We start from the raw sequence: 72,089 nt of genomic DNA on the forward strand, positions 1-72,089 counted from the left end.
GGTCCTGGGTTCAGTTCCTAGGGTGCTATCTGTGTGGTGTTTGCACAGTGTGCTCCCTCTGTGTTCATGTGTTTTCCCTCCAGATGCTCTGATTTCCTCCAGCCGTCCAAAGACCTGCTGGTGGGTTGATTGGCTTCTGTTAAATTTGCCCTGGTGTGAGTGTCAAACCCAACCCATGTCTCCAGGTTTCCATTTGTATTTACTTATCAAAATGTTTGTTTTTCAGCTGTAAGTTGTGTTAAATTGTGCAAAGATTAAACCAGAATTTATTTTACATGTCCTTATATCAGGCTATGAGGCACAAAATGTGTTACTTTGGAAAAGGTGTGTAGACTTTCAATAAGAACTGAATCTGGAAGTGCATTTAAAATAAAGAGAGAAGGAGGCTCTGTGTTACACGAGGTCATAACCTACAGTATTGCATGCTGTTTTCAACAGATGACCATTAATAGTTGACACATCCACCCTTAACCTACCATTTTGTCAGAGGATGGGGCTATGCTGAAGTACTTCAAGTTAATGACTTGAAGTGAATCATTGGCTTTCAAAAAAAAAGAAAAAGAAGGGTAAGGGGATAAAGGTAACAGAGAATTAAAAGTTTAATTGTGGCAAAAAACATTATTAATTTTAGCTACTTGCAAGGACAGACACGGTAAAGACCATCTTTTCTTATCCTGTATATTAAGTATATAATTAACATAATTATGCTTAAACAGCAGTGCTGGTAAGTAAGTGTACAATAAGCTGGGATTGTTGATAGGCGCTCAGCTGAACTATGTGGCATTAGGACTGATTTTGTTTAACTGCTTTTGTTGTGGGTGGTGCAGTGGTTAGCATTGATGCATTGCAGTGCTGAGGCCCCGGGTTCAATTCTAGGCCTTGTGTGCTGTCTGTGTGGAGTTTTCATGTTCTTCCAGTGTTCTTGTGCGTTTCCTCCCACAGTCCACAAATATACTGATAGGTTAATTGACTCCTGGTGTGAGTATTTGTGTACTGAGTAATATGTAATTGAGTAATATGTGCCCTGATGGACTGCTGTCCCGTATAATCATTTACTTCGTGATAATATCGTAATTATGATCTTCTCTGTGATAATAGTTATTTTAACAGGTACGATGAATAAGAAATCAGTAAACACTTTGAAGAAGTAGAATTTATCATTCAAAAACTTTAATTTTCTTATTTTTTAAATGTATAGATGAGAGGAAAATGTGGAACAGTTTTCACTAAAAACCCTTAATAAACTTCCAAAGTTTATTTGGAAAATAAACTTAATTGGAATGACATTTATTTAGAACAACAGACCATTGCTTAAATTGAAAAAACATTTTGTAAGAGACACTTTTAGACCATTTTTCACATTACCAAGGACATATAGTGACAACGATACTAATCCTTGGCAAAAGTCAGTTTTCATGATGTATACAGTAAATGTGGTTAGAATGAGAATAAAGTCAGTCCTAGACAATTTATCATGTGAAGAAAAAAGTATAATCTCTAATATTTTTTTTTCATTTTGTACTTATCTTTAATAATTAGATACAAAGCACTGCTCATGAATTTAAATCATGCTATAGATTTGTCCTATAGATTTGCTATAGATTAGATTTGTCCAGGACTGGGTTATTTTTAGCATCACAATCTCCATTTATTATTATAAAATGGTATTGAGAGAAATGTATTACGAAGAAAATTTAAATCTAGTGCATTCATGGCATAAACCAAAGCAAAAGCAAATTTGATGCCATTGAATACACAGTGTATAAATAAAATGTCCGCATCTGTTTGCCTTAGGTCTGTACAGCACTAATTAAGTCACTTAGTTTTGTTTGTAGCAGAAGAATATGCTGCAGCCTGGAAATGTTTAATGTGACATACGTACATGTCTTTATATTTAAGGTGTCATAATTGTATTAAGGCAAATGATGTCCTTTTACAATGTAAAAACATCCAAATCTTTAGTACAACTATGGAATTTCAGTCTTGGACTTTGCAATTAATATTTTCCACTATTGTGCCTTGAAATAGTAGATTAAAGATATTATTAAATCTATTATTTCAATGCACCAATCAACTTGTGTCTATTAACCAGTTCTTAGTATAAACATAATTTCCCCAATTCTCTCTTAAGTGGACCTTTATCAAAAGTGATCTGAAAGTACTATGTTATTCATACAACTGTTAACTACAATTGTCTGCTATGAACCTGAATGTGACTGATACAGGACCCTCACTGTCTAGCAAGACGAGCAGGTATTCTCTTGGGAGATACCCTGCTGTGTACTGCACAATCCATTCATGGTCGGCTTCCTTCAACGCTCTTGTGTTGCTTCATCTTTTGGCATGGAGAACAAGGTGATTGAATTACTGTTTCTGTTGTAGCGTTCACCTGCCATGGGCACCGAGATATTATACTGCTGCCATCTTGAACGTTTAATGCCATTTTGCACAAAATGACAGTATCAGTCCTCTTCTGGTTCACAATATTTTAGACACAGAAGAGAAAAGGACCACTTACCAGGGCTCCCAAGAGATTGAAAAAATAAACATCAAGGATTTAATGTTGCCTTATCCAAACATTTTTCCTTATTTTGTGTTTAACCACTTCTGACACGTGTGGAAATGAGCAACTTGTGGGGAAGGAGGCAATGCATAAGGCAGAAAATCTGCAGTACAAATATATTTGGCAATTGCTTCATTTTGAGGAAAATAAGTGAATTTTATCAATTTCTATACGGTTTTAGAATTACATTTAACACTTTGCTCCTTGCAGTTTTAAGATCATTCAGTGTTCTTTATCGTGCTTCTTTTATGCTAGGCAAATTATTTAGTGAACATACGTGCCAATTTTTCCAATGTATGTCATTTTGTTTTCATCCTCTCAAAGGATTACATTTTCCCTTAAACACCTTTCTTCCTCTTTTACAGCTGTTGTGCTCTTTTACTGAGAAACATTTGAACACCTACTGCAATCCTCTTCCTTCCCCTGAACCCTTCTCACACCTTTTCTGACTTCTGTGCTTTATTAATATAACATGAAAAGAAAAGGAATAAAGGCCACTGGACAAAAAATCCAAATCTATGCTAGAATGAAAAAAGCATCTTTCTTTTCCACACTTTAATTGTAATTTGCATAATGTGCATATTTGTTCACAGTCATGGGGAGTGGATTTTTCTCAAAAGATGTCCTTAGACCACTAGAGTCCTTCTGTTCACCCAAATTATCTTTTTGTTACTAATACTTCTCAACAATATTAGGCAGTTACTCAAATAAATGTTTATTTCTAATATCTTCACATCATTCTGATACAGAATACAACAGCCAGAGAGGCCAGCTCACAATGGGCACTGTTTCTCTCACTTGGTCTCACCTTTTCTTTCCATCCATTTTATTCTTAACTAAAAAACTGAAATGCGAAGTATAATGCTTGGAGAGGGTGAGACCTCCTGCTATTTCCCCAAACCACCTATACACCATCTGTAAAAACTATAATGTAGTCAGTGTGTCACTATTCACCGGTCAGTCTGTGCATCAGTGTTCAGTGCAGTATTGTTCAGTAGTTCCACCAGCAGTGCTATGAGCTCAGTATATTGCATCTTTATGTTGGGAGGCAGTGAGCAGGGCTCCCCCCGCAGGCAGTGCTGCACCATGGCATGCAGGGATAAGCGCAGGCCATGCAGCAGCTCCCAGCTCTGCAGCGACAGTTCACAGCGGACCAGAGACGAGCCTGCCAGAGACACTTCCACACTGTCCTCCGCCACTGCAGACAGGGAGAGACAAAAGTGACAAAGAGAGGGATCAGCACAGAGATGGGGCAGGGTGGTGTTAATGGGGAGGGGGGGGGAGCGAGACACTGTACCTCGCTCAGTAATGTGCCCGTCAGCCAGCAGCAGTAGGGAAAGGGGGTGCACTGTGGAAGAGTCTCTGATGAAGACATTGCCGTTGGATTTGACAGCTGTGAAGAAGGTGAGCCAGCGGGTGGGGAAGTCCTCCGCATTCCTGTAGAAAGGGAGAATGTCAATACACCAACCAACAGAGCTGACAGGACATAGATCACAAGTAACACTACCTCTGAAATACGATCCCAAAATATAAGCAACCACGATCCTTTACAACTGCTCCTTAACCAACATGTGATTATTATTCCTGCTAAGAAACTAAGAGATTATTTTAGACATTAAACTTGAGGAAAAATGAGCAAATGCAAAAAGCATACAGGGGCTGTGCACGCATTCGCTTATCAGTTCAATTCATTGACATCAGGAAGCCAGGCTTCAACATGCCGCTGTCCCAGCACCACAAACTCAAGCTGTGTGAGGAGCCCCTTTTCAAAACAACATTGCAGGTTACAAATCATATGGAATTACAAAGGTTTATGACCTTTTTCAGCTAAACCAAAAACGTCTGCATACTGCTGGTTTCACCTCAGCTAGTAATATTCAGACCTCCACTGACAATTATAGACCAGTACGTATTTTGACCACATAATCAGAAAGGAAATGGGCCTCTAGATGTATCTGCAATACCAAATTACACCTATGGTTATTAAGGTTATTCATAGAAGATTTTTCACTACTATATTGGAGCATCCTAGTACAAACAGTTCGGTTTCAGAAACTGTTTAGCACCACATTTTCCATAAGTTGAATTTCACCTGTACACACAATTAAAGTTTCATAGTGCAATGGTAGAAGGATCCTGTCCTATTCTATTCACTACTTACTGTAGCATGCATCAGCACATTTTACAATACAATAAATACACTGTATTCCACAATAAAATGAAAAAAACATCAGATCAAACTGATTCTGTATGAATAAATAAAGACTCATGGATTAAATAGTAAGTGGCATGGTGGCACAGTGGTTAGCATTGCTTCTTCACAGTGCTTGGGCCCTGGGTTCAGTTCCTGGGGTGCTATCAGCTTGGAGCTTGTACAGTATGTTCTCCCAATGTTCAGGTGGATTATTTCTGGATATTCTGGTTTCGTCCCACCGTCCAAAAACAAACTGGTAGGTTGACTGACTTCTGGGAACTGGGAACTGTGTCTGTATGTGCCTGTTCTACGATGGACTGGTGCCCTGTCTGGGCTGTACCCTGTCTAATGCCCACTGCCTGCCAGGATAGGCTCTGGACCCTGAAATGGAAGAAGTGTTTAGAATATGGACGGATGTGCAGATGGAGTAGGGAGTTACACATAAGTACACATAAAAAACACATTACGTCAAATTTGCACAAGTCTAGTGTCACCTGGAAAATACCTATAATTACATTAATGATTAATTCTGAAATGGAAAGTTACAAATAATTAGTTCCTGTGTAGTCTGTACATTTCATGTGCCACGTTAACTCTTTTTTAAAAAAGAAATGAAAATCTTGAAGTAATTTGGGTACACTGCTGTTACTCTGCTCGAGTGAAGAGCTACAACAGTTTACGTTACTGCTGCCTAACAAAATATAGTTTGTAATTGCTTAAAACCACTAAGCCTTACTTTTTGCATTATATTCTGCCAACACAGGAAGAGTCAGAAAATACCACTGCATCTGCCACTGACTCCTATCCCACCATCCCTACTCCTCCACCTCAATGAAGCCCGACACACTGCAAAAGCAGGCCAGATTCAAGACAGGTAAAATCAAAACACTGTCAGATTTTAAAGAAGCCGACATTAGGATTATAAAAAAAGTAAACTGCATTGTAAGGACCTCCTCACTAGTTCTCAAATCTCCTGCTTCAAACATTTGGTCCTCGCAGATACAGGGACACCTGCACACGTGTACACACACTCACACACTGCAGTTTTCCGCTTGGCTGCTCCTGCCAGGACAGGAAGCCCCCTCGCCAGACAGCCCTGTGGACTCACCTGTTGACTGAGGAGCGGTGCAGCAGCACAGGGCCACTGCGTGAGCGCAGGACCAGGCTGTTGGGTCTGAACTTGCCCTGCTTCGTCACCTTGCCTTTCCGCACCTGCCGCAGGAAATACAGTGTCAACACAACCTCCCATCCCATTAGGATGAAGGGGAGTGTGGGATACACCTGTGTAAGGTTGGGGGGAGTGTGGAATACTTGCGTGAGATACATCCGTGTTGGGGTGAGGGGAGTGTGAGATACCTGCATGAGATACACCTGTGTAAGGCTGGGGGGAGATAACTGGATGAGATATACCTGTATAAGATTGGGGTAGAGCCCAGCCAGCAGCACAGCCTTGACCAGCTCATCCTCCTTGCTGTACCGGTTATACTGGGAGGAAAGGCGAACACACTTTGAGGGGTGTGACACCATAAAGGCATCGTACAGGTTCTCACTGAACTGCTGAATCAACCCTGAGGGGGAGAAAGGGAAGAAGAGAGAGAATGAGACCATATCATTTTCCAAATGCTAAAAAAGACAATACAAGAAAGATTTGAGCGCCAACATATTTAATATGTTTGTTCAAAAACTAACAAATATCCAAATCCTAAACTGTCCTTTTACATCTTTCTTTGCTCCTGTATCCCTGCTCCTGCTGTCCTGATGTCTGCACCACTCTCTGCCTTGTCTTTTGCTCCATGCTGTGACTGACTCACCTTTAGTAAGGTGATCTGCACACATAAAAACCCAGGTAGACTAGTTAAAAGGTGCAAGAGGTTTTATTTTGATATTTTAGCAGGTTTTAAGAAAAAAAAATTCTCAGAGATGCCCCCTTCTCTACTTCAGAAACTCCACAGTCACCCCAGACTGTTTCCTATCCCAGCCACCCTCAACAGCAAGAAACCTTTTTATAACCTAACAAACCACAAACCACTGTTATTACATAAATGTGAAAAAAAGCATATTTTCACACTTCATAACACTGTGACTAATCACTCACTGAAATTATTTACAAATATCAGAGTTCTTCGTCATCCTCCACTGTCATTACAGTTTCTCCACAGACCAGACTACCAAAACAGACATTTGAATCTGTGTACAGAGAACGCACAACCTCCAGATACTGTGTTATAAATGCTCTTTCTGCTCCTCTCTCACCCTGAATAAACCTCAGGCTGTGTTGGGACAGTGAATATTCTTCCAGGTACTGCCGTCTGGCCACAGGGCTCCTCTCCTGCAATGCTGCTCTCCATCCTTGTACTGCGCGGCTGAATCCCAGGTGGTCACTGCAGCTGGACCCACTGAGGACTGCCTTTGCCTGAACACAGAGAAACATGCAAGACAACAGAGAAGTACGTCCTGCTTCTTTATTGTTTTTGTATAATATTTCCTTAAATTAAGAAAAGCCCTTTTTCTTTAAACCTTCTACTATCTGTGACAAGGCAGCCTTAAGAGAGAGGGCCACAGACATAGAGATATTTAGCAAAGTGACAGGCAGAGACAAACATGGGCATGCAGTCGGCCAGCAGTGTGATGGACATGTAGAGACAGACTGGCACACCTGTGTAACTTGTGCCCTGTGCATCAGGCTGCTAGTGAAGGGGTCCCGAGTGAGGCAGGCGGTGATAGACAGTAGGGGCAAAAGGCACTGGAACAGTGACCCCAAGACCAGGGCCTTGCCCAGCCGTGGGTCAGAAGAGATATGGGCCAGGCGCTGACCCAGAGGTGTCAGACACTCCGAACTGTCCAACACTCCTAGAGAGAAAAGGAGAAAAATAAGGGTCAGATAAGGTTTGTCTGAGAGGCCACAGCTGAGGGCTGTTACTACCGTGATAGTCCTCTCTGTATAAACTGGTGTCTTTAGTAGGTCTGTTAAGGCGGAAGGAGCTTGGGGAGAGTTTCATTCCAGGGCTCTGAGGAAGAGCCAATTACAGTCTAACTAGCAGCAGAAACGCTGATGACCTAGACAGAAGGCGACTATGAGCCAGATAAAATGTAAGGCAATGAACCATAGAGAGAAACGACATTATTGAGCAGCAGAGCTGCTGACAGTCACAGGACTGAGATGAGACTTTCTTTTTCTCCTTTTGGGTTTGTTTTTTTCAGGAAGAACCTGATTTCTTCTTTTAATTCTCCCCTCAAATAAAAAGAGCTTTGCCACACCAGTTTTCTTCCAATCTAAGACTCAATGTTTTGTTACTAGTCTGGCCTGTAACAGGTGGTAAAGCAGAACAGATGGACAAATGATGGGAAGCAGAGTTCCCAAGATATTTCAAAACTAAACTTGATGCTGTGATGGAATCACTTATGGTATAAAAATGAATAAATATAAATGGACTTAATAGTCTGCTTGTGTCAGATAACTATTATAATGTTATATAAATCCTAAATTACATCCAAACTGAAAAAAGCTACCTGAAGTCGACAAATCTTAACTTAAAAGTCCATTATTGAAACCCTACTCACCTCAATGAACCCTTTAAATGAAGCCCTTATTAAATTTGTTAATAAATCCCTGGTGACACACTATTTAAATTTTAGAAACAAAGGCTTTAATTAAACCTCTAATTTCTTCCCTATCGATCACTCTTGCATTGATTGTCTCACCAATTTCTTGCAGGTTTTCAACAGCCTCCTGCACAGCTGCCCTGCCAGGGCTGTCAAGAGCCTGGGACAGGAACTCCACTGCCTGCGAGATACAACAGAACGATGACGTTGGTGACAGAATAAGACAAATTACCAGAAAGATGGGCAGAATCACCAAAACAATTCCCTTCCAGAGAGAGGACCAGGTGCTGCATATTTCCAGCTTTTTGCTTCACGGTGGAGTAAATGCAAAGTAAAAAAATCATATGCCTACTTTCATTAATTCATTCATCAACCACCTGGTTTCCCACAGAAACTGCAATCTCTCTTCCTATTCCTCCTCACCTCTCTCAATCTCTCTGACTCTACTCTCTCTCTCAACCCCCACCTCCCTCTGGTCCCTCCTGCCCCACATCCTGTCTCTCTCCCCAGTCCTGCTCACCCTGCTGTGTGGGCTGTGTATCTTGGACTGTACCACCAGGTTCTCCAAAGGAGTGCGCAGGATCTCTGGGACAGGAAAGTGCTCCATTGTGTCCAAGCACTGCCTTGGGAACAAATGGTAGGCGTGGCCCGGTTGGCATCGCCCCGCCCTCCCACGTCGCTGTATGACGTTGGAGCGAGAGACCCACACTGTGTCTAGACAGGAGACCTAAGAGAAAGCAGGAAGGACAGTATGGAAAGAGATGGAGTAAAGGGAGGGACAAGAGGGAGAGGTTTTAAGATGTTTTCCAGAAGTCAATCTTAGTGTCAGTCAGTATGTCAACGTGGCTGGTTTTTCTGTTAATCTATCCATACTTTGGTGCGCAGGTCATAGCGTTGCTCCTTATGGAAGCCAGTGTCAACCACATGGACAATATCATCGATGGTGATGGACGTCTCAGCAATGTTGGTTGCCAGAACAATCTTGCGCTGCCCAGCTGGTGGGCGCTGGAATATGGCCCGCTGGTCCATCACTGGGAGATTGGAGTGCACTGTGGTGGAAATACAATGAGATGCAAATATCATTCAAAAGTCTCGTTTCTTTGGTTGCTCAGTGGGATAATCCTCAGAGCAATGTGTGACACTAATTGGCACTGGAAAAATGTCCCCCTTTTCACCTGAATCACCAAGCACAACTCCTCCACCAGTCCCAAAGCCCAGAACACTGTGGTTTTGGGAGCTTACTTTTTTATCACACACAGAGTACCCTGAGAGACAAGCAAGCCTAGTGGAGAGAAGGTTTGTAATTTTAATAACAATATAAAATAGCTGAACATTTGTGTTCTGTAGTATGCTTAACTGAGAGAACATAAGAAAGTTTGCAAATCAGTGTTGATCTTTGGTCTACCTAAGTCTACATAATTCAATTGATTTTTAGTAGATAATTCACCTAAAGATCTTATCCAATTGTTTCTTGAAAGAAAGCAGCGCATGATATTTATCAAACTCCTACAACCCATTATGCAAAAATATCTTCCGTCTTCTGTCTTCCCCTTTAAACTACACTTCTGCTCAGTTTCCACTTGTGTCTTCTGGATCAAATTTTCCCAGTGAAGAAGTCCAGTGACATTTTCAAGAACTTAAAAGATCCAGTGTATTCAGCCTGACAGTGTAGGCTGTTCTTTTAAGCCCCAGAATGTAGGGGTGTGGTAAGTTTTCTGTGGACATATTCAGAGCAGCAATATCATATTGGAAATGTGGTGACTAAAACTGTACACAGTATCTAAATTAGTGCATTGTACAATTGTAACATAAGACCTCTGGTTTCTGTTTTACTTATTTAAGTACATATTATGTTTGCTTTTTATTGATAGATACACTAATGCGATTCCTCTGACTAGGCCAAAGTATCAAAACCTGCATCAGAACACAGATAATACCCATAATCCATTGCTTCATCCTCACCAGGCAGGATGATCTGTCTTCCCCCCTGGAAGGTTGGTTTCTCTTCCAGCTTCTGCTGCACCCCTCGGATGTCCTGCCACCCAGGGAGGAAACACAGCACTGCGCCTGAGCAGAGGAGAATGGGAGAATGGAGAGGAGAAGGAGAACTAACGCAGGATAGAGCTCAGAATGGGATGGGGCAAGTGAGGTTTTGCAAGAGTGCGAGGCAGTGACAGTGAGTTAGTGCAGGACAGGCAGGAAGAGGCAGCAGGTACAGATGCACTCACCTGGCTCTCCGTGCTGGTCAATGTGCTCTATGACATCAGCCACAAGGTCAAGGTCTGGAGTCGGGTCCTCTCCCTGAAACACACAGACGGAGCACAACTCACACAGACAAGCATAGCTAAGGTTCTCATCGGAAACCAAAATACTAAGATCAACTTTCCCACCCTTTTGGGCACTTTTAGGCTTGCAGAGCTGTCAGTGAGGGATCCCCAGTCAGCCTTGAACCTAGAGTACTATGTAGGCTATGTAGGCGGGAGGTGGGAGTCTGTTTACACTTCCTCATGTGTTCTCATTTCCCTGTGTGCGGTTGCAGGGTTCATAGCTACGAGCCAAGGTGTGAAAAACACACAACTGGCATTCGCAAATCGATTGTTTTAAAAGATGTTAGCGATTCAACAATGAAAAACATATACATTATATATGCTGTTGCTTACCGATATGTTCATTCCTAAATTTCAAATGTTTTTACTGTTCTTATGCATTTTGAGTCATTTTATGAGAGAAAGCACAAGACAAACCAAACCACACTCCACTTCCATGAAAACTAGTCCAAAAGGACAAAAGAGACTACACAATTGCATATACACAAGCCAGTGAAGCTCAACTCCATACAACAAATTCCAAAGTTTTTCATTAATTTTTCATTTTTACTGTTGGTTTCTAGTAAATAAAGTACTTTACTTAGAATTTTAGCCGTGTCTGTTGTAATTGCCCTAAACCAAGTCATGTTAATTTTATACTTACTGTACAAAAGATTTAAAGCTCTAGGTTAAATAAACACATATGGATACCAGGCTTTAGAAGCACTGGATTAAGTAAAAGACTAGGACACACACATGTACTGCATTCTTTGTCGATCGTATTGCTTTAAGGATCAGAGGCTTTTCTGGTTTCTGTTCACCTTCAGCTCTGAATTATTTGATTAAATGGACAGTTAGAGACCAATAAAAGCTTGAGGACAAGACTGTAGGAACACTCCAAACAAATGATACACAAATCAGCATCAGAGCTTTCTGAAGGCCCCCATGTTTCTCACCATTGTGTCAGGGGAGGGGGGAGGGCGCCCCATCTCCCGAAGGACCTCCTCCAGGAACCTCTCCTGGACTGGGTGCATGAACCCGGGTACGTGGACGACCTCACAGCCACCAAAGTACTGAGCCAGGCGCTCGCTGTCGCCTGTGGCGCTCATGAGCACCACGCGCAGCTCGGGGTTCTCCCGCAGGGCGCTCTGCAGCAGCACCAGCAGCAGGTCGGTGTTGACGTCACGCTCGTGCACTTCATCCACGATCACGTGGCTGACTCCCCGCAGCCCCCCGTTCCCCTGCAGCTTCCGCAGCAGCACCCCTACCGTCAGGAACAGCAGTGCCCCCCCACTGCGAGAAGGGGGGCGGCTCTCCAGCCGCACCTGCGGAGGGGAGAGACAGAGGCACACGGAGGCGAAGACGATTTAATCATTTAATAATAATAATTAATAATTGCTTACACTTATATAGCGCTTTTTCTGGATACTCCACTCAAAGCGCTTTACAGGTAATGGGGACTCCCCTCCACCACCACCAATGTGCTGCTCCACCTGGATGATGCGACGGCAGCCATAGTGCTCCAGAACGCTCACCACACATCAGCTCTCAGTGGGGAGGAGAGCAGAGTAATAAAGTCAATTCATAGATGGGGATTATTAGGAGGCCATGATTGCTAAGGGCCAATAGGAAATTTGGTCAGGACGCAGGGGTTACATCTCTGATTTTTTAATGACCAGAGAGAGTCAGGACCTCGGTTTTACGTCTCATCCAAAGGACGGCGCCTTTTTACAGTATAGTGTCCCCATCACTATACTGAGGCATTAGGACCCACGTGGACTGCGGGGTGAGCGCCCCCTACTGGCCCCACTAACACCTCTTCCAGCAGCAACCTTAGTTTTTCCCAGGAGGTCTCCCATCCAGGTACTGACCAGGCTCACACCTGCTTAGCTTCAGTGGGTTGCCAGTTGTAAGTTGCAGGGTGATATGGCTTTTGAGGAACTTTCATTCTTTCGTGGATCATGGTCAATTAGGCATTCAAAGAAAAATGCCCAGGAACTGGCGGTACTGGGTTAGCTCTTGTTCTGCTGCTTGTTCCGAGTCTGAGCTTGAGTTTGCACATCAGCAAAGATTTTTATCAGTTTTTTGGTCTGGTTGTCATTTCTATTACATAAAATAGGTGAAGGAGACAACTACAGAAAAAGAGCCAAAAATACACGGCTGAAGGACAGAAAAATGCAAGGAAGACCAGACAGTTAGCTTGACATACAACTAGATTCTATTTGTAAGGTGAACCTTCTACTGTTGAGTTTAGCTATGACACGGACCAGTGGCAGAAAGTTTGTGGGCTGGACCCCCAGAGGTACGTCCCCTAGTCTAGATGAAAAGTTAAAACATAAGGCTTGCTAGCCCACCTCTGCCCCAGACTCATGTCTCACTCTGTGCTCTTGTGGATGAAAGTCTCTGCTAATTGCTCTGGATACAATCCATCTACTAGATGGCTAATTATTATGTAGTGGGAGAAGGAGTCTATTGATTGCCATGGAGAGAAGATTAGATTGTACCTGACAGAAAAGTCTCAATGTCTGTTAGTTGCTAGAGCTATTACAAAGAAAGGGGATAGAAGGAGCACATAATCTACATATCCGAATGTATCAATGCCCTGCTGACAAACAGTCCCGCAGTGTTATATCAGTCTGGCAGTGTGTAGTACCAGGTAATATACCCCCTATGTAGTGTAGTGTGTCAGTACATGGCAACCCACACAATGTGTCATGTTAGTGTGTCAGTACCTGGTATCCAACACAGTGCCTCAGGGCTGGCCCCAGCGCCTGTGCCACAGTCTGCGCCACGGAAACAGCACTGATCCTGCGCGGCTGAGTGACCAGGATATTGCAGTGTGCCCCCTGGCCAGCATGTACGCGGTTCTCCAGCAGGAAGCAGGGGATGCGCGTGGTCTTGCCACAGCCAGTCTCCCCAGCGATCACAGTGACGCGCCCCCCTTCGACCACCGACACCAGACGGTCGCGGTGAGCATCCACGGGTAGCTCCTGGCCTCTCTGAGGACCCGGGGCAGCCCACAGCTGTCTCAGGGCCTCGCTCCAACGCTCTGCCTCGTCAGGAGGCAGGGGAGCGTAGGGTTGCCCTGTGATTGCATCCATCAGCATCCCCTGTTCCCTCTCCACTTCATCCCTCTCTTCCTCCTCATTTAACTCATACAGCCTCTGCTCCTCCTTCTCCACGGGGTACTAGAAAATAAAATACGAGCAGGACAATGAGAAGTAGGCTAACGAGAAGGCAGAATGAAAGAAGGCTATTTTGTTATCTACCTTTGACCTATGAGACACTGATTCTGAGGACAAAACAGACTTTGAGAGAGACATACTGTAGATCATACTGCATTTGATTGCATTTGTTTAAAAATATATACAGTATATGAGCCACAATGGCCAAAACATGCTGTAGATTTCTTATACAACAACTGGGAAAGTGTTAAAGCGGGTCTTCATAGAAACAATTTACTCTTGAGTCAAATAATTCATAGTATAAGTATACCCTACAAATAAATTGCTAGGATGGATTTCATAGTTCAAACTTTCAGAACAAAGCATGTAAAATGGCAACTTGCTCTGCTATTTGTTTCATAAAATTATTGTTGTTAAGAGGTCATCTGTATATAGGAATTTTAACAACAGAAAACCTTCCTACATAACCAAATACAAATAGCCGTATCAAAATACAAACTATCATCCAATAGAAAACTCTGTGCAGCACTATAGAGTGCTGTAGCTCTAACAATGTAATAAAGGTGGACTGTAATGTATGCACCTGTAAGTCAGTGATGATATTTATAGCCAATAATGTAGATGCCGGTATTTGCTAACCATACTAAAATATTAGGATAAGCAAACAGTGTGGAAGTAGCAAAGGAAATTAAAAAAGATTTAGATAAAATTCAAACTGGGAAAATGCCTTGCAGATAATATTTCACCTACAGAGGTATTTGATTACATGCAGTTAACAAAATATAGAAGATTTGGGAAACGGCTTGAAAAAGCTATTTTTGAAAAAAAACTTGTTTATGTTGTCACATCATTTACATCTTTCAGAAAATATGGTGAAGCAATAAAACAATGCACAGAATTAGAGGATATATAATTAAAAGAAAAGAATGGGAATAAAAGGATGTTAAACGATTATTAAGACCTAATTTTGAATACTGTGAACAATGTTGGGCAATATTGGTGACCAACTATGGAAGAGGTACATATTTTTTGGCATTGTTTCAGCAGCAATATTGGACTAAAATGTATTAATTCAGAAAAGACACTTAAAAATGCGCTGCTGACTAATTTATTTTAGAATCTTGTTACATAGTAAGATCAAGCGCTGCTTTATTATCTGTATCTAATATCTGTAACTGATGCTCATTTAATTGCAGATTTAAGCGAATTACAAACTTGGGGAACAGGGAAAAAAGTATGATTAGAATAGTCATAGTGAATTAAATTTTCACCAAACAAATATTGCCCATCAGTAATCACCTGAGAGAGGTAGCCCCTCAGCCTGTCCTGCAGGTGCAGTGGGATGTCCAGTGTGCAGGGGCGTCTCTCTCTCTCACCCATCTGGCGGATTTGGTCCAGGTGGTACATGGCGTGGGTCAGGGCATGATTGTTCCTGTCAATCAGACCCCTCTCCTGCATGTGTAAAAGCAAGCGGTGAGACCTACAGTGGACCCCTCGGAAAGCCCACCTCCCAGTCCCACTCTCCCCTCTGCAGCTCTTCACCTTCAGTCTCAGGCAGGCCAGGGCAGCTGCTCGGTTCTCTGCCTCCATCTTGTGCCGCGCAGTGGCCACGAAGTTCATGGGCTCAGGCCACTTAAGAGTCAGCTGGCAGGTCTTGAACTTGCCCCCCTGCGTGCAATATTGCACCAGCTCCTGCACAGAGGAGGAAACAATCAGAGTCTTTTACTACACACCCACTGACAGAGCTCCAGCCACACACAGTGGCAGTATTAAAACTAGTCTGCATCAGCTCTGTCAAACACACAGTCTCAGTCTGATATGTAGGTATTCTGGGCTTTTACACAATCTTTGGGTCAAATAACATGACACCGAAGGTTTTAGTACATACATGTTGTTCAAGTTCCAGTCTTCATATTGGTGATTCAAATGGTTGTGCCTTTTACTGAAAAGGGAGAGAAACACCCATCCCCTTCACTGTATATCGGCAGAAAAGAGTTGAAGCTGTCATGACATGCGTTGCGACTACAAGAACTACTGATTGACTTCTGCCAGCTCTAATATTTTGTTTGGTATGCTGAATTTTACAAAAATAAAAGAAGTTTATAAATTAACAATGATTTCACAACAGTTGTGACACAGATAGAGAAAGAATGCAAAGCTGCAAGAGAAAGACACAGAGGCGCCTGGACGGAGAAGCAGATACACAGACATGTAGATGGAGTCACACGAAAGCAACTGGACTTACTCTGACGTTAGAGGAGGAGGTGGCAACCTGGATGACCTTGGCCAGCAGGGCCTTGGGTTTTGGGAACAGGGAGAGAGCTCGCACCACCCCTGGGTCCTCCTGGGCCAACCTGGACAGGGAATGATGGAGAAAAGGAGTGGAAAAGAGTCAGTGAGAGAGACAGAGAAGGGACACAAATGCTGGAGAGACACTAGGCTGTACACAGTAAAATATGGGAGCCTGTAGGGGGCAGGATGTACCTGGGAGGCGCTGGGGGGCTTGGCGCCTCTTGGCTGGAGTCAACCATGAAGTCAGTGACATCCAGCGCTGCCTCCTCCCCTTCCCCATCCTCCTCATCAGTGGACAGAGAAGGGGGTCTGGGGTTCACCGTACGCAGTGCTCGTCTCCGTGGCAGTTCGTTACCTGGGCCCAAAACCCCCATGTTCTGAAAATGCGAGGAAATGCAGGGGCAGGGGAGAGAAATGAGGAGGGAGGGAGAAAGAATGAGAGAGAGGGAATTGTTTTTGAGAGAAAACAGCAGGAAATATTTAACATACAACACACTTCCATTTACCATTTTGGTTTCATGTGACTTGCACTATAGCATTAAAGAGCCACAGAGTAAAATCTCAGTAGAAATCTGAATTAAGAGTAAGACCTAATTTTCAGAGTTGTTCTTGCTACTTGAAAAAGTACTGCATACTAATAAATATGCCCAAACAATTAATTTCTATAACTTCAGTAAAGTGTGCAGATGGGGGATGTATAAAAACATATTTAATAAAGATGTTTTATTATATCTGCCCTTTTGACCTGTTGCAATCCCTACAACCAGACACAAAGGCCAGAGCCATTTCTGTACAGGCTTGTGACCACACTGCTATAACATGCATCTCATAGGATTTTACACAAAAAAATACACTCCCATTGTATAGCAGTGGATTCCATTTCAGGATTCACCAACTCTGTGCTCCTTTAAAAATAGGGGATTTGGAGCCGGATCCACAATTATGAATAAATATGTACAAATAAAATATATTAGTACATGGGAATCCAAGCCTGGTACCAAGGCATTACACAATATTTAATCCCAGCCTATAATTCCTACAAATCTTGTAAAAACTGGCAATTTGTAGTACAGAGCAGAGTGGACTTCAGCACTGTTATGACTGCAGAGAGCTTAGAGCTTGAAATGTTTCACAGTTTGATTTCTAATTCTCCTTTTCAACTGGAGTAACTATAAACAAGCTGAAAGTGAACAGTCACAATTGACTGACTGGATGATCTTCACAGGGAGTACAGGAAAGTGTCTAATGACCCCCTGGGGTCACCACAGGGATGACATCAATACCTTCTAACTAACGAAGATATTGGACAGTCACCAGACAGTCTCAGGTACACCTCAGCTACTGAAAAGGGCAGCACCAGCTCCCATGTAACTCAGCTCTCTGAGTGTATTGCAGGGATCAGGGTCTCTCACCTTCAGGATCTTGCAGGCAGCTGCAGCAGCTCGCCGCTCAGCGTCAATCTTCCGGGAGCCAAATCCCTCTGCCTCCACCCTGCGCGGCCACAGCACCGTCACCGTGGCTCTCTGTAAAACACACACACAGGCCCTGTCACTACGTCCCTCTGTAATATACACACACAGGCCCTGTCGCCAAGTCCCTCTGCAAGACAGACACACACACAGACACACACAGACACACACAGACACACACAGACACACACAGACACGTCCCTCTGTAAGACATTCTGAGCTCAGTTGTCTTGTAGGTAAATTGTACACATGAATTAATTTGACTCTGAACAGGCGTTAATGTGGTTTTGTGTACAGGTATATACTGTTAGCAAAAGCCCACCTTGACATGTCCCTCAGTGCAGCTGTACAGGATGTGCTGTGAGAGGTCAGATATTCCCAGTGCCCGGGACAGCAAATTGTGCAGCAGACTCTTGGGATGAGGAAACTCCTTCAGAAGTTCCTTACGGCCTGGACAGAGAGACACACAGAGAATGAGGGACACTCAAAGACACTGTACTCTCAAAGGAGCACACATAGTAAGATACACTTAAAAAGAAACACAGAGCCGCAGAGAGAGGTACAGAGAGATAACTGTAAAAAGCTTTGTGATCAAATTATAACTGTGTGTAGATGAACCGTAGGATTTAAATACAGTATTTTCAGACAAACAGGTTAGCACTGGAGCATTTTACAACTCCATGATGTAAAATAAGATAGAAATCTATCTATAAGATGACTTAAAGATAAGCAAAGTATTAGACAAGCTATATGAATTTTACCAAAACTTTACACTATTATAAAAAACAGTAAAGAGAACAGAACACTAAACTTTGTCACTAAAAAAGGAAGAGCTTAATGCTAGCACATTTAAAGCTAATTGTAGGATAAAGCGTATATATTATATATAATAATATGAATACATATTATATTACATATAATACAATACAATATTACATATTAGGGTATTTTTGTATAATTGAAATCCTTGTATTGTTTTTAATACAATATACTGGGCATTAAAAGAAATTAATCACTACAACACAATTAATTGCTAAATTTAAAAAGTTAAAACCTGGTACAAAAACTCCCATTTTCCTGATTTCTTATAACTGCAACACATTCACAAAGTTGTTTCTATTTATGCTCCGGCTAAAATTGAATAACTCGGCGAAGAAGTGACTGAAGCAACGCATCCCCTTTGAACATCAAGCTCCACTTTCACGGAAAACCGTAGAGCAACGGTAAGTGGTACACGAACTGCCACCCACCTGACAAACGAGCCACAATATCACAACGGACACAAGACATTTACGAATGAATTGGACGAAACGTGAATCCCAGCCCTGACGGTCTGAAATGTCCAAATTTACCTTGCACTTATCGGCAATTACAAAATAAAAGTAAAGAAACAAATTTAATGTGTTTAATTTAATGTGGATTCATCAAAGTTTTATTTCTAATAGAGCGTCTGCTCTAAACGTAGAGATGTTGCTGTAACCTTTCTAAACCCGTGTGACCCCTAGCGACACCGTTACGTCACAGTAAGGTACAGACTGCAGTGACCCCTCTGCACTGCAGACCTAGTTTGGAGACACCGTAACTTTATATCGTGATATCACGAGGTCAGACTATCTATTAAATGAACACATTTCAGAAAACAGAGAAATCCGTCAGATTTGTCTTATGCTGCAAAGCTACTGCATAAGCTTCCCGGCTGTCATCTTACCTCGTCTCATCTCCGCCACTCGGGTCTCTTCTTCCTGCTCCTTCCCTGCCTCTATTACGAACTGTCTGGACCCGGTAATCCGGTACCGACAGACCCCAAACCAGCTGTGTTTACAAGGGTTCCCAATCACGCACGAAATCCCTTTAATAATGCGATAAATTCGCACCCCCACGGGGTACACGCAGGGCGCCGCCATCTTTAAACTTGGTCACTAGCCTTGGAAACAGCGTGTAGCTGTGCAGCACCGCTCAAGACCGCCCCAACAGCGCCGCCTGCAAGCCCGGCGGATGTCACACACGCTGATTCCACTGCTCTATTTTTACTAGAATAGTAAAGGGCGTTCAGTTTGGTTTTTATCATTCTTTGCTCGGCATTCCTTTTAGAGCAGGAATTGTTTATGATGCTCTTTTTGAACTCTTTTCTTTCCATTCTCCCTTTATTAGAAGCTGCTTATCCCCTGGGATAATGGAGTCCTGGAGCCTATCCCAGAAGCACAGGGCACAGACACCTTGAATGGGACAGCAGTCCATCACAGGGCACTCACACACACAAGCAGACAGAGACTATGAGAACCTTGCCTACATGTCTCTGGGTGGTGGGAAGAAACTGTAAGCCCAAGTGAACACAGGTAAACCACGCAGACTCCATACAGAAGGCACCCAGAATCAAAATCAGGACAGAGAGATGTGAGGCACCAGTGTTCGAAGAAAACTCAGTCTTCACTCAGGTTGGGAGATTGTCAAACAGAGATCTTTAATTCAATCAGCTGAAGGGGAGCATATCACAGAGAAAGGGTTTCCCCTAGCACTCAAGACATGCTTGCTGGACTGAAGTTACACTTTCCTTTTTATACATTAAAAGTAGGCAAGACTTTAACATATCAAAGGAACATACAGGGAAAGGGGCAGTGTCAGAAGTCAAACAAACAGGACAGGAAGATGCCATTTGGCATCCTGCAATCTATTTAATTTCTCTCTGGTTGAATGGGTGTGAAGAATCACAGGCTTTAGTTTGCACCTAAGACAGTGGTCTTAGGTGCAAACAGAAAACCTTTCCCGCACATAGTCACTGTCTTGACCTTTTCACTCAGTCTTCCAGAAGTGTTAATTGCCAGGGCCCCACGCTGCTCCTGATGCAGGAAAAGCTCATTTTTGTAGAGATTACTAAACCTGGATGTAGTATTCTAAATACGGTCATATTAAATCATTCTATGTATTCTCTTTATTTCCTACATCTTCTTCCTGATGACCAGGAAGACTCAGCACAAACCAGAAAAGAGTGACCGGACACATTCCTGGGCTAAAATGTATAGAATTCAGCCCAGCTGACTTCTTCAGAATGAACCGTGAAACGTGAAGCACAGGACACAAGGGGAAACTCCTATAGAAAAATGAGAACAGGATGCACTTCTTTATCCGTAGTTCTGTGGGAGTAGGGAACATGCTACCTTTGTTTTTTATGTCATGTTTTTTAATTGAATATCCTGTCTTCCTTTAAGAATTGACTGGATGAGATCCCTAGACCAATTAACTACCAAATGGGTTAGATAGGCCAAGTGGCCCCACATTTGTAAAGCCTCTTATGTTCTCATTTACCTGTAGTTACACTTTTTTTTCCTTCATGGTGGTAGGACACCTGTTGTAACTTTGTGGTACTGAAATATTTTTATTTAGTTGACAAAGTGGGCAGCTTGACTGATTGTACAGTCTGTACTCTGTGTCAGTGTTTACATCCATTCTGAGTTCGTGCTTTTCTAACATGGCATTTATAGGAACACAGGAGATTATTCACTGTTTGCAGGATGTTATAAAATGAAAGTGATCGTTGTGAGTTTCAGAGTTAAGGTTTTGATTAAATGACTTCCTATTTACTTTACTCTACAGAAGGCCTTTATAATAAAGTTATTTCAAATCTACATCAAACTGAACTGTAACTTCTTGCATCCCTACAAAGGAACATCCTACACTGACAGGTGAAAAAAACATGATGTATTTAGTCTTGAACAGAAAAGATAATGAGAGGACCTGATTCCCAAATCCAGAAAGTCGTTGACAAAGTGAACCCAGCAGATATCATCTGAACTATAGGTGAAACACGAACCAGAGGACACAAGTGGACACTATGAGGAAGTACATTTAAAACCCAGAGCAGGAGGTTTTTCTTCCCACGTTGGAAACTGGAGTCTTGGATTATGAAGGTGACTGAAGGCCGGAGGAATGAGCAGCTGATCAGAGCACACATCACCTCTTCACTGCCTGACACCTTGGACTTACTGCAATTATCATACTGACAGAACAGATCAACTGAGGACGCCATCGCCACTGCTCTACACACTACCCTCTCACACCTAGACAAGAAAGGAACGTATGTGAGAATGCTGTTTGTTGATTGCACAGGATTCAACACCATCATACCGTCAAGGCTTATCACCAAGCTCCAAGCCCCATTTACATCATCGGGTCTGTAGTGGAGAGGGTCAGCAGTTTTAAGTTCCCAGGTGTTAACATCACAGAGGACTTAACCTGGTCTCACCACACCAAAATTGTGGTCAAAACAGCACAGCAGTGCCTACTCTTTCTCCGCAGGCTAAAGAAGTTTGGCATGCCATTACATATCCCAGCCAACTTCTACAGATGCACAGTTGAGAGTATCCTGACTGGCTGCATCACTGCCTGGTATGGGAGCTGCTCCGCCCGGGATCGCAAAGTACTGCTGAGGGTGGTGAAGTCAGCACAGCTCATCACCAGCTGTGTGCTACCAGACATCGAGGATATCTACTCAGTTAGATGCCTCAAGAAAGCCAGGTCTATACTCAAGAACCCCCGTCACCCAAACCACAATCTGTTTTGCCTACTACCGTCTGGAAAACAATACCAAAACCTACAGACAAAGACCAGCAGATTTTAAAACAGCTTTTTCCCTAGGACAATAAGACTGCTAAACATTACCCAAACAACCACTGATAAATAGTCAGTCCACTGCGTTTTGTTTTTTTTTCTTTCCCTGTGTTATTTTTTTCTACCTGCGGTTTTTCTTAATTTTGCGTAATCTTGCAAATTGTTACTGTATAATGTATTGTATTCTTCTTGTAACCTTCTATCAAATTCTGCCCTATCTCTCCTTGGCGAGCTTGCAGAAAATGCATTTCACTGCCGACAGCCAGCGCTGTATGCTGTATTGTTGTGTATTGATAAATAAACCTTGATTGATTGATTGAACAATACCTCAGGGGGAGAATACAAAGGCTCAAATTCTCCCCAGTCTGGAAGACACTGCCCTAAACCCAGCTGGGGCTCCTGCAAGGCTGTCACTGTGGCTCAAGTCCTGGTGGTACAAACAGCACATTAACCCCCCTCTCTAACGTCTAAGACCCATCAAGACCCTGCAAATTGTGATCTCTGTTGAGCTTTGTGACACTGTAGAGACTTTGAGGAATAAAGATCTGTGACAAGGTGAAAGATACTGTCGGAACCACCAAGTGCCTCATTCCTGCATCAAAGTATCAGGCTCGAGGGGGTTGTCTCACACTGAGGCTCAAGAGCAGATCTCCAGAGTAGGAGTTTGTGTCAGGAAGTGAAGCTCCATTGAGACCTCGAGTAAAAATGTTGAGCCTCGAGATCCATTAACACCTCAGGATGCAATCTGACATCAGGGCCCAAAACCCTTAGAGACCTGTAGGCCATAGAACTGCCAAGAGGACCCATTCGGAAACAGCCCAAAAGAAACCTGCTGAAACGTGGGATCCAAATGAGGCCTGCAGGCTGTGGATCGAGATGGGAGACAGGCAAGTCAGCCATCCACACAAAGAATTCTGCAGTGCGGCTAGCAAGGTTCCTAATGCTCTGTACAGGTCACATTGAGGGTTAGGTGTTTCTCCTGGTAACCATCATTCCAAGAAAAACCCAATCCCAGAGTTTTAAATGTTCGCTGTCCTCATTCCTGGGATTCTGGTAAACTAAGTCGCCAGATGGCGCTACAGGTGTAATAATGCACACAAAACGCTTAAATTCCCTAACAGCACGGCTCTATTCAAAATCAGAGGAATAGGTGATAGGTTTATTCCACGCTGAAAAAAGAGAGAAAACACAACGTCTTCACAGCCGAAACGTTGTTGTCTCTCTTCTCTTTTTTTAGCATGGAATAAACCTATTACTTGCTCCTTTGCAGACTACGCATGCTGACGCAGCTACCCACCTAATCTATTCAAAATCACCCCGTTAGGTGTTGGTAAGTCACATTAATAGGAAATGTCAGCAATATCACTTTTCTTTTAAAGAAAACAATCCCTCTTTTAATTAACGTGATACTGAAGAGCATTCTGAAACGGTCTGTCTCCTCTTCTTCCTTCACTTGCATCTGATAGGGTTTACTGTGGTTATATACCACAGAAATACTTTCAAATACTTTTTTCTTTAGACTAATAAAACAACAGAAAAACAAAAATATTTGTATTATAAATCTCTGCATTTTGTTCGTTACTTTGAGCACACTAAAATGAAAAACGTGCATTGAGAATTATATATCGTGTTAAGAATGGTACCCACTACCGTCTGGGTAAAACTACAGTACGCTGCTGTACTGGGAGCCGGGAAAGTTTCTCTGCCGGCAGCTCATTCCCCATTGGCTCCTGCTCCTTCCTGCGGCGTGGGACGGGCAGTCAGCGCGTGACGTCCTGTTCCTGGAAGATGAAGGTCTGTGTGCGGCGAGATGGCAGAGGGCTCTGCGGGATGTGCGTTAACATGTGAAAAAGAAGTTTAGTTCCATATGTAAGGCCGCTTCTTGGTGCCGAATCACGAAAATTGAGGTAAGATATCAATTTATCGTGCGTTATAAAAGGTGCTTGTGATGCGTTCTTTTATAATTTTACCGCCATCCGTGCGCTGTTTTGTGGCTGGAATCGCAGAGCATGTGATCCTGTTTATAATTCGGGCTCAGGAAGTGAGGGAAGGTCGACTTCACCTGCACTGTCACACCGGATCCCCCCGAGAGCAGAAAATAGCAGCGCACTGAATTACGAAAGCTGTGTTTAAAGCTATCGCATGGTAGCCATAATAATAAACAATGTGTTTTGCAGGATGCGAATTCAGGATATTTGCTTATACGAATATTATAATTTAGACGTTGCATTTACAGATTGTTTCGGGAATAAGGTCTCACACGTGTGCAGGATTATTGTTTTTTTTATCTACAGAAAGGGATTGCAGGTATTTACGGAGCTACTGATCTGTTCCTTCTGTGTTGACTCAGCTAAACCTGTTTACTCCATCATGCTCACAGGGCTGGAGATGGAGTCTAAAGTGGTCGTGTGATTAACAGTTTGCAATTACTTGGGACTTTGTACTTTATTTTATTCATGTCTCCTTGATGAGGTTCACGTGTTTTAACAGATTACAAGAAAAAAAATCCGCACGTAATTATCGGTGTTTGAAAGCTGACACACCTGATCCTACCGTATGCTCTTTGAGTGTAGCTTGCGTTGTTGTTTTGTGTCAGTCACTAGTCCAAGCGGTTGTTTTTGATTTCGAGTCTTATTTCTGTGCTTGCTACTGACAATAATAGCTACTGACCGAGTCGTAATGTATGTGGGCAAGCTACCGTCGTTCCTTGATCAAACGAAGCTGCTTTCGCAGCGAGTGTCTTTATTTGCTGACTCGAAGATCACCGAGTCTTTGTAATTAGCAAGAGAGCCTATAGTGTTCACAACTGGGACCCTTTTGCCTTAAGGATCTGGAGCTTTTAGATTAATTAGAGTTAGCCTGTGCCTTGCTGAATTTACAGCTATTGGTTAACTATATACAGAGCATATATGTTCTATCAGCTTTCTATAACTTTGCGATATGATTGTTTCTGAATTTAACGTGTTTATTAATAGGGGTAGCAGAAAAAGATCCCAAAACGGAAATTAATTATACAACTGATTAAAAGCAGAGTCCAATTATTCTGGTAAGGTACATCAAGTACTGTATGTGACATCATATGTTTGCAAACTAGATGTTAGCACTATGTGTGTTCTTTAAAAATGTTTAATGCAAATCCTGTGAAAATTCAGATTCATCTCATGCTATCTGAAGTTCAATTTCAGGGCTAGATTAGTTATTGTGCAGATAGGAATTGCCAGTTTTCAACTCATGAGGAAGTATCCATTAGGTCTCACTGTATAATTTTACTTCAGATCGTGACTGATGAGTGAAGTCTCACAAGACTAGCTCAGACATTAGTGACTGTGAGCAAGTCTGTCATAGTGAATGAGTCTAATCTAAGGAATGGAAAACTGAACAGCCTGAATCACCTTTAAACAGAAGACTGCTACAAGTTACTCTAGGTCTGTACATACTCTATATCTTATTTTAAGGCTGTGCCTTGTGTTGGCATTGCTATATTTTCCTGCTTTATATTTAGATTAAGTATGTACAAAGTTAAAGCACCATTATTTTGTGTAAGGTAAAATACACTCAGTTGTAAAGTTTACATTAAAGTGTGATCAGAGAAAGAAATTACATTGTCTTGGGTAATCAAGTGCTCATTACATAGTCGGAACCAGAGAGTTCCTGTAGGTATTATACACCTGACAGGTGAGTTGCCTTCTCTTTAGTTCTTTTTAGTTACATAGAATGGTTTAATCTGTGTTTTCCTTTATCGAGACAAACATTTCTTGTACTTTGATTAGGAATCAGATGAAGAATGTTTTAGGCTTTGCCACAGATTCTACCAGAAGCATTTTCTGTTGCTTAATCTGTAGGCTATATATCTGGTTTGAAATATTGGTTTGCTATGTTTTTTTCTGTTGCCTAATTGGAATTGGTGATTATTAATCCAGGTTGAAACGGTCAGATATTAAACAGATCTCGTTGTTGTATGTTGTTGTTGTATGTTGTGCGATTAGGATGGGCAGCTGTCCCTAAGGGCCTGCAGGATCTTCTAGGCTTAATTTGTGAAACAGTTATTTAAACAGGCAGTGATTCCCACCACACCTCAAGAAACGTGGTCCCCCAGAATCCAGTAAGCCAGGATTCCTGTGCACTTGCAACGGCTTGTTAAATAATGCACACAGTACGAACGAATGGCACTCTTAACCAAAACAGGCTGATTTTTGCATTTCATTTTCTTACAGTTGAACACGTTTGAGAAGAGTCAGCGCTGCACCACGTGACTTTGGCCGTGCCTGGTCCCCTATGGTTGGTGGACGACCTCTTAGGGCTGACAGCTTTTCTGCAGGAGCAGGAGCAGGAGATGGCCACCCCTTTCGTTCCCGTGCCAGTGCCTATGGAAGGCGCAGCCTTGCCTGGTGGGGCCCGACCCCGGAGCCAAAGGAGTCCGTCCTTCGGAAGCATCTCCAGCAGCTCCAGCTCCTCCAGGGGCCCCGGTGACGACGCCGGCTCTGGGAAAAAGAGCAGCCTGTCCGAGCAGTCGTGTGCCACCCCGCCGCAGTGCCAGAGCCCCGTGATCAGGACTAAGCTGAATGGGGCTGACTCTGCCATGGAGTACTCCAGCTGTGACCGGGTGCTGCCGCCAGAGGCGTCCAGCTGGGAGGAGCGGCCGGCCACGCCCACCGTGCTGGGCTATGAGGTCATGGAGGAACGAGCCAAATTCACCGTAAGACACCTGATGTGTGGCACAATTCCTGCTCTGTTTTAAAGCACTTGATTATTTTTCATGTATTACATGTGAGACTGTAAGAGACATGATTCAGATGCTTTAACCCTATAGTCCTGGACAGACAGTTAAATCATGTGGTTTAATGGTGTGGCCATGCGCTGTGGGGGTCTGCATCAGGGTCTGGTTAGCCAGCGGCATCTTGAAGCATCAGGCCTTGATTGAACATAAACCTTGAACCCTCTTGCAAAGTTGGGGTTTCCATTATAGGATACAACAGGCCACTTATAACCTACCATAAAGTGATGTATTTGAAATTTGCAAATGCATAGTGGGTTGAAGTTTTAAATTAATCCACAGCTTAGTCTGATCTGCTGTTAGCATGGATCAGGCTGTTAGAGTTTTTTAGTTTTACAGGTATTTCAGGTGATGGAGAGGGGTACATTGACACAGTTCAGAGATCACAGTGGCACAGCCCTGGTTGCTTCAACGCCTGATGAGGTTCAGTATATTGGATGTACAGAGGAAGCTGCTTGATAAGAGGAAAAAACACTTTTAGGAGGGTCCCAGTCTGGATGAAGCCTTAGTGTGGCATTTCAGTTTGTGGTTCAGAGGAAAAGGGTGTGTTACACTTTCCAATAATATGCCGTCTGAATTCAATGCAGAATTTTGATCCACTGCCAGAGCAGGTTTATATTGCTGAAACACATGGGTCCAATCTCAAAGTGGCACAGCTGTTGATAAGGAATTTTAAAAATAGTATTGCAAATGAGGGCAACAGGTTTGTGCCAGGTCAAGCAGAGAAAGAAGGCTGATAATGTAAACAGCCTTAGCCTCAGCGGAAGTCACTTTAGTATAAAGTTACAGGTTTAGGCCACCTAGTAGAATCACTCTCTGTCAGAGAAAAAGGAAACTGGATGAATATGAGGGAAGACTACCAGATTTAAACACAGATACTGTATAAGCTGCCATTCTTACTAAAGTGGAGCCCAGTAAAACAGATATAAAGCTGCCTGTGACAGCTTCAGTGCAGCAACATATCAATTGTGAATTTCCTATCACGTCACCCGTTCAAAGTCAATTGTATTTTTAATGTCACTAAAATAACCGTATATCCTTGCTTTTGTATGGACGTAGTATATGAATAGCAGACGTGGTACCTAAAAGAACACCCAAGAAATACAGAAAATAGAAAACTATTTTTAGAAATACTGTTTATACCTTTTTGCCTACTTGAAAAAGAATACTTCAGATTTCTTCCTTCATTTGTCCAGTTTAAGCATGTGGCATGAACACTCATAATAAGCAATAATGTATAGCATACACAAAACTACACAGGCTCTTCTGTGTAAATGTCAGTTTTTACTTTATTATATATGTATTTGTAGTCTTTAAAGAACTTTATAAAGACATTCTGTGCTTGTGATTACATCCATTACTGAGAACAGTAATAAGCAATTTGTTAAAACATATTGGAAAATACTTTCATGAAGAGGTTTCAGTTCTTAGACAGTTTCGATGACAGTTGATAATTAGTTACATCTAAGTAGTTACATCCGATGTCCTCTCTCCTGCTGTTTCATGTCAGTCTGTTGATTCTCAGAGATCAGTGAGGTGCTTGAATGGGATCAGAGCATACATAAATGTTAGACCCATCTTGACTCACAGGTGTGGTGACTCACTTCAGACATTGACAGTGGAATCATTGGTAGTGAGGCACTATGGTATAGACTGCAGTATTAGCCAAGCTCCTTCTAATGAATTACTCTTTGAAATTAGATTCCTCGCATCACCTCCTCCTTTGCCGGAAAATACAATATTGATGCAATATTGACATCCTTAAAATATTCTGTTTTGGTGCTTTTTTTCTAAATGACCAATAAGCATATTGCCTGAAATCTTTTTTTTTAAAGTTATTTACATGCAGTAATCAGTGTTTAAGGTTGTAGTAGTTCAGGTGGGTAGCTGCGTCAGCATGTGTAGGCTGCAAAGGAACAAGTAATAGGTTTATTCCATGCTGAAAAAAAGAAGAGAGAAAACACAACGTTTCAGCCGTGGAGCCTTCTTCAGGTGTGAGAGAGACAAGGCCATGTCTTTTTGGCCTCGTCTTTCTCACACCTGAAGAAGGCTCCATGGCCGAAATGTTGTGTTTTCTTTCTTCTTTTTTTCAGTGTTTAAGGTTGCTTGCCTTTATTGTTTACAGAATTAAAGTTTAATTTAAGCATATTATTAGTTAAGTAATTCATGGGTCATGTGGATATACAGTGGTGTGAAAAAGTGTTTGCACCCTTCCTGATTTCTTATTTTTTTGCATGTTTGTCACACTGAAATGTTTCAGATCATCAAACAAATTGAAATATTAGACAAAGATAACACAAGTAAACACAAAATGCAGTTTTTAAATGAAGGTTTTTATTATTAAGGGAAAAAAAAATCCAAACCTACATGGCCCTGTGTGAAAAAGTGATTACCCCCTAAACCTAATAACTGGTTGGGCCACCCTTAGCAGCAACAACTGCAATCAAGCGTTTGCGATAACTGGCAATGAGTCTTTTACAGCGCTGTGGAGGGATTTTGGCCCATTCATCTTTGCAGAATTGTTGTAATTCAGCCACATTGGAGGGTTTTCGAGCCTTAACCGCTTTTTTTAGGTCATGCCACAACATCTCAATCAGATTCAGGTCAGGACTTTGACTAGGCCACTCCAAAGTCTTCATTTTGTTTTTCTTAAGCCATTCAGAGGTGGACTTGCTGGTGTGTTTTGGATCATTGTCCTGCTGCAGAACCCAAGTGCGCTTCAGCTTGAGGTCATGAACAGATGGCCGGACATTCTCCTTCAGGATTTTTTGGTAGACAGCAGAATTCATGGTTCCATTTACCACAGCAAGTCTTCCAGGTCCTGAAGCAGCAAAACAGCCCCAGACCATCACACTACCACCACCATATTTTACTGTCGGTATGATGTTCCTTTTCTAAAATGCTGTGTTACTTTTACGCCAGATGTAATGGGACACACACCTTCCAAAAAGTTCAACTTTTGTCTCGTCAGTCCACAGCGTATTTTCCCAAAAGTCTTGGGGATCATCAAGATGTTTTCTGGCAAAACTGAGACGAGTCTTTATGTTCTTTTTGCTCAGCAGTGGTTTTCATCTTGGAACTCTGCCATGCAGGCCATTTTTGCCCAGTCTCTTTCTTATGGTGGAGTCATGAACACTGACCTTAACTGAGGCAAGTGAAGCCTGCAGTTCTTTGGAGGTTGTTGTGGGTTTTTTTCTGACCTCTTAGATGAGTCGTCGCTGCGCTCTTGGGGTAATTTTGGTCGGCCGGCCACTCCTGGGAAGGTTCACCACTGTTCCATGTTTTCGCCATTTGTGGATAATGGCTCTCACTGTGGTTCGCTGGAGTCCCAAAGCTTTAGAAATGGCTTTATAACCTTTTCCAGACTGATAAATCTCAATTACTCTGTTTCTCATTTGTTCCTGAATTTCTTTGGGTCGCAGCATGATGTCTAGCTTTTGAGGATCTTTTGGTCTACTTCACTTTGTCAGGCAGGTCCTATTTAAGTGATTTCTTGATTGAGAACAGGTGTGGCAGTAATCAGGCCTGGGAGTGGCTAGAGAAATTGAACTCAGCTTTCCAAAGATGCGATAAACCACAGTTGATTTATGTTTTAACAGGGGGGGGCAATCACTTTTTCACACAGGGCCATGTAGGTTTGGATTTTTTTTTTCCCTTAATAATAAAAACCTTCATTTAAAAACTGCATTTTGTGTTTACTTGTGTTATCTTTGTCTAATATTTCAATTTGTTTGATGATCTGAAACATTTCAGTGTGACAAACATGCAAAAAAATAAGAAATCAGGAAGGGTGCAAACACTTTTTCACACCACTGTATAGGTTTCATTGTTAGGTCACTGTGTTGGCCAAGATTTTGTAAAAGATTTTGTAAAAACGTTTTGAAAACCCCACACAATTCAACAACAGTGGCTCTTTAGGAGGTCAGATTAGAGAACTGAAACATCTCTGTAGCTTTGCAAACACTCATAAATAATGACACTGAACAAAGTGAAATAAAAACAGTAGTGCAGTTATGAGATGGCAGAGGGCTGGACCTACGGATGACTGACCTCAGAATCTTAAAAATAGCTTCTCTTTTCCTCTGTCTCAAAAGTTAACAGCACAAGTATGTTGTCCCAGGAAATGAGTGATCTCTTCAAAAACTTCCACTCTCAGGCAAACCTGAACTGGTAGTTAGTCTTTTGCAGCGCTAAGTCTTGCAACTTCTTGTGTGAATGCGTTGTGTTTTGTAAATAAAATATCAACAAAAGGAACAGAAACAGGTGCATGCCTAACTTCTAAATGATGACTTATCGTGGCTTGTACTTTGCATGAACAGTTTGCATCTGTTTTCTCTTCAAAGCACATTACAGTGATCAACTATTTTGTTTGTCCAATTCCACACCATGTAACATCAATTTCAGCCCTGTATGTCCACAAGTATAGCTTATTGACAGCATAATTGAAACGCTTCAGCTTCAGAAGTGGTAATTCCTGTTTCCACTGCAGGTTTATAAGATTTTGGTGAAAAAGAGTCAGGAGGAGAGCTGGGTGGTCTTCCGACGGTACACAGATTTCTCCCGGCTGAACGACAAGGTCAGTGCTTCTTGTGAAACTGAATTTGTTTGTGTTTTCTCACAAGGAGAGGTGTGTAATATCGTACGAGTGCTTGTCTGGTGTGGTTGTGGGAGACTGACGTCTCGAATGCTGAGTTGAAAGGCAGCCTCACCTGAGGCATGCTGGGAAGGGTGTGGCTCACGTCAGCGTGCTGTGGTCAGGCTGCTGGTGGCAGCTCCTGTCCAGCACTGTCTGACGTTTCTGCAAAACATCCACCATGAGTAAACAGCAGGTGATGTAACAGAGCTGGCTGTAGGCATACAGTATGTACTTAGCAAAACGAGACATGCACAAATAGGTTAGTCCTTTCTCTTTTGAGAGTTCTTGGTCAGTGTAGGGAATATAAGAAGTTGAATTTAACTCTGTCTCTTGTTTCAGCATGAGCTTCTTAAGTGTCTATTAAACCCCTAATTTTTCAACAGCTAAATTATATTATATAGAGAAACATCTCTGTCTTTTTTTGTCTCCCATTTGTAACTGTACTGAACTGGGCATTATATTGCTTTAGTGTAATTGTGTTGCTGATAAATGTAAATGGAATTTTATTGAGCAGTTCTGTCTCTCGCTAAAAGGCTTTGTTGGCGATTAGGATAGAGCACACTAACATGAAAATAACCTTCCCTTCTTTTTAAATTCTTAAACTGTCTTGAATCGTAAACTACTAGCTGTTTTGTACTCAAAGCTAAAGTTATGAGTGAAGAAAGACAAGGCCTACTTAAATCTGGCCTACCTAAAATTCCCCCTTAATTCATCGGGTGAAGCAGTTTCACGCTTCTTCACCACTGATCCATTGTGTAGGGGCAGCTGGTGTACAATGGGCACCACGCGTAACCCAGAGGGGTGCTGCCCTCCAGTCGCAGATGAAGTGGGTTTCCTGTCTCTCATATGTAAAGTGCTTGGAATCCTTCGAGATGAAAAGTCCTATAGGAAAAAAAATTGCTATGGACACAATTATTCAAATAGGTGACCTAAAGAATAATTATGCTGATGAATGAGAAATGAAATCGAATTCCAGCTTGCCGGAACTTGTCATACCACACTAATCCCCACTAATGCTGTTTAGCACTGGCATGTGGTTTCATTTTTCCAAAATTGGCATTCAATTAAGTTTCCAAGAGTAATGCCTAGATGTTGTACTGTAACTAAATGACAAGCTTTTAACTCAAAAAGATGTAGGAGATTGGAGTAATATACATGTTGAGCGATCTTATAAAAGAAAAAATGAATAATAAAAAATTGCAGTCCATCCCTTCTGTATATTGTATATTAAGCAGAAGTATATCACAAATCTTATATTGCTTAGTGCTTTAGTTTGGACTTGACATTTTAAGCCTTTATAGGAGCAAACATTTTCACAGTACCTAGAAGGGGTAATTTTCGTAGTGGGCCATTGATCTTTTTATGGAGTTAGTGTACTCTACAGTATTGCTCTCTTTACACACATTGTTTCCCCGGAAAGCCATTACTGAGCGGAGATGTAGGAGCTGGAGTTGGTTGTTTTAGTCTTTGAAAACAAGCATCCATGAGCTTTCTAGATTAAAACTTTGTTAAGCTGTTTTTAAAGACCTTTTAGCCATTCACTTTCTCTGGCTTTCATTTTCATGGATATTCATGCTTAGTGCTCCACAAGTCCCTTTAGCTGGTTCCAAGCTGATAAAATCCTGCATATTCCAGTTCTCCTGGTATTTATCACTTCTGAGGCTACAGCGCGTTATCTGTGGTTTTGCTTTAGGATTAAATACCCAGCTTTTGTTCAGATCTTCTTTTGGAAGAGGCTGGAATGAATTCCATCTTCCCAGTTTAGTGCAGCAGAAGAGATTAACCTAGCAGGGATTGTGTGACTGGACAGTTTTCTCTTCAGAGATGAAGATGAGATTCTGAAAGCCTGTCTGTGCTCTGACCCAGTCCCTCCACAGAACCTGCAGTTGTGCTGATGAGAATATGCATCTAAGACAGTGGTTCTCAAACTTTTTGGACCAAGTACCACCCTGATCAAACCAGGCATCCATGTACCTCCTACAAGTCATCTTCTCATAGGAACCACAGAAAATTTCAATGACCAACATGAGCGCACGTGTGTGCACACACACTCACATACACATACAATAAATATTATAATAATAAACTTTATTTGATATAGCACTTCTCAAATAGGTGGCTTCTCAAAGTGCTTTACAGAATGACAACAGGCACAAGAACAATTAAAAATAAACAATAAAAAAGCACTTACCATTTCAGTGAGAGGGGTGAGCCTGTTTTGTCGAACAAAGCAGATGCGAGATCATTGGTTGAGCCTTGATACAATTCACAACAGAGTCTAACAGATTTTAATTCCTCAGGCATTTTCTTGACAGCCAAGGCCTCGCTGTGGATGCTGTAGTGCTTCCACTTCATATCTGGAGCAACCTCTCTAATTCGTGCAGCTACACTGCTTTGTCGACATGTCATCGCTCTAGCACCGTCTGCACAAACTCCAACGCATTTTATCCAGTCCACGCCATTCTCTTCGATAAATTCATTCAGAAGGTGAAATATGTGCTCTCCTGTAGTTCTTGTTGGTAACAGCTTACAAAACAGAAAGTCCTCATGGGACATACCCTCAAACTCATACTGTATCTAACGTAAATGAGCAAATTGACCAAATCAGCGACATCTACAGACATCTACATCTATCACCCTTTCCTGTGCTCACAAGATTGCCATTGTTTCAAAATCACGCACATTCTCCTACCTCCCTATTTGCTGGAGTACTTAGGCTGTGTATTTGACACAAACTAATTTTATTAAAATAGAAAATATGAAACCCGTCCCAATTTTTCAGTGCACACAACAAATTTTCAGGGTCATTTGGCGTACCACCTGGGGGTGCTCTGCATATCACAGTTTGAGAACCACGGATCTAAGTCTTCTGACCTGTTGGCAGATTCAGCCCCTGGCATAGGTGAATTAGGGAACTACCTAGAGCCCTGAGGCCGCTAGGAGGCCCCCTCGTTGACAAAAAAAACATTTTTAATCTCCATGTTCAAATGTGAGCAACAAATTCTCTACAGCTGATCTTTCTGTTGCTGCTATGAATTATCCTAGTGGAGGCCCAGTCAAAAAATGACCAGTTACCTGTATAATCAAGTACATAATAGGTTTCTGAAGCACAGAAAAGAAGAGAGTTAAGAGATCTCAAAACAGAGGTACACCAAATGAATTCACTGAAATAATGCATTTATATTTCATTTGGTTTTGAGTCCGTCAGATCCATGTAACTAGCGAATGGTAGACAAGCCACATTGTCAAGCTAGAAGTGTAGGCTACTGGAGGTGTTTTACTAGAAGTTAACACATTTCACACAATTGTACACGAGCTGTGTGGGTCGCCTGCTAAAAATGAGCGCTGCCCGGCCAAACAAAAGTGTGAAAGCAAATGTACAGTACAAGAGACTGTTCAGTGATTATACAGTACAAAATTGGTATTAAAATGCATTGGGGTTCTTTTCTTACAGTTTCTCCTGTATTTCATTAAATTGATGTATTGTGAACTGAAACTGTAGCCCTTTGGATCGCAGTTACTCCCCCAGTTACAGCAGCAGGAGCAGAGAGGGGCTTTTCAGAGCTCAAGTTGATAAAAACACACCCGAGGTCAGCCACTGCACAAGACCATCTCAACGAACTGGCCATCACAAGCATCAATCATGCAGAGGGTCAACTGCTATCGTATCCTATGAAGACATCATTGACGGTTTTGCCTCTTGAAAATCTAGGCAATTGATTTATAGAATTTTTTTTCTTAAAATTTTCCCATCTGGTCAGCCTTACTGATCTCACCTCCTTTGTTATTCAGTGCACTTATTTCTTATTTTTGCAATTACAGTACCTATACATTACCAAGATGGTACTGATCCATGGTGACATCTCGCATGTAACTCTCTCTCTGCTACGTTCTACAAAGTTTTCAGTGCAGTAATTGTTAAGTTATGATTTGCTATAATTTTCAAGTAACGGAGATCCTGTTGGTTGTTATTTCTTGTTATTAATGTTAGTATTTATTACTTTCAATTTTAAAATATACATTAGCCTTGTAAAATGTGTGCTTCTTGTTTTTGTTTGTAACTTATTTATTATGTGTTTTTCAAAGCTGTTCAGTAGGTTTTCTAGTTATACAACTAATTTATTTTATTGTTCTAAATAGTAAAGATGTTTCAGGAGCTGATAATAGTTGTGTCTGTGCAAATTGTGATCTGGAAGGGCCCCTTTCCAAGGTCTTGCCTAGGGCTGCCAAAAAGCTACAACTCGTGGCAACTGGAAATCTATATAAAACATGTCTTACAAGTTTACAAAAAATACATTTTCACATTAAAGAAATCATAGCATTATTATTTTTTAATTGCGGGGTGCCAGAATGGAAGGACGGATCTATTGGCTTTCTGCATTCCGCCTTCACATCCCATTTTTATTGTTCCAGAGTCATTTCTCTGTGTACTTTGTGCTCATTTGCTCTACTTCCACAGAACTGAAACTCCAGCTTAGTGTTGTTTCAGTAGCAAGAGTGTATGGCTTTGGGGAGGTGAACTGCTCTGTGTCTCTCATGGTTATGTAACCTCATCGGAAAAGAAGGCTGAATCTTATTTTGTCTCACTGCTCATTGTCAATCTCACTTTCAGCTCTGCAAATATAAGTTTTACAGTAGAGCAGAGCTTAGCTTTTTGTTGGCAGCAGGGTTTGGAATTCCTTTTCTTATACACATTTTTTAAATAGCTAATATTCACAGCCTCTCATATGCCTGTCTGACTCTGAAGTACAAGGGTTGCCTTTGTTTTTTTAAAGAGCTAGGGAAGTGTTTGTGCATGACAGAACAATGAAATGTTGTTTTTTAGAAGCCTGATTAAACAGAAAATCCATAAGGTAGTAATAAAAAAAAGAATGTCTGTCCTGACAAAATTCCCACTCGTTGTGCAGTAGCCTTGATCTCTAGGCTCCAGTAGTCTTTTTGTTACTGGGGGGGCAGGAATGCTCAAGTGTAGGAGCATCTTAAAGAAATTGGAAGATATGCAAAATTTTCTTCATCCCCTAATACTTGTAAAAATCAATAGAAATTGCTCTGAAAAAATTGAGCACAGGTTTCTGTTTATACATCCCATTACATCTAAAATAATAGACATTTTTTCATGTCTGGCTAGGATACTGAACTTCATTTTAGCAGTGTACAGATGTAAAAAATGTATAATTGATGTAGTATTAATTTGGAATAAATATCATTCAAGTTACACAGGAGTTTCACTGGAACAGTATTTGCGCAATCTGTACTGAAATGGATTCTTTCTATTAAATTTTACTTAATTCAATTTACCTTCTTATTTTCATTCCTGCTTTCTTAGGCTGTATCTTATTACGGAAAGAGCAAATCTTGAATTAGAGGGTGCGATGCCTAATGTATAATTAACAGACTTCAGTGGAACAGAGGTTAAAGTGCCTGCTTTTTTATAAGAGAGAAGTGATCATTGTACTGTTATCAAAGATCCCCAGAGTATGTGAAGGCACAAACTGCTAAATCCTTTCTTCTCGAGATCCCTGTGCTTTCTGAAGATTTGTTTTGTTCTGTGAGAAGGCTTTTTGGCTAGAGCAGGTTTCAGGGTGTGTCTGTACAAAGGCTCTGCTTCTGTTCTCATTCTTTTGTTCCTGGAGCCGCCCTTCACACAGATCGCTCGTGAGCCCAGGACAGACTCCAGGATATCTGCCAGAGCATGGCTGTCTTGTTCCAATCTCTCTCTACCCAAAAAACAACTGTGAGACACAAATGGAAGTGAAGGGGAAGTGTATTTAAGACTGATTACAGGAGGAACTTTTTCACACAAAGTGTTATGGGAACAAACTACTCAGCCATGCTGTCAAAGTTGAAACCTAGTTTCTTGCTGTGGCTGGGCAAGATCGTCGGAATGAAATGTGTCAGATGGGCTGAATGGCCCCTTCTTGCTGACGGACATTATTAAGTTCTCAGCCCTGTCAATCAGTAGAAACAAACCATCTGGCTCCTGCAGGTTTCTTACCACTGCTTTGATCTTTTTATTCCTGAGTTAGGATGAACCCGAGCATGGGTATGTGTCTTGGATTGATTTTACATAGATTTCTTCATAGTACCATAGATAGATTTTTTTGTTGCCCAGTGTCATTCAGTAATTGAAAGCTTATTTTTTCCTTCCAGCTCAAGGAGATGTTCCCTGGCTTTCGCCTCTCCCTTCCGCCGAAGCGCTGGTTCAAAGACAACTATAACCCAGATTTCTTAGAGGACAGGCAGCTGGGGCTACAGGCCTTCCTACAGAACCTGGTGGCTCACAAAGACATTGCAAACTGGTATGTGGCACATTTCTCAGCAGGGCCCGCGCGTTTGTTCAAGCTTAATGAAGCGCAGCAGTGCGAAGCTGCAGCCGTGGCAAACAGGCCACCTGTGGGAAGCCACTTGCGGTCTGACGTTTCCTTGTTTGCTTGTTAATTCTTGTTGTGTTTCTTTCCCTGAAGCAATGCAAAGTTCTGAAAAGAAATACGATTATTAAGCAGCCCCGAAAGTGTGTTTGCTGATGGCACTGCAAATGACAAAAGTAAATTAAAAAGAACATTTTTGTTGAAGGTTGGCACTATTTTGCGGCAGTTAGCATTGCAAAAACTCAGTGCTGGGGCCCTGGGTTTAATTCGTGGGCTGCTGTCTGTGTGGAATTTATATACAATTATTCAATTCTATATATTATTATTAATTCCTTACACTTATATAAGGACCCCGTGTTCACCCAGTGTTCACCTGGGTTTCCACTGGGTGCTCCAGTTTCCTCCCGCAATACAAAGACATACTTGTATATAAATTGGCTTTTGGACAATTGGTGCTAGGTGTGAGTGTGTTTGTCTCTGTGTCTGTGTGTCTGCCCTGTGATGGACTGGTGTCCCTTGCACCCATTGCTTGCCAGGATAGGTTCAGGATCCCCTGAGACCTTGAATTGGATAAAGCAGTTAGAAAATGGATGGATGGATTTCTGTTGATATCATGGAATTATAGAAAACGTGCTTTGTTATTCTATTTATGCCTGAAAATTTCACAGTTAAAGAAGTGGAAGCAAATTCATTGTTTCGTGTTCAACATAGCTTAATGAATTTCTTTCTCCCTTTAGTGGCACATCAAGGCGAAAGATGACTGTGACATCTGTATAGCTGAAGGATTGCTGTCTTAAGCTCTTTATTACAGTTTATACAATCTGTTTCACATGTTTTATATATCAACCCAGCTGCCGTATCACCCTGCAGCTCACAACTGGAAACCCACTGAAGCTAAGCAGGTGTGAGCCTGGCCAGTACCTGGTTGGAGACCTCCTGGGAACCAAGGTTACTGCTGGAAGTGGTGTTAGTGGGGCCAGCAGGGGGTGCTCACCCTGCGGTCTGTGTGGGTCCTAATGCCTCAGTATAGTGACGGGGACACTATACTGTAAAAAGGTGCCGTCCTTCGCATCAGACGTAAAACCGTGGTCCTGACTCTCTGTGGTCATTAAAAATTCCAGGGTGTTTTTTTTACTTATCACAACGGTTGAAGTTCTTAGGTCTGTGATTCTCAGTCCTGGTCCTGCAAGACTCCTGTGTCTGCTGTTTTTTTTCCTAACTGAATCTTAATCACCAGTGCTAATTGGTGCCTGTAAATGATATTTATGTTGCCCTTGTTAAAGTGCATTATTATAACTTCAGCACATAGAACTTCACACAGTGCCAACTCAACTCCCATAGTGAGTCAGTATTTCTCCTTCTGCGTGTTGCACCCAAAATTCACAAATTAGCACACAGTTTGCTCCAGTTAAAAATTTCACTCTGCATTTTAAGATCTGAAATCAAATTTAAAATGACCTAAAATAGAAATTTGAAATCAGTCGGCCTATGTCTAAGACCAGGGATGTATTGAGGTTGCCCAGGACCAGAACTGAGAACCACTGTAATCAAGTATTTTTTAAACCAAGGTCTGAGTGTATAAAAAAGCCTAAACAAGCAAGAAGATCAATTACTGGCAGCTAATGGCACTGGTGATTAGCAGATACACATACCGGCAGACATTAAGCACAGCTGAATAACACTGACCTAGAGAGTCACAAGGCTGAAGCTCACAGACCTTCGCCACACTTACAGTTCCTTAGGTGTCAGCTCACACAAGCATATTTGAGTTGTAGGTAATAGGAAAGACCTTTCACGTGTAGCTTGGATTTACAGATTATCAATAAGCCTGTGTGTTTCTTTGTTTCAAAATGTTTTGTGGCTGGTGGTACTTATGACTGAACACTTAATGTGGTTTCGAAATTACAATATGATCCAATTCTATATATTATTATGAATTCCTTACACTTATATAAGGACACTCCACTCAAAGTGCTTTACAGGTAATAGGGACTCCCCTCCACCGCCACCTGGATGATGCAACGGCAGCCATAGTGCACCAGTACGCTCATCACACACCAGGTATCAGCTTGAAGGAGAACAGAGTAATGAAGCCATTTCATAGATGGGGATTATTAGGAGGCCATGACTGGTAAAAAGCCAATGGAAAATTTGGTCAGGACGCTGGGCAACACCCCTACTCTTTTCGAGAAACACCCTGAGGTTTTTAATGATCTCAGAGAGTCAGGACCTCGGTTTTACGTCCCATCCAAAGGACGGTGCCTTTTTACAGTATAGTGTCCATGTCACTATAATGGGACATTAGGTCCCACACAGACCGCAGGGTGATCGCCCCCTGCTGGCCCCACTAACACTTCTTCCAGCAGTAAGCTTGGTTTTCCCAGGAGGTCTCCCATCCAGGTACTGACCAGGCTCACACCTGCTGAGCTGTCTCCTATATTGAACCCTCTACCCTATCTGTCACCGGACTGTCACCTTGAAAACTTCAATGCATTGAATGATGTTTTATATAAAGAAAAAAAACACATTTGAAATAAATAATGGCAGTTTTCAGGTGGTGTGTTTTCTATTTAGCACTTACATTCAAGTAACTGTGATGGTATTACTTTTGCATATGAGAGAAATAATAAAGGTGATACTTTTCCATTAAATGCATTCTAAAACAAGGTTGATGCTCAAATCTTTGTTTTCTAGTTTCTTTCAAATAACTCGAAATTATTGACAGATGAGCCCAGAGCAGACAGGTTGACAGGGCAATCAGTGCCTCAGTAGGTAAATGAAAATAGCCTAATAACATCAAAGTGTCTCAGAAAATGAAAATATGAAAATATTTCAAGTTTTATTTTTCTCATTTTCCTCCTTAAAGTGTTAAAACCTAAGATATGTTCTCTTAAACTTTTAAGATTAAAACAGTGAATAAAGTGATTTGCCAGTGTTGAACTTTAAAGTCAAAGTCTTCTTTATTTAGATTCTTCTGGAACACAAAGCATGCATATAGCCATAGATTCAAAGAATATGCAACATATTAAATGTAATTATTGCACAGTTTCTGAAAATGTTACCAGAGAAAGTAATCGGTTTACCTTCAATTGGACCAGTAAGAAAAAAACATTTTAAACTCAATCAGCTGTGGCATTTTTGGTAATGCTTCTCAGAGAGGCTGTAATAACTGTGCTCCTTGAAACCAAAACAAAATACTGATGTTGTTGTTGTCTGTTTTTCAGCATGGCGGTGCGGGAGTTCTTGTGCTTGGATGATCCTCCTGGTCCGTTTGACAGTCTTGAGGAGAGCCGCGTAAGGCATCACCCGGGATAAGTCTACAAGGAACTCTGTCAGGGGTTTGCTCCTGCTCTGCTTCAGAAAAGAGAACCAGCTTCCATTTGTGCATAGCTGCACATTAGGGGGGGAAAAAACAAAAATAACAAAAATGTTTTTGTGTATAATGTGACAAAATTGTTTAATAGGCATACTGTACATTGGCTCCTTTTTGTATATCCCTTTATTGCCGTTTTAAGAAAATAAGATGACCTTTTTTGAGCTTCTGAATTTGTTTATTCATGATGTCTGTGAGGAGCAAATGTTTCCCTGAATCACATAAGAAAATCCTTTACTAAAGTAGGTCATTTAATTTCAAAGCCAGATTCTCAGGATATGTTGCTGTTTTATCAAGCAGAATGACTGTAAAAAAACGACTGGTGAACAGAGTTCCTGTCTTTCTATAATAAAATGGCAGAAACTAGCAAATAGGAAACAGATGGACTTGCAGAATGTTACATGGAATGATAGTAAAGTCAAAATGGGCATGCCATCAAACAGTTGTGTTATGTAGACCTATGACTGTTTTTATTGCTAATCCATGAGAAAATTGATTACCAAAATTAAATTTTGTTTTCTACCCAAAAGTGGTCAGTGTGGGACCATAAGACTTTTAAATTCATGTCCAGACAAGCATTCCCAACATCCAGTTCTATTTGCTCAGCATACTATTGTAATTGAAGTTCTCTACTTAACCTTTTCTCTACTTAACATGCAAACTTTGATTAGGCTTTTCGGTTTATTTTGAAAGTATTTGTTGTAGCATCTAATTCTAACAGCTATTTGGAAGCTATGAAAACTGACTTGTGTGTTTCATTAATAGTTGACTTTCTTGTTTGTTCAGTGTCGGTGCTGTGCCACATTAAGTCAAGACATATTTTTGGTGCCCCGCAGGCTTTCTGTGAAACTTTGGAAGAGACAAATTACAGACTGCAAAAGGAACTGATTGAGAAGCAAAGGGAAATTGAATCTCTCAAGAAGATTCTGGAAGAAAAACAGCTCCATATTGATGTCTTGGAAAAAAGAATAAAGTAATTTTCTTCATTTTATGATTATTGAAAGAAAGTCACTATAGCTGGTATTTTCAAATGACTGAATAGTTATCAACAGGCTCACTCAGTCCAAAAAGTATTTAGTGTATATTATGTGCATATTCTGAAAGTATGAATATCGGTACATTAGTAAGCAAAGAATGTGACAGTAACACACTCTGCAGTAGAGTTAATGTAACAGCACTCCCAGCAAGCAACGCAATGCAAACATTACAGGGTGCACACAGACACACAAACCAGGGCCAAATTTCGCAGAAGCCAAAATAACCTCCCAGTATGTCTTTGGACTATGAGAGGAAACCAGAGTACCCTTCAAAAACCAATACAAATACAGGGTGATCATACAAACTCCACACAGACAACAGCCCAGGTCCAGAATTGAATTCAGGGCCGCAGCGCTGCAAGGTAGCAACAGTAACCACGTTGCCACCGCATTACTCATAGTCCTTTATTTAGCATTTAAAATCAATTCCTGGTCCTTCAGTGATATTACGTTTTGATTATCTAAGATCTGAGTTCAATATTTATTTTAAGTTGCCTTGTAATGTTTATTCGAACAGCTCCTGGGAGTATCCTGGATATTGCTTCATAAGACATTTATCATTTTCTTACACTGTGTTGCGATATCCTTAGTGTGACCTAGGTCAGGCCTTGGCTGTTTGTTATATCTAAAAGTTAATGACCACATATGCTTAATCTGTAGTGTTAAATGTTTTGTTTTAGGAAGAAAAGTTCCTCCTAATCCCCCCCCGCCAAATAATTTCATATAGAGCTGAACTGGATTTTTACTGAAGTAGTCCTTTCATTGAGCTTAAAAATTACAAACTTGATAGACTCTTCAAATTAAGTACCCAGCTGTAACAGGAGGAAGTGCTTCTCGCAGAAGGATTTGTTTGGGTTACCTCGTGTTTTACAGGCTCATTTCATCCAAGAAATTCATCCACCTTTTCATACTGCATCCCAGAGAGTCTCCATCCACAGCATGAATGGTTAGTTCATGGTTAGCTTTCACAACTGTTTCTGGAAATAAATAACTGACAGGTACTTTTTAATTTCTACTAATGCTTCTTGGGTCCCCGTTGTTAGCCCTGACTTACCAGAGCACTGGGTTACGAGTGCCGGTGCCTTTTAGGATGCAGTTCTGTGTGCCGCAGTAACGCTGCTGTGTTTGGCAGGGATGTGCCTCTCGGCCCGGAGAGCCTCCGCAGGCCGTCGGGACAGGGGAGCGAGTGCAGTGTGGACGGGGATGTGGAGTCCTCCGCTGTGGAAGCTGACCAAGAAATGGGAGAGGACAATAGGTAATTTTGCAGAGTATCAAACTGTAACATTTTGGGGTATATTTCAATAACTGTGATGAGCTACCTGTAATTTGTAAAGGCCACTAGATCAGTAGACTTTTCCTTTGATCTGAGGAAGCCAGTTTCCCAGGTGCGAATGGGCTCGAAACCCTACTTGAGATGTAGCAGCACAGCTCTGCACAGCGTTAGAGAGTACTAGCTAACGGGATACACTCTCACATATTTTGCTCCAGTACAGAAGTTTCCCTGTTTCACTTTGTATACCACCAATTTGAAACTTCAGAGCTATTTTTAAAGTGGAAATGTGATTTTATGTTGTTTTCCAAACACATATTGTCTGTAGCTTGATTTGCATCTTCACATGCTTATAATAACATTTAGTAAATTAGGAACAAAACCTTTGAGAATTCCTATTAGTGTATAATGAATAGCACTTCAGACTTTTGTAAACTAAATGGTATGAAATTTAGTTGATGAGTGTGTTACAACAAAGCTATGGTAATTAAATAAATTTAAACTATTTCTTGAAATTTGTAGTTTTGCATGATGACTTATGTGATCCATGTGACATTTAAGATGCAGTCTCAAAACTCTTTGAATGTTAAAATTTTCATTCCAGTTTTCAAACTTTTTTCTTTTTAATTGCCCAATTTTAGGGAATATTTGGTATAGTTTTTCAGACCTGGTCCTCTCTGACTACAGTCTTCTATTTGTGGTTCCAGCCAAAATTAGCTGATTAATGTGGATTAGTCAATCAATTGAAATATTATACAGTTATTTATTTAACCCGCAATTGCTTTGCTCTACAAAACCCTTGTCCTCCTATGTGGTTTTTGTCTTTGGAATAAACTAGACTTAATAATTTTAGTAATGTGTGGCTCAGCAAAGGTTATTTTAAAAGCCAAAAATTCAGACTCAGATTGAGGCAAGAAAGAGGATATAATTGCTTGCTTGCTTTATAGTGGCTGTACAAAGTCAGAGCCACTAGTAACAAAACAATTTAACAAAAACGGTCATTAATCTTGTGCCGGGTTTCCATTAAGCATAAGAAGTCAAGGTTGCTTTTTGTAACAAACTGCCACAATATGATCGATTGTAAGTTCTGTGGTGTGTAGTGGCCTTCGCATGCTTCATTACAGCACTGAGTGCTTCTCAAAATCACCTTAGGTTTAAAACTGTTGGAGAGATCAGCACATATCCTCAGTCTGTCTGCATTATGGTGTTTGGTTCTGATATGAAGGACACAACTGGTGGTGGTTCTCCATTTACAATGTCCAGGTAGTATCCTTATTTCATAAGAAAGAGTGAACTTCACAAAGAAGGCTGTAGAATTAATTATCAGTTCATTTGTACTTATTAAAACATGCCCATTGCTGTTTACTTAAATCAGAGTTCCCCAGTCCTGGACCAGTTGAGTTTTGTATGTCTCCCTGAAACAGCTGTTTTTGGTTAGGATCATTTTTATACTATAGATCAGTTAAGAAAGTAATCTGATGAATCAAGAGAACTCTGGGCTTTGGGGGCTGAATAGTCTTCACAGTTTGGTCTCAAATGATCTCTGTATTGCTAATTTAAAAAAATTAAATTATCCCAGGACTTAAGAAATTAGTGATTTAATGGCTTCCTGCTAGATAGTGGCTCTCCTAGAGACCCCTGATCTATGGTCTTGTCTGCCTGTTATTATTAGTAATGGGGATGCATGAAGAATTGGTCCTGCCAACATCCCTCTCCCTCCCTGTCTTTGCAGCCCTGAAGTCCAGTCAGCCAAGCTGAACCATGTGGCCTGCTGGTGTGGTCCTGCAGCAGGAAGCTCTCCTCCCGTGATAGAAGTTGCCCAGGTGGCAGAACCATTTCAGGAACATTGATTATTTTTCTTCTCCTCTCCGCACTGCATTTGGAAATCTCTTCACCTGAGAAGCCAGCGGGGAGGAGTGCCAGGGTCCAGAACAGCTTCTCCTCCCTGGGCTTTTCACAGACATCTGCAAGGAGTCAGTGCTGTACAGAGGAGCAAGGATAATCGAGCCCAGGATTTCCCTGGTGTTTTGAGTTTGGTTTAAGTTCTTCTGCTTTTCAAGCCAGACATTTTAAATCTGTGTGCTTTCCTTGCTGAATGGGTATGTCCTGTTTTCCTTTCTAACTCTGATACTCCTGAGAACGAATTAGAAGCAAGATGGAATGTGGCAATGTGAACCACACATTTTACTATTTCTTTAATCAGCCTCCAGTAATAGTTGTAATGCACTACATCGCTTCACACTGCCAATGCTGTAAATAACAAGTTCAATGAAAAATAAAGCCAGATTTATCAAGTTGTTGTATTTACACCCAAAAAACACTTATAAAAGAAAAGGAAAGGTCAATTGTTAAATTTAGGAACAACTTTTAGTCACTGATAGTGCTGACGCTGCTTTCTGGAAGCAAAGAGGTGTATATCTAAGGTGTCTTTGCCCTCACTAGAGGACAGTAGGTTAAAAGTGTTGCTACACATATTGTGCTGTCTGTAGATACGTTTTGGGTTGTGGTCATTTTCTGCAAATACAGCTGAATGGAACTCAGAATTTAAATTTGTGTGATATGATACCACTTAGTCTGGTTTCGTTGTCTAATTCTGCTGTTTACCAGAAAAGAAGGTGAGTTTAGATACTGTCGGCAGTTTATCAGAGTCAAACAATCTCTCCTTGTCCAGACCAGTACCAGTAATGAAATGGTGGCTTCTGGCTTCTGAAGTGCCATTGATTCTCAAATTGCCTTTCACTTCTCTAAGGAAATTTGGATATGAATCAAACTTGGGTGAAACATTCTTGATAAATGTGGTTTGTGGTTTTCTTGGTAGAATGTCAGATTTTCCTGGACCTGGGCTGTGTTTTCAATATGATATTGAAAATTGTGTTCTTTATTATTTTACTTCCCTGCTTGCTCTAAACCACAGAAAGCCCTTCAAGCAATGGACAGAACAAGAATCCATAAATAGATAGTTACATAAAGGATTGAGAAAAAAATCCATAGACAAAACATTTCTATAAGGGTTTAAAGACAAGAAATGTATATATAATTGCATTCATGATGTCATCATGTATACAGTTGTATACATACACCTTGCATACTGAAGCAATGCTTTAAAGAATGCATCTAATGTACATAGTCTGATCATTGATTTATACCTTAGAATAGCTAAATACATTGAAAAGCAGAAAATCTTGCAAAACGATCAGCCCCTATGCAGTCTGTGTATACATTTCAGCATTTTCTGACGTTACAGTGCTTCTGCAGTGCTTTAGTTTGATTTACAGGTGACAGGGACAGTGAATTGATTGCAGTGGTTAACTCAGGGTGTCTGTACAGAAGGGCACTATGGAAGCTTTAGGTGATGTCTATTTTTGCATTTATTTCAAGAGCAATCAACGTTAAATGAAACAGTTAAAATATTTGTTAATTTTAAATCATGCTGCTAATCACGTTTTATCTAGTTACAGATAAATCTGCTAGAATTGGTTTATCTACCAGAGTCTTTGTGTTGGTTTCTTTAGCTGTAACTTTTATAAATGAGTGTATGAGTAGCTACTGATGATTGACTACATTTTGCTATCAACAGAAACAGCAATAGTAATAGGGTGATCCGCAGAAATCTGGCTCCTCAATAATACAGTGTAAAAAACATGTGGCTTTTAGTCAGTGCAGTGAACTTTTCACCTAGCCTTAACAATTATTGTTTCTGCCATTGAGTGCTTCGAATGTCTTATGTACTAGACGTGTTTCCCAATCCTTGGCCTGGAGTAATCCTGTATCTTATGGTTTTCATTCCCACTGAGCACTTAATCAGTGATCCTTTTCGATCCCTTAATTGAACCAATTGATTGTTTTTTTTCAACAATCCAGACTTGTCCCGCAAATATTCTCCTTCATACAGTATGTGTCATTTCCAAGAAATATAGTGAGCAGCATTCTGTTTCATCTTGGTTTAAATTTGCAGATACAGTGGGAATAACATTATTTCACACTCTCATCATGGGCATTCTAAGTGCTGAATGGACCCATTGCTTCAATTCAGCCAAGCCGTTGAAACACTAAACTTAAGTGAGAGGAGCGGGAGAACTCGCTGTCTGACACAGGCTAGATAACTAAAACAGTTTTCTAAATACATGTAAACAGTTCAATTTAACAGCTTGAAGAACCAAATGAAGAGGTTGGATTTAAAACCAGACACTCCTTGAGAACTCAGAGTCTAGAGCATTGTTTCAGAACTGCATGTCTCTCTGTTCTGTGTATGTCCCTATGACATTTCTCATGTGGGAGCAGGCGTTTCTGAGATTTACTATCTGATCCCTCAAACATACAAGGAAGTGCTAACGAAAACAGGCTGATGTCCACATTTCATCTTGTCTGGTGCTAATGATAGTGACATCAACCTACTCAGCACACATTTCAGTGCCTAGTTGTACACGAGAAATGGTCACTTTTACTCGTGCAGCCGAAACACCGCTACTGGCCTCATTGCAGGGCTCGAATCCAGGCGAGCACATGTCCTATTCACTCAGCCACTATACGGGAAGAGCCCTAGGAACGTCACAAAGAAGCCATATTCTGTGCAACAAAGCAATGCAAGCCCAGGCATGGTTTAATACTGACTGCACTGTGCTGTTGAAATACAGCTTTATAACTGAGACAGACCTTCACACTCACGTTTGAAAAGTTTAACAAAGTCGCATGATGCACTTTATATTTCAGAGGAATTGTTTGTGGTACATTCTGTTGGCAAGGCTCGTCATTTAGTTCAAACTTCTTTTGAAGTATAGTGCCTTTTACCTCGTGCTTTCATCCATGTACAGTCAGGCTTTCATTTTTTATGGTATTTTTAAAATGCTAATTATAATTTCCAAGTGCCTTGCTTGCCTTATGCAGTGAATTCAGATGTTTTGCCGATTTTTTTCTTTTATTGGCTATAACTGAATCGTCTAAACTAAACCTCCACTTTGATTCTCTGTTGCGTCATGTGTGATTTTTAGACTGTATATTCAGTAAGACCTATGTATAGGACAAGAGGTTGTACTTAAATGTTATGGTGTAATGTTTTTTTTTTACTTTCCGTCGAAGAGTCATGATTAAGCGATGGAGAATGTTTCTTTCCAAAAGGCTGAGTAGAAAACCAGGCTTCGGTCATTCCTCAGGACTTCGAGGAAACTGAATCTGAATAAAAAGCAATCTGTTATCCTTATGACAAGACCTTATTGATCTGCCATATGCAGAGCCCAGACATTTCAGATTGTAAATCCCATATGTCTTCAATATAAATCCAGGCTCAAAATGGAGCAGATGCAAACATGGCAGGAGTGGGAGCCTTGGCCTGGTGCATATGGATGGCCCAATATACACTCTCATGCAAACACCTGATATTGGCATGGCAGCTGAGGTAATGTGGGAAAACCAGGCAATGCCACTATGGCAGTGTTCTTTTGAATATGGCTGGGCTCTGTGGTACATGGCAGACCAAAATGTTGCATTGTGAACATCTTTTGGTAGCAAGGATCCACAGTGTGCATGTGTACTGCTTGTGTTCATGCAAGGTTAAACAGCATTCCGATTAAGAATAGTTTAGAAAACTGATCCCATTTTGCTTGGCTGGAGCCTTGAGCTTTGGGTGACCCCACTTTCCTAGAGATGTGAAACAAGAAGTACACCTATGCTGTGCTCCAGTTCCCAAAGATGAATTAGGCTGCAGTTCTTCACTGTACACCAGGATATCTTATTAGCAATCTGAAGGAAAGATTCAGAGAGTTTATTTTTACCACTGCTTTTTTAAGTTTGTGCATGGATATACTTGGGGGATTATTTCCAGACTATTATGTCTATTTATGGGCTTTAATAATTCTTTATATTACATAAAATCTTTTTAATAAAACAACTTGATTATGAAGTTACAACATAATCTCTTGAGTTAAATCACATGCTTGTTTATTTATTGCCATTTTCTCCAGTTACTGATTTGTGTTCAGAGATTGCCCATTGTTTTTTTTTTTCAAATTAGAGTTGCTCTTTCTGTTCATTCTTTCATAATATTTTAACACAGGTTTTTATGTCCCTGATCCACTAGTTAGTAAAGTACTGCAAACAATTTGTATATATACTGTAGGTATTTATAGTGGAGGACATTTTCAATGTTCTTTCCATTGTATTTTAGCCCCACCCAAATTGTTGGTGATTCTCCTGGGTCTTCCTCCTGAATGTTCTGGCTCATCAGTTCATCCTTGCACCTTCATTTGCTATTGTGATATTTTGTGCATAATATTTTTGCAAACCTGTGACTGTTTGACACCACATGGGTAGAAAAGAATGGAGAAATCGCTAAGGAAACGCATCAATGAAAAATGTCATTGCTTAAAAACTTATTTGAGAATTCCATTATATTTGTATTTAGTATATCTGAAAACATTTAAGGTCAATTTAGAGTTGAATGCTGAAGTGTTACTGTTGAGTCATAATAGAAGTTCGGGTAGGTAGCTGCATCAGCATGCGTAGGCTGCAAAGGAACAAGTAAAGCTTTGTTCTGTGCTTAAAAGAAAAGAAACATGTTTCGGCTGTGGAGCCTTCTTTGGGTGTCCTTCTTCCACGCCTGAAGAAGGATCCACAGCTGAAACGTTGTTTCCTTTCTTCTATTTTCAGCATGGAATAAACCTTTACTTGTTCCATAATATATAGAAGTCTACCCTTAAGGTACAGAAGAATAGGAATTACATTGGAGGTTAAATGACTGGCATGCTCATTAGTCACTTTTGTTCTCCAAGCACTTCACATTCTACAATAATATCAGTATAGTATACAAAGTATACAATAAAATCATATATCCTGTAAGTACAAAATAAAGGGAAAGAGATGAATAATAAAACTCCAAATCATAGCTCATCCAAAACACCAGTCTTGAGGGGAAATTTAAAAACACCAACATAGTTTTTTTTTAATATGGTCAGGAGGAGTATTCAATGTGAAGATGTGAAGTCCTTAGGAAAGTGGAGGACTCTAGAGCCAGAGGAATGAAGAGAGTGAACCGGGACAGGTGGGGACAGTAACTCTTGAAGGTACACATGCAATGCCTCATGGGTTGAACAGCGCAGTTTTGAAGGCTGTCCTATAAGGTAATGGTAACCAGTGCAGGTTTTTGAGCACAAAAAAAGTGTGTTCAAATTTTTTAGTCTCGATCAGCACTTTAGCAGCACAATTCTGGATATAGATATACATATATGTACTTCTTTAGGGAAAGAAATAAGAATTGAAATGGCATTGGAAGTTCAAATTATACATGGTTATGCTAACTGCGGGTAGCACAGAGGTTACTGTATACTACTGCCTCACACTTCTGAGTCTGATTCCAGGTGGACTGTTTCCTCTGAAAGCTATACCAGCTAGTATTGAGAACAGCAGCTCCTCCCTCTGCTGGAAACTCTGGGAGAGGCCTCACCAACAACCAGGGCATATCCTTGCTGGACCTGCATCTCTTCTGGGAGACCTTGTCCTCCTTTATATCCACTGCCTCACACTGCTCCTATAGCATCCTTCAAGTGGTTTGACTCGGCTGAGACTGTAACAGATGGACCTGCATTTCTCTGTTAGTCTCAGCTACCACTCCTTCATCTTGCTCAGTTGCTGCTGGACCAAAGCTCAGTTAACCACCATCTTATCAGCTCTTGGAAGCAAAGCAAGGCTAGATCTGCAGATCTCTGTGTCAAGACCTGTCAGACTGCTGTGCAGGCAGGAGCTGTTGTCCTTCAGAGGAGACGTGAAACTGACATCCTGCGTACCTCCTCATTATAAAGATCCATTGGCACTTTCTGAAAGAACAAGGGTATTAACTCTGGTGTCCTACTAATTCCATCTGAGCTTTGTACAATCAGGCCTTTGGAAAAAGTCTCTTTTAGTTCATTTCAGTGTCTCATCTTGTATGAGGTGAGGCACCTACTGCATAATTACTTCTCTGCTGTGGGAGCTGGTCTTCCATAGAGGATGAAGTGGATCCTTTCCTATGTGCAAGCTCTTAGAGATGAAAACCACAATGTAAATGCAAGAAATTACTTTTTATTAGAGGAAATAAAAAAAGATGGTATTTTTTAATGATTTTGCTCTGTCCAGAGCAATGGTATTCATAATTCTATCCTCAGGTGGAAAGGTAATGGATTTTAATGTTCAGAGTCTTAAGCCTGTGTCTCCTGGAGCTCAACTATATTTGTTTTTCTGGATTGGGTGGAAAGTTATTCAGCAAAATGGTTTTCTTATTAACATTCAGGCAATAGTTTCAGAGAGAAGACCAGGACCTGACATGACCAAGAGGCTTATCTAAGCTTGACTACTATTAAAAACAAAGTAAGACCCAAGGCATTAGGATGCCTCTAAATTTTGTTTTGTTCTTTTCATAAAAGGTAATACAGTTAGAGATGTTTTTCTTCCCTTTGTTCCATTTATTATTTTGTATCCCTGGTCTGTTCTGGGTAGTGTGTTTTCCCCAGTGGGAGAATGAAGTGGCTGATTGCAATGAAATGTTGTTTCAGTTGTCTGATCTCAGCTGATTGAAGCACTCTGGTTCATTGTACCTCTGCATTTAAACACACAATAAATACAAACACATTTAAATAGCATTTTCCCACTTTTTATACAAATCAAGGATATTCTTTAGTTATTCAACACATGAAATTGTGTGTTATGAGTACTGTATGTGTAAACGTTTGTACAACATGAAGTTATAGGTAGCATGTTCTCCTTTTTACCACAAGGTGGTGTTGTTAACATAGTGTAGGCTGGAAAAATTGCCTTCTAAATAGTAAATGGTGTACCACAGGTTTATTCCATGCTGAAAAAGGAAGAAAGAAAACACGTTTTAGCCGTGTAGCCTTCTTCAGGTGCTCACACTTGTTCCTTTGCAGCCTATGCATGCTGACGTACCTGTAGCTACCCACCTAAACTAATACTGTACCACTACTACTAATAATAAATAATAAAAAGAACACAATAAAGGGTAAAAGAAAAAAAATTAAACAAGAACATACAGTATAAACAGAAGGAGAATCGGACACAGGACTGAGTAAAAATGTGAGTTTTGAGTTCAGATTCAAAGAAAATAATTTGTTTCTTGAAGAGTCAGAGGAAAGGCATTCTATCACAATGGAACAGCAGCAGAAAAAGTGATCAATGTTTGTGATTTAGTTCTGGTTTCAACTGTACAGAACCTACCTGAGGGAGTGTAAACATGGAGGGGTTCATAGATGTTTGATGGAGTCTGATTATTTAGAGCCTTAAAAGTCAATATGTTCTTATATTGAATATGTGACACAATCGGCAACTAATGTAGAGATTTAAGTGTAGGAGTGATATGCTGCAAAGGTCTGGTGTGAGAAGTCTAGCTGCAGAGTTTTGGAAATATTGCAACTTACTTTTTACTGAGAAGAGTGTAAGTGAGCACATAGAGTAAAGGGTTGTAGAAATCAAGCTTTGATATTATAAATGCATGAATCAGGCATTGTAGGAATTGCCTAATGCTGGCAATATTTTTAAGGTAAAAAAATTAAATACAATTTTTAATGTGGTCAAAAAACAGGAGAGGATCAAGTGTGACTCCTGTATTCCTGACAACAGCTGATGCCTGAATGAGGAAGCCATCCACCATGACTGTGAAATTCTCCAACATCCAGCTGACATTTGCTGCCCACCAGTAAAATTTCTGTTTTGTCACTATTTATCTTCAGGGTGTTTGATACTGTAAACCAGAGCTTGACGTCACACAGACAGATCAGTGATGAAGGCAGGAGATCGAGGGGGAAGACGTTTTAATGTAAATCTGAGTATCATCTGCTTAACAATGAAAGTGAAAACCATGTTTGCATGTCATCTTACCAAGAGGAAACTTCTAAATATTATATAATATATAATATTTTAAATGTATATAAAATATATCTAATATTTTATCATTATAAATAATAAAAACCAACAGCCCAAAGACTGAATGTTGTGACACAATGTGATTGAATATAGGTCATGGGAGAATTATGAGGACCAAGGGAAACAATGCTGCCTGTAGATCAGACGTGAGCAGAACCAGTTAAAGACAGTACCATTTATAGAGATGAATGTTTACAACCGATTGAGTAACACTGAATGATTTACTGTATCAAAAAAGCACTTCAAAAGAACAGCAGTACATGCATAAACACATAAAAGAAGTAAAATGTTAAAATCTCACAGTAAATACATATTGAAATCAATACAAAAGATTTTGCACATTAACAGATATGCTAGATTGAAAGGTCTTTAAGTGAATTTTTAAAATGTCAGCACTCACAGTGTTGCTAATGCATTTGGGAAGTAGGGTCTACAGACATAAATATCAGTTTTCTCTGATAAGAGTTGGACTATAGTCCTGTAATAAATCCTTAAATTAACAATCTTAATTGGATTAAGATCCAATACAATTTACACAGGACAAATGGTATACAGTATACTGAGCTGAATATGATTTCGGATCAATTAGCTACTAGCAACCAAATAGGCTGCATGGCCTCCTAGAACTTGCAATAGCTACAGTATGTGCTTATAGTATATATGCTACTACCATATAAACTGTAGATTCCTGGACATCCAAAAACATATTTAGTAGATTAGAAGATTCAGCAGTAAATAAGGTGTTCCAGTAAACTATCTTGATAAATCTAAGACAATTTCAGCATCAATTTTTCAGCATCTGACAGAGCCTTACATGGGCAATATCATGCAAGTTTAAAATATATTCCCATATGACTTTCCTAACATGGGCTTAAAATGACTACACTTCAGTCAAGGGTTCTGTTCCAGCATTGACAATAACATCACTGACATCGCCACATTTGCAGTGCTGCGTTGGGAAGGTCTCAGCACTGGACTTCACGCTGGGTTGCAGCTCTCGTAGGGTAATGAGGGTTTGTACCCACAGGAGGGCACCTGAGGGCAAGATCTCAAAGTTTCTTTTAACTTCTCCTGGTTAATCTAAAAGTAAGATTATCCAGCCTCCTATTTATTATTGTACTGTTTTATTAAAACCTTCATTCCACTTAAATTATTTTATTCCTGTGTCCACTGATACCTGGTCCCTGAAAACAGGCTCTCAGCTTGAAGAGATTATAAGGAGGAGCCCCTGATGCTTGTGCCTCACCGTGCCACCCTGATGAACACAATCCTCCTCTGCTTACCATGCACTGTTTAAAGTAAAACCAAAATAATTCATTTACGCCATGTGTACTGGAGGAAAAAACAGCTTGGTCATTTTAATACACATATGTGTCTGGAAAAATGTTGATTGTGAATAATTTAGATTTCGGCATAGTCCATGTTTTTCTTGGCAGCAGTTGAAACTATGGACGTGTTGATACAGTCTGATACAAATAAAGTGGTGGTGATTCAGTCATTATAGATAATTTTTGGCTGGTACTTTCATCAAGAGTCTGGAAGTGTTTAAGGGGAGAGAGGAAAATATCCTCTAGTGGTTTGTAAATAATTTAAACAATTCTGAGAAAAAAAAACTTCCACCCAGTAATAAGCTTGTTTTTTGTCAACTGCAGTTGACTGAGATTATACTTAATGCTTGCTAATATACTTAACATATCATTAAGATTAAGCACAGTAATCTTAGATACAATAATAGATGGCTGCCAGAATTCAGGGAGCAGACACAGTAACTGATAATCATGGACAACAGCAGACTTCTGTTGATTGAATTGATGTAGCTTCTCAATAAACAGTGATAAAAATCCATTAAAGACATTCTCCCTTTGGCTGATGACATGCACTTTCATTATTCATTAACATGAGGTACCCTTGTTAACTTTTGCATAGTGAACAAAGAAATGACCGACAGACCAGACCATATTGTTAAATTCAAAGACAACGAAAACAAACGTGTTAGAAAAATCAACTAGACACAGGTGTTTGATAAGTGGAAACATACAGGCTAAGGCATTTTGTAATGGAGTTAGTTTCCAAGCTGTGGTGATCAAAGACAGATATTAAAGAGGCTTCTGTTTCTTATTATTACTACTCATTTTGTGCTGATTTTGTGGCACCATGTTCATCTTTGTCTGGTGCTGTGCTGGAAATATTTTGATGTGAGCAAGCACTTACTGTACCTTCAAAACATCTTGAAAAGTCAGAACAGGAAGTCAAGACTAGTGTAATCCTAAATTTGGTCAAAATAAGACTAGGGTAACTTGCAATGCAGACCTGCAGGTCTGGGGGGGCAGATGTCATGGGCCAGACTGTGTTGTCAGTTTCGGAGAACAGCTGGCACAGCACAAAACCTAAGGGCACTTTGAAAACCATGACCAGAACCAGTCCTTTCCATCCAATTAAAAAAAAACATCTCTAAAAAACTACTGGCTCAGGTCTCACTCCACAGGTCAGATCACAGGGACAGGTCACACTGCACAGGTCTCATCACAGGAACAAGTCACTCTGCACAGGTCACACTGCACAGGTCTCATCACAGGAACAAGTCACACTGCACAGGTCAGATCACAGGAACAGGTCACCCTGCACAGGTCACACTGCACAGGTCTCATCACAGGAACAAGTCACCCTATTCATCAAAAACTGCCACAAGGTCTTAAGTAACTATGTAGGCTAGTCAGGACCTTGGGTCAATGTATTATCTGAAGGACAGCACCTCCTACAGCACAGACTCCCTTGTAAGCATACTGGGCTGTGAGTTTGGAAATTCTGCTCCTGAAGGAGGAGCGCCCCCTGTTGGTCTCCAACACCATGTACCATTACAACTGAACAGCCCCACCCTGATATAAGAACATGAGAAAGCTTTCAAATGGTAATAGGCTGTTCAGCCCATCTAGCCATTTTGTTAGTAAGCAGTTAATTGATCCAAGGATCTCATCCAGCTATTTCTTGAAAGAAGCCAGGGTATTGGCTTCAACAACATGGCTGGGTACCTGATGGCCTATGTGCACAACTGTTTAAAGAAATACCTCCTGTTCTTGCTGTAAAACGCACTTTCACAAGGTTTCCACTTGTGTCCTCTGGTTTATGTTTCACTGTTCATTCTGAAGAAATACACTGTGTTGGCTTCATCAGTGCCTTTCAGGATTTTCAATACTGGTATCAGGTTCCCTTATATTTTTCTCTGTTCAAGACTAAAAAGGTTCAGGTCTTTCATCTTGTCAGTGTAAGACACTGCTTTCACTCCAAGGATACATCTGGTTGCTCTTCTCTAAACGCATTCCAAAGCAACAATATTCTTTTTGTAACGTGATGTCCAAAGTTTACATATGACATATCTTTGACAATATGTCATTGGCAATATAAGAGTAAAGTTTGTCAAAGTCATAGAAAAGGTTCAGAGGTGCTAAATGAAGTCAAGACAAATCAATAAGTCAATACTTAATATACCTAAAAGCACATAAAGCATATTACAGTAGGGGCGGAGATGAAAAACACATCAATGGGCAAAGGGAAAAGCGCAGAAAATGTTTTCTAGTGAGAGGCAAATCTGTCACTTCTTTGCTTTAATAATCAATGCATTTTACTTACATTCTTTTAGAATGTGTTGTGTGAGAAACAGGTATAATAGCAGATATCAGTGCTTTTCTTTAAAAAAAACTGGCTTTCCTGCCTGAATCAACACCCCATTACTTAATTATACTCTGAACAGCTGCATGTGTCTATGGGCCAGCATAATAATAAATCTGTAAGTTTCTGTTCATTTACAGTATCACTAGTATTTGTCAGATGCTCTTGAGATGAAGTGTGTAGGAAATAGTATATTTGTAAATTAATGTACATAATTAACATTATAATAATGCCACATTCACCTAGTAATATGACAATTCAACCATGAAAACCAAGGAGATTTTAATAACAAATTAGAGAATAAGTGGTAGACAGGACAATATTAGGATGATGTGACAGCAGCCATAGTCTGCCAGTCCGCTCACCACTCATCAGCTATCAGTGGGGAGGAGAACAGAGTAATGAAGCCAATTCATACATGGGGATTATTAGGAGGCCATGATTGGTAAAGACCAAGGGGAAATTTGGCCAGGACACTGGGGTTAACACCACTACTCTTCAAGAAATGCCCTGGGATTTTTAATGACCACAAAGAGTCAGAACTTAGGTTTTATGTCTCATCCGAAGGATGGTGCCTTTTTACAGTATAGTGTCCTCGTCACTATACTGGGGCATTAGGACCTACACAGTCCGTGGGGTGAGCGCTCTCTGCTGGCCCCACTGACACCTCTTCCAGCAGTAACCTTGGTTTTTCCCAGGAGGTCTCCCATCCAGGTACTGACCAGGTTCATACCTGTTAGTTCCAGTGGGCTGCCAGTTGAGAGTTGCAGGGTAATATAGCATTTTAGGGGGCTGAATACTTTTGCAATCAATACATCTCACTTAACATATAATTTTTTTGCACATTTTGTTAATATTCTTCTCATTCACAAATAACAATTTTAATGTTCAGTTAGACCATTACAGTTTTAATTAAAAAGAGTTAATTTGAAAAAATGTCTGCATTATTTGTAACTCATCAAAATGATATTGACATGAGGGACAGGACAAAGTATATCACCAGATTTTCTCTGGGCTCTAGACAATGTCATCTTTTTCTGTAAAAGATGGCAGTATTTTAGTCTTGAAGGGTCAATGTCTGTGATGTGAAGAAGGCAGAATAATTTACATCTGTCTGGTTATGTAATTCAAAACACTTTTCCTTTGCTGTTGTTGTTATTAGGATGCCAAGCAAGAAACTTCCTGAAACCCAGTTATTATTGCTTAGATCTTTTCTTTCACCCTGATTTTCAAATGCCTATGAAATCCCAACATCTAAAACACATTAAGCTCCTGACAATTGGCGGGAAGGATTATAAAGGTCTTCAGAAAGTTGTCTCAGAGTGAAGTTTTGAAAACTTTTCTTCTCGCATATCAAACATTGTAAAGGTTTGAAACATGATGGGCTTAGTCCGTGATAAAATGTTTGATTACCCTCTTAGATTTAGAAAAAAACACAAATGGCTGTTAGGTCAAAAGCAGCCAAACCTTGTATAATCAAAGTAGGTTTTAATGTAATTTAGTTTCAGAGTTACAGTGATTGTAGAAATGAAGCTGATTGATCACCTAATCATGGTCATGTATTTTGAGCACAAGGTGAGGCTCCCATATACAAGGAGTTAAAAAATTCTTACAATTCTCAAAAAATGTCCTTGAAAATAATTAAGGTACATGCAGTATCTGAAACTTGGTGTTACCTAAAGTCCAAAATGTAGTATTGTTCAGAACATATCAATTGATCAAATGATCACCATATTGGATTTGTCAAAGAACATTCAAATAGCATTTTCTCTGAATATTATGGATATTTAACAATGGACAAACATTTCACTTGACCTAACATGCTTGTGCACATTAATAAGTCACAGCAGGTTCAAAAGGGATAAAAACACATGCATTTCTCAGTAGCTCTTTAAGGATTAGGTGACCAAGGGGGTGAAACAGGTGCCTCAGTCTTAGATCCTGGGTTTGATTCCAGCCTGGGGTTCCTCCTGTGTGAAGTGTGCATGGCCTTCATGTGGCTATGTGGACTGTCATCAGGAGTGTGGCTGTGTGACTTGCAATGGACTGGTGCCCTTTTCAGGGTTATACTGCACTGGACGTCCACATTGGAGAAAGCATTTAATGAATATAGACAATCACAGAGCACAGAAATTTAGTTTTGGTGAGGCAGGTTAAACTTCAGGTTTTGATTGCAGAAGAGGTTTATGCTCACACGCTTAGTCCATGTCAGACCCTTAATCACAGACAATGTCTCACACTAAAGTCAGACTGTGGCCATGGTGAAAATACCATAACATACAGTAAGTGCACATATACTTCAATATTCTACTTATTCTACTTATACAATGCATCATGTGTGTGCAGTAATTCTTATTAGAATTCTACCATTTTGCAAGCCGTATACCACTCTTCACAACAGTCCAGGTAGGTTTCTTAGACTTGTGATAAAGAAAACAGTGTTTGCATCAGTCACTTGCTGGAGTCCGTGTACTACAGACACATCACTGAAATATATAGCTTGACTATGATTTCACAACACCATGTGACAACACTGGCCCAGACTCCACAATATCCTCCAGCCATCCTGACACTCCCAGTGGGCCACCTTACCTTTTCATGGTTAGTGGTGTTACATCTGGTGTCTGTGCTTGATGGAGAAGCCAACAGTGCAAAGCTAGCATCTGAGGAATGATGACTTGATGCCTCCAAGGCAGAATCCCCACTCTAAGGTACGACACCCTGAGCCTCACAAATCAACAGATCACTAAGGCAGCACTTCTAGGGTCATTGCTTTCTATTTATCTGTCTATCACCAGTCAGTGTTACTGATTCAGACCTTCTGGGGTTATTAATGAATAATCACTTACCATAGTTCTCTTACTGCTCATCATGCCTACTAACTTTACTATCAGGCACTGGCGTAATCCATTACATTTTGATTTACTGTGTGGGGCTATGCATCTCTCATTCTTAATTCACTGCTGTCAAACTCTTCTACATTATCTGTCTTCACTAAGACTCTGCTCTGACCTTTACTCCTCTCCCTGCTTCAGCAGACCAGCCATGTTCCTCAGCCCCACACTTCTTCCCCATTGTGCCTATCAAACAGCCTACCCAGGCCCACAGGCCTGTCATCCAGCCCAGTCCATCACAGATTAGACACATGCACACGCAACTTCTCTGGCCTTCAGGAATGGTTACTGAGGTTAGTGAGAACCGAAAAGAAAACAAAACAAAAGGGAAACGTAGAAAAAATTTGCCATTGAGTAAAGTGGTGCTGTACCGTCCTGTAGAGCGGTGCCTAGGGTGGACTTATCCTATCTAACAGGGTCCAGCCTTGTAAAAGACCCTGCTGGGTGGCAGGGACCAGACTGGACTTACCCTATTTAACAGGGTCCAGTCTGGGAGAACAGGCAGGGCACGTAAGGTCAAAATAAAAAAAACTCAACTTGTAGAAAAAGCACAGCCAGTCCCAGTAGAGATGCATGATGGGACAGGCTACAAGAAAAAGAATGAAGAGAAATGATGCCTCATGCCTGGATACAATCCCCTCCGGAACTGCCGGTGGAATGATCCTCTCCTTCAGGGGGTGCCCTGCTTGTCCCTTTGAGGAGTGTTCAGTGTGCTTTTAAAGAGCCTTTACAAGAGTGATTAAAAAGGCAATGCATCGCCCTTCGTCCAGGGCTCCACCTCCACACTGAATGCGCCCCTTGCGTATATTGCCACAACCTACAAACTGAAATACATGTATACCAACTGGTCTTATAAGCCTCTAATTAATAATCTAATAAATAAGCCTTATTAGCCCAAAAGAGTAGCTAATTGTATGCAGAGCCTATCCTCACAGCTCTTTCCCTCATCCTCACAGCTCTTTCCCTCATGTGGAATCAAACTGTCTCCAGATGCCAAAGTCTCACTCACACCAGGTGTACTACATGCATATGCAGGGCAGTGTGGTGGCTCTGTGGCTAAGGATCTGCGCCTGTGGCTAGAAGGTTGCCGGTTTGTATCCCGCGGCTGGCAGAGGAATCCTACTCTGTTGGGCTCCTGAGCAAGGCCCTTAACCCCAGCTGCTCCAGGGGTGCTCCATAGATGGCTGACTCTGCACTCTGACCCCAAGCTTCTCTCCCTGTCTGTATGTCTCATGGAGACCAAGTTGGGGTATGTGAAAAGACAAATTCCTTATACAAGAAAAAATTGTATATGGCCAATAAAGTGATCTTATCTTATATCTCAATGAACTGACTGCCATTTTGGCTCATGTCCACACTACTGGGCCTGGGATTTGAACCGAGATGGTGGCTTCTTCACAGCGCCATCTTTCACTACATCACATGCTATATCAGTTCATCATGCTGTATCAAAGCAGTGTACTTCTAAACACAGTGATATAATATCTAATAACATCCAGTGTGAAAACCATTTAATAGATTGTACAGAGATGGATGTTTAAGCATAACATAAGTCACCTTAGGTAGACACAAGGGTGTTTTGTTTCTGTGTCAATTCCAGTCTCATATCCATATCCTGCTTGCCTTCCTCTGATATCTGTTTACCTACAGTAACAGTTTCAAGTAATGTCTGTTTCTCATTAATATAAACACTGTCATTTGTTTAAAACCTTTCCTGTAATTAATAACTAAGTTTAAATCATCCAATAGCATGAAAACCCTCTAAATAAAATGTTCTTCTATGTACTATAAATTCCAGTTAAATGAGGATTATAGGAAACAGAAGGGAAAAGGACACACATGTTGCAACTGATAATAATAATGAAAACAAAGCACTGTATGGTAGCTTATGCTCTAGCTTTTAATGTACATGTTTGTACATCTGTCTCTCTTTTTTTATTGTACAGTGGCTTAAGATAATATACCATGAATAGTGCCATATAAAATACAAAATGTTATTATTAAGGCCTCTCTTCAAACCCAAGCACATTCCGTAGAGAAAAGATTATTAAAAATGTTTGACTTTAATATTTACTAGTAATGCAGCCAGAAGCAGTTTGCTTTAGTTTTATTTTATTCTATTGTTCATGTTACATAGAGCAGCACAGTGGAGCAGTGGATCAAAGATTCCTGGAGTGCTGTCTGTGTGGAGTCTGCATGTTCTCCCTGTATTCACATGGTTTTCCTCCAGGCACTCCAGTTTCCTTCCACAGATCAAAGACATGGTGGTAGGTTAATTGGCTTCTATAAAAATTGGCTTTGGTGTGAGTATGTGTGAATTTGTGCATGTTTGTGTCTGTTTGCCCTATGATTGACTGTCATCCTATCCAGGGTGTATCCTGCCTTGCACCCATTGCTGGTTGGGTTAGGCTCCGGCTTCCCCTAGGATCCTATACTAGATGAAGAGGGTATAGAAAATGAATGGATGTGTTGAGAAAATAGACAGGGAGTGAAATTGTTGTCAGATGCAGTCAGTGTTAGATCAGGCAGCCCGACTGGCTTATGGAGCTGGGAGCGCCGCTGGCCCAGCAGTGTCAATGATTATATTTAGTGTCAAATTAGACCAATGTAGGGAAAACTGCAGACCCAGGAGTGCCTCTGATTCCTCACCTGCACTTTTATGACCTCTGGTTAAAGTTTTTTTTTAAACTCTGACCACCAGAAAACAATCTCTAATACCTCTTTCTGAGAAAGTTTGTTTATATGGTCCTCACGATGCATGTTGCTTTAAATTTGTGTTTACTGATCACCACAGCTGTGTATGCCAATTCATTGCTTGCTATCTCATAGGAAAAACAAAAAGGAACATAATTAATTACCTTATGAACAGGAAACCTCTTGAAAACAGTTGTTTTTCTTACACCGCAGGTACAGCGTTTCCATGTTTCCACCGATGGATGTATTTTAGCTTCTTATATATACAGTGTGGGATATATGGGACTGTAGTAGTGATCTTTCACCAAAACCCCTCAATTTATGTATTATAACTACTGAAGTCTCATAACAAACCTCTTGATTATACTTTCCTTTGAAAAATCTGACCTCTCCATGATGTTCCCTGGAACCCCTGCGTAATATTGAACAAAGATGTTTTTGTACTACTTTTCTGAAGAAAGAAATGAAAGGTTGTCAGCACCTGCCAGTTGTTTATTAATCTTTATATGGAACAGTCCCAAAACCTCAGAGGTCTTCACTACCTTAATCACTTACAGTTACAGCTGACACCTATTTCAGTTCAAACACTCTGAAAGTATGTGACCTGAAATGGCCGTGTTATAGCTTGCAGAAGTTGACATTTATTAATATGGAGAACAACAAACACAAGACAACAAGCATGTGTTTTGATATAAAGTAGTAAAGAATATCTAAGACTAAAGTTACCACTCTTAAGTGTTTGTTAGCAAGGCAATGTCACCCACATGCGACAAGTTCAGCTCTGCCCTGACAAGATGTGATCTTGGCCACTCAGGGCAACCAACTGACAGGTTCAGTGTTACACAGGCTCTGTTACATGTAAATAAGCAAAAAATGATATTTATAATCAGACTCTCAGGCATTTGCATGTTCTCACTATTTTAGAACATTAAAATAGTTTACTTTCAAAAGACATGTACTGTTTTTTCTTTGTACTTAGAGTATATATTAGAAATGTCTCTCTTACATGGTCTTTGAAGCAGAATTTCTGAAAAAACATGATAACATTGTTAAAAACGTTGAAGCTTAGAAACTGCATTGATCAATTTGTCATGAATACTGTACTATATTATGTAAACAAAAAACTATTCCTATGAAAATCTCTACAAACTTTTCAGTGTTCATATTATGGAAACATTAATGCATTACTATTACTCCACATGTCTGTGGATTAAAGAGCTTTTCATCTAAAATTAACAGACTTTGGTAGCAAAATAACAATATCTTATAAAGTTATAGATACAGTAAATACTTTTGAGTTACATTCTCTATTAAATTTCCTTGTTGAAACATACTGTATGGTTTTCATGCAATGGAAGGTCTGAACATCACAAATGAACAGTTTGGTTAATGCTTGTGAGCTTTCTGCGTTACACATCTAAGATGTGAAATAACTTGTGGTATCCAAACTCACATCTTTTCAAGCTTTCCCTTCAATTGTCAAGGAAGAACCTGCTCCCAAATGTATATTGTTTGAATCACAATGTCGTAGTAAAGTTGGCTAAAGATATTAATACAGTATATCCTGGTGATACTATACTAAAGCTCCCAATAAGGACAGAAGCTATTCCTTTAAGAACGGCTACAGTCAAAGCTATTTCGAGGGAACTGTTTTTTTTTTCCAGAGTGGGAATATCAAAGGAAAACTTCACTAATCAAGGAACCTTGTTTTGGAAATTAAAAGACGTCTCTAACATCTTTGGAATACAGTAATTTTGGACCTCCATCTGTCATCCCCAAATGGACAAGTTGATCGAACATTTCAATAAAATGCTGAAACGCATGCTCCATAAGAAGATATTCAGTACTGGGATCAGCTATTGCCTTTTTTGCTTTTTTCTGTCAATAAGGTGCCTTCTAGGAGACCACTGGGAATGTTCGACATCACCAAAGAATCCTGTTGTCACCAAAGGTGATTGAGCAGATTAGAAAACAGATGGAAGGTGCCATCCCAATCGTTAAGAAACACATAGAGAGCAATGAACAGCAATGGAGAAGTTACAACCAACAGGCTACCCTCCGGGAACTTAGGCCAGGTGAAAGAGGAGCAGATATATCATGTGAACTTGCTCAAGGAGTGTTCACAGCCAAGCTAACTCCAGCCTTAACTTCCACTAGTGGAAGATGCTAATTCAGAAATGATTTAAGTTTGGCTCAAGTTATGGACTGAAATATTTTTTTAATAAAATAAAAATTATGAATTCATCATTTATGGTCATATTATCACTGAACCTAAAAAAAGAATAGGGTCAGAGCTTACCGCATACACAAATAACAAAGTATAAGATAAGATCGCTTTATTGGCCATATACAGTTTCTTGCATTAGGAATTTCTCTTTTTGCATACACTACGCCAGCTTGGTCTCCATGAGACACACAGGCACGGAGAGAGAAGCTAGGGCTCAGAGAACCCTATATGTTTTGCAAAGGAAGGCTTTGAAGAAGTATAAGAAGAAATACAGTTAAGAAGGGGATCATTAGGAGTCACAAAATCTGATAGCAGTAGTACCCAACCCAGATTGAAGACTACATTTTTGCAGTGTTTTTGGGGAGACTTAGTGAAATCTCAGAGTTTGACGCCTACCACATACCAGAGTTCATTGAGCTCAGTGATTGAGTAATTTCTGGGGGGATTCAAAGGAGAAAACAGCTTTTGTTACCCTTGCCAGTCTATACCAGTCCTGAGTGTTCCCTTTTGGCCTACATGGAGCTGCTGCTTCGTTCCAACAATTGATGGGTAGGATACTCTGACAGAACATGTGCTTTGAAGCAGCCTGTTTAGATGATGTTTTGATCCACATTCATTTGTGGCAAGAACATTTATAACATGTGAATGCAGTCACCAAAGGCCTATGGGATGCCAGTCTCACAGCAAACTGAAGAAATTCCACCTAGGGGTACAGTAAGTGAAGCTAACTATCTGGACTACATTATGGGAAGAGGACTTATTGTGCTTCCAGAAAAAACGTACAAACCATAAGAGATTGGCCCACTCTGATGAGAAAGAAGCAAGTCAGAGCTTTCCAAGGCCTTGCTGGATACAATTGTAAATAATGCACAATGAAGAAGACTGAAACTAAAATGGAATCTTGAACAAGGGAGGAGAACCAGGCTTATTTAATTTTTGAACCTTTGCGTTATTAATAAAAACTTTGACGATACGCCCTGAATACGTTTTGGGTGTGTCTGTCTCGAGCATTATCCAAGTTTCCACTGTCCATGTCCCTCACTGCATCACAATAAACATAGGTGATACGTAACAAGTGCATTTAAGTTTTAAGAAGTCCCTCATAAATTATTCATTCTCAAATTGCAGGTGATCGGCATTCAGAGAAATGTGAATATTTGGCTTCAGAACTGGATATTAAATAGAAAACAGGGTACAGATAAGAGTTGAATAATCAAATTAGGGCAATGTAATTACTGTAGTATCACAGAGATCTGTAAGAGGACCACAGCTCTATATCAGTATTATAGATTCTGGTATAGTTAGTAAACTAGTCAGGTTTGCAGATGAAACCAAATTAGAGGATTGACAAACACTGAGGAAACAGCAAATGAAATGAAAAAAGTTAGACAAAATCCAAGACATTGCAAATACGAGGCAGATGACATTTACTGTAGACAAGTGCAGGGATTTTCATGTGGATAGTAAAGACAAAATGGTGCAGTAAAAGCTGAGCTAGAAAAGTGGGTACTTATTAAAAAGAAGTTTATTTTGAAGCATTATTAACATTATCTAGGCAATGTTGGAATGCAATTTAAATGGATAACCAAATGGTAGGCTACGTAGTAAAAAGCATAGAATTCAAATCTGGGGATGTTATGGAAATATAGTTACCAAGTGGCCCAGAAAGTGTCTTTGCTAATAGAACGGCAAACTACAAAGTAAATTAAGAACATGTTTGTTGAAGGATAGCATAGTGGCACAGTGGTTTGCTGCATTTCAGTGCTGTGGCAATGAGTTCAATTCCTGAGTGTCTATCTGTGTGAAGTTTGCATGTTCTCTTTGTGTTTGTGTAGGTTTTTCTCCAAGTGCTCTTGTTTCCTCCCATAGTCCAAAGACATACTGGTAGGTTAATTGGGTTCTGGGAGAACTGGCACTAGTGTGAGTGTGTGCGTGTTTGTGTCTGTGTGTGTTTTGTTATGGAATGGCATTCTGTCACAGGCGTATTCTACAAAGTTGTAAAAAATACTGTGGCGAACAATGATGGGCTATTAAGAATTAATACAAACAGAACAATGTACAGGTGAAAATTTGTGAAATTGAACCTTGTTAGGATGGATCTCTAAATGTGGTTGTTCAGGACAAAAACATATATTTGTGCTGTACATCATAATGCATCTGCTTTTAAAGGTATTAACTTTCTAACTGGGGAAGAACAGGGATAATAGATTTGTTAGTTTGTGAAAATGGAACTATCCATGCTACAGTATGTTTAAACTCACAAAGTAATATGATGTCATTCCTGACTGTTTTCTGGGGCCTGTGATTCTGACCAGAACCACCATCCTGTCTTGATGTACCATCCTCTAACATAGTCAAGTTTGTAGATGATACAAAATAAGACACCAAAACTGTAGAAACTGCAAAAGGAATTCAAGTAGATTTAGAATTCAAGACAGGGCAAACAGCAGAGTATTTTGTGTAGTGTTACATGCATGAAAAACATAGAATATACTGTAAAATGGGAAACATTGATCTTGAAAAACCAACCCCCTGAAAAAGATTTAGGTGTTTATATTGACTACATAGAGTTAGGATCTCAATTTAATGTCTCATCCAAAGGTTGAGTATAGAGTCCACATCACTCTCTCTCTCTTTCCTAGCGTTAATCCCGCATCAACAGGGTCCGCTTGTCGGCACACCAGTCTCCATTTGGTGGTTTGAACCAAATCTTTGAGCTGACGTTGCCATTAACTACGACCGAGAAATACTCCAACCGGCGCGTCGCTCCGCCTGCCGTCAGAGTGGGGGGAGGAGAACAAAGTAATGTAGCCAATTCATAGAGGGGGATTATTAGGAGGCATAGGAAATTTGGCCTGGAGGCCTGCTTAGCTTCAGTGGGTTGCCAGTTGTGAGTTAAAGGGTTATATGGCTGCTGGCAGAGTCCACGGCCCTATACTGGGGCATTAGGACCCACACAGACCGCAGGGTGAGCACTCCCTACTGGTCCCACTAACACCTCTTCCAGCAGCAACCTTAGTTTTTCCCAGGAGGTCTCACATCCAGATACTGATCAGGCTCATAGCTACTGAGCTTCAGTGGGTTACCAGTTGTGAGCTGTAGAGTGATATAGCTTATATTCATTCCTGTAAGATGTAAGATATTTCATCGCCAGCAGCCCTATCACCCTGCAGCTCACAACTGGCAACCCACTAAAGCTAAGCAGGTGTGAGCCTGGTCAGTACCTGGATGGGAGACCTCCTAGGAAAAACTAAGGTTGCTGCTGGAAGAGGTGTTAGTGGGGCCAGCAGGGGGTGCTCACCCTGTGGTCCATGTGGGTCCTAATGCCCCAGTATAGTGACGGGGACACTATACTGTAAACAGGCGCTGTCCTGTGGATGAGATGTAAAACCGAGGTCCTGACTCTCTGTGGTCATTAAGAATCCCAGGGTGTTTCTCATAAAGAGTAGGGGGTGTAACCGTCCCGGCTGATAGCTGATGTGTGGTGAGCGTTCTGGCGCACTATGGCTGCCGTCGCATCATCCAGGTGGATGCTGCACATTGGTGGAGGGGACTCCACATTACCTGTAAAGCGCTTTGAGTGGAGTGTCCAGAAAAGTGCTATATAAGTGTAAGCAATAATAATAATTGCATGTATATAAGGTCCATAAAACTCCATCGTATTTAATTATCAAGATGCATTTGATAATATTGACTCAACTTACTGTAAGACATGATAAAATAAAAAAAACAATGGGTAGAAACTGAACTATTTATATAGCTGTTGGTGGCTTCTGAGAGACAGAGAATGAAATGGTAACTTCTGCTCTGCTTAAACATAATGAAAAAAAAACATTTATCACAGAGAACACAGCACAACAACACCCAGGAGAGTTCAGGGAAAGGAGACAGAAAGAAGCACCAGGTGTTTGGACCTTGTTCTGTGCAGACAATTTTCCTAACAGTTTTTTAGCTCTATATTGTACATTCTTTTAACTTTTAGTCAGTTTCCATAGCTAGTTGAGAGAGTGGCTTCTCAAAGCTGTAGTTGATAAAAACGTGTGTTAAACAGTGGTGCAAGAGAAACTTGGTGAACTTGTTGTCACCATGTCAACAGAGCATGAAATAGCTGGAAAACTGAATATAAAAGATCTAGTGACTCAATATTCAAAATGCAAGGCAAGAAAAATCATGTTTTAGGAGCATAGAGTGTTTCTTATTTTGTATTTTGTAAATACAGGTTAAAGTTCATTGGGGAATTTTCTTAGTTGTTTCTAGATTGGGTGTGGTGGTAGTAGCAGTTAAAGCAAGATAATGAATGAATTTTGGATTTGTAATAAAAAATATAATTAACATTCTCAATTTTATGTTTTATTTAAATTCGGACTGAATTAAAATATTATCCATCTGTTGTGTACAAAGCAAATAATGAAACCTTGTTTTTTAAACTAAAGCTTGAAAAAAAATTTAAGAAAAAATGGGTAAAATGTTTTACCAACCATTTAGCTTACCAGAAAGGGATTGGTGGTGTTGGTGCTAATTCAATGGGTGCCAGTTGCTGACAGCTTTGACAGCTATGACAACGCACCCTGATGTTACGGGTCTTGTTTCACAGCTAAGCAAGTGGTAACCCATTGGCTTGACTTTCCCATTACCTTCCAGGATGTTGAATATTTGTATCAAATCCCTTCATATTCTCATATTCATGTTCTGAAAAGAATCATGTCTTATTTGTGTACAACATAAAAATGAAGGCATACAGTAAATAAATGTACTCAGGGTTGTTTTCAAAGGTTATCAGTACCATTGGCTGTTTCTGTCCCACCACTGAGCATTTTTCAGTTGGAAAAATAACAATAGAAACAAATAATGATTACATTGCGTTGCAAAACTATTTAGACTCTTCCTATGATGTCCCTTTTTGTGAAATTGCAAAATGATGCAAATAACATTGTTTACACTTAATAATCTATTCAAAACCAGAATGCTCAAACTGGAGACGTCTAAGGATAGGACATGTTACAAGTCTTTTCATAGGTTCACAGTAGAATTCAAGTCAGGACTTTGTGTCTGAAGATATTTACTTTCTTATTCTTAAGCCTCACCAGCGTAGCCTTGTGCTTTGGATAATTGCACTGCTGAAAGGTGAATATTTGCGCTAAACAGTTTTCCTCTAGTATTTGTCTGTACTTTGCTCTGTAACAGGCCTTCCAGTCTCTGCTTAGGAGAAAGCAATCTCATACATGCTTGACAACAGGAATGACTTAGAGATGCTACTGTATGTTTTGTAAGCAGCAAATGCAATGCTTCGCATTTAGATTTAAAAGTTCAAATTCGATCTATTCTGGCCACAACAGTTTTTGCCACATTTTTTCGGGATCACCCAGATATTTTTTGTAAACTCCATGGGGTATATGAGATGCGTTTGCCACTCAATCATACAGGCCTGCTTTCTAGAGTAGCCAGGATAGTGTTAACTGATGAACATTTTCTCCCATCCCAGCCATTGAACTCTGTAGCTCTTTCCAAGTCGCCGTTGGCCTCACAGTGGCTTCCCTCCCCAGTTTGAAAGATCCTTGGTCTTCATAGTTGAATCTTTACTTGAAATTCACTGCTTGACAGAGGGACTTTACAGAGATGGGTGTATGTGTTGTAAAATCATGCAAACAGCTATTATTACACAAAGTGGTCACTCAACTAAATGTGTAGTTCATTAAGGTAATGAACATGATGTCAACCTCTTGGAACCTGAGCAGTGCAGAAGTCTCTTACAGCAGAACACAGTCCCTTGGAGCAGTTGAGTTTGCCATTGTCATGATCATGTCCTGAAAGGGACACCCAGCACACAAAGAATTTGCAAACAAAGGATTGTATTATTCCTGCGTTTTCACTAGGATACCTTGTGTGACTGCACATGTGAAATTGCAAAACTAATTTAATTTGTTAAAGATTCCCGGAGGATCAGTTTAAAAAAAGTGCCATAGCATCTCCAGACTCCCACCATCAATAATATCAATTAGCACAACAAACCAGTCATTGTTATCCCCTCTGCAGCCAGATGGCACTCCTACTCTGTCCTGTCCCTCGTTTCCTGTGCTTAGCTGTCCTTCTGGTGTCTCTCTCTCTGGGGCTATATATTTCCGGGTCTCTCATTCACCTTCGCTCAGCATTGACGTTTGGATGTCCTGAGACCCACCTAACATTCAGGTCGCCCCACGTCCACTGCCTGAGGACATTGGTTTCTATGTCACTCCTGAACTGCTGAGCCCGGGCTAATCCCCCATTCTGCCGTTACACATACGGGTCTTTTTCCGCTCTCCTGCCTCTCCACGGTTCATCCCTTCCGACATCCGTGACAGTCATAGGTCACTAATCTTCTCCACCATGAGACTCCACCACCTGACCTCTGATCAAAACATTCACAGTGCCGCATGTTAATAAAACATTACTGTATGTAATGCACATATGAGATAAGGATCCCCCGTTCCGCCGTAGTGTATATGGGTCTTTTTCCGCTCTCCTGCCTCTCTACGGTTCGTCCCTTCCGACATCCGTGACAGAATGCTGAGCCCCATTTTTACCCCACGAGCGGCGCTTTTTTGTTTTTCCGCAGTTTTTTTTCCCTGGGCTTTTTCTCTCAGCTCTCCTATTCTAATCGCGAGATGCTTTTTCCAACTCCTGTTCCTGTGAGTGGGCTGCGGCCCGGCTTTCCTCGGGTTGTCTTTCCGGCATCCGTGATTGAATGGTGAGCTGGCCCTCCTGTCCTCATCGCTGGATATCACTCCGGTCATCCGTGCCTGTGAGCGGGCTATGTGCCTGGCTTTCCTCTGGTTGTCCAATCCGATATCAGCGATAGGGTGGTGATCCTTTTTTCCCTCTCCCATTCTAATTGCTGGATATCACTTTCCTGACATCCGTGCCTGTGAGCGGGCTGTGGCCTGGCTTTCCTCGGGTTGTCCACTCCGATATCAGTGATAGAATGTGAACATGCCTATTGCCCAGTCTGTGGTATTTTCTCTGTGTTTTTGTGTTTTTATTTTTGTTTTTTTTT

General features: G+C 40.7%; 2 protein-coding genes across 3 annotated transcripts; one reads left to right on the forward strand and one right to left on the reverse strand.

Moving 5' to 3' along the window:
• Positions 1-3,257: 3,257 nt before the first annotated feature.
• dhx30 (DExH-box helicase 30) lies at positions 3,258-19,543 on the reverse strand. 2 transcript variants are annotated; one of them, XM_088918790.1, is made up of 20 exons: positions 19,321-19,528; positions 17,935-18,062; positions 17,556-17,666; positions 16,336-16,520; positions 16,097-16,205; positions 15,394-15,543; positions 15,151-15,303; positions 13,399-13,854; positions 11,623-11,991; positions 10,589-10,661; positions 10,323-10,427; positions 9,234-9,409; positions 8,881-9,087; positions 8,460-8,541; positions 7,414-7,607; positions 7,011-7,170; positions 6,168-6,325; positions 5,866-5,969; positions 3,861-4,000; positions 3,258-3,761 (listed from the first exon to the last, which is right to left on the reverse strand). In XM_088918790.1, exons 1-20 carry the CDS (start codon positions 19,514-19,516, stop codon positions 3,514-3,516), a joined length of 3,504 nt encoding a protein of 1,167 aa, XP_088774916.1. In that variant the 5' UTR covers positions 19,517-19,528; the 3' UTR covers positions 3,258-3,513. The 2 variants fall into 2 exon arrangements, with proteins under 2 accessions (XP_088774916.1, XP_088774915.1); XM_088918789.1 differs by having other exon boundaries at positions 15,151-15,543; positions 19,321-19,543.
• Positions 19,544-23,989: 4,446 nt separating this feature from the next.
• On the forward strand, positions 23,990-49,597 carry LOC148832844 (sorting nexin-16-like). Its single transcript, XM_088918925.1, has 8 exons — positions 23,990-24,124; positions 26,432-26,913; positions 31,481-31,567; positions 37,778-37,926; positions 41,220-41,289; positions 42,205-42,341; positions 43,538-43,660; positions 45,408-49,597. The coding sequence occupies exons 2-8, from the start codon at positions 26,551-26,553 to the stop codon at positions 45,523-45,525; spliced, it is 1,047 nt and encodes a 348-aa protein (XP_088775051.1). The 5' UTR covers positions 23,990-24,124; positions 26,432-26,550; the 3' UTR covers positions 45,526-49,597.
• Positions 49,598-72,089: the final 22,492 nt, after the last annotated feature.

The sequence above is a fragment of the Atractosteus spatula genome, chromosome 6 (assembly GCF_055471065.1).
Source record: "Atractosteus spatula isolate fAtrSpa1 chromosome 6, fAtrSpa1.hap1, whole genome shotgun sequence".
Lineage (NCBI taxonomy): Eukaryota > Metazoa > Chordata > Actinopteri > Semionotiformes > Lepisosteidae > Atractosteus > Atractosteus spatula.

Coding starts and splice junctions, on each gene's coding strand:
- dhx30 (XM_088918789.1), bottom strand. CDS start 19,516: ATGGCGGCGCCCTGCGTGTACCCCGTGGGGGTGCGAATTTATCGCATT. Junction 16,521..17,555: donor CTGCCTGCAAGATCCTGAAG/GTGAGAGACCCT, acceptor TCGCATTTTCAG/AACATGGGGGTTTTGGGCCC. Junction 7,608..8,459: donor TGAAAACCTGCAAGAAATTG/GTGAGACAATCA, acceptor TTTTCTCTCTAG/GAGTGTTGGACAGTTCGGAG.
- LOC148832844 (XM_088918925.1), top strand. CDS start 26,551: ATGGCCACCCCTTTCGTTCCCGTGCCAGTGCCTATGGAAGGCGCAGCC. Junction 26,914..31,480: donor AGGAACGAGCCAAATTCACC/GTAAGACACCTG, acceptor TTTCCACTGCAG/GTTTATAAGATTTTGGTGAA. Junction 43,661..45,407: donor GAAATGGGAGAGGACAATAG/GTAATTTTGCAG, acceptor CTGTCTTTGCAG/CCCTGAAGTCCAGTCAGCCA.